The following is a 71697-nucleotide window of genomic DNA, read 5'->3' as shown; positions in this document are numbered from 1 at the left end:
GCAATCTAGCCCAGTCCTTTTAAGTTAGCTAATGCTAAAATGTTTATACATAAACATAGCTAAAATCTGATTCTATCTTTACCACATCTCACTTTCCTTGGTATATGCTCCGTACATTTTCCGTCAGCATTTTGAGCAGGTGAATGCTAAAAGCAGCAATGGGCAAAGGAAGCTTCATGAACCATTTGCTGTATTTTCTGACCCCCACTAGATGGCGCTCTCTGTTCAGAAAAGGGCTCAAAGCATGCCCCAAAGCAAACCAAGAGCGCCATCTAGTGGGATTAAAAAATACAACAAATGGTTCATGAAGCTTTACCAACAATCTTGGTCTGGATTTCTACTTTCGGAACCTGAACTTTCCACCTCTGTTGGTGTGTCCATCCATAAGATTTTCTTGAGAAATATATAGAAGTTTTATCATCAACTTCACCTGCTCAGTTTCTAAAAGTATCCTTGCCATTGTCAGCACTGCGATCAGCCGCCAGTGACACTGTCCTGTATCGCTGCCCGTTATAGGTGGCAAGTTTCATCTACCACCTCTGCTAAGACCTGTCTACCAGGGGTGGGCCAGACAGAAGCTCAAGACTCCAGGCAACATACATAATTTAATGCACACAAATCCCCTTGCCCCAGTTAGGCACAGTACCATGAGGGGGGTGTTGTGATACAGCAATATGTTCAGCCTGATTTTCTTTTTCTGGGTTCTGAATGGAACAGAGACTATTCTTGCACCCGCTACTTTCCATTGGGTGAGATCTTGATGTGCTGTCCAAGAAAATACAAATTCTGCAGCCTCCATACAGTAGGCATGTCTCTCTTCGTGACCTGAACATAACACTGCCTCTCCTGTCGCTAGCTTCTGCAGTATCCATCTAGTCTGGCATAAACATGTTCCTCTGTAGGCTACATTATCTACTGCAAACATTGTCCTGATTTATAAGAATCTTAAGATTACTTCAATAGATTTATTTGGCTTCAGCAATGAGACTTAAAGGATTTTCACTACCGTGAGATACTTTTCGTACTCAGGGCTGTCGTCGTGGATTAAATCAAATCAAATCTAAATTTGTATCAAATCCACAACAGTACAGCAAACAGAGATACATGCAGCCAATGAAATGAGTTTCCCTGAGAACTTGCTATACTATTAGTAAGATGTAAAAAAGCTTTTTTTTTTTTTTGAAAAAAAGAGTATTTGTGCAAATTGTCCATACAAATAGCCTGATCAAATTTCGAGGAGCATCACTGCCTGAGGGTTGAAGCTGTTTCGGACCCTGCGTGTCGTGCTGAGTTTGTGGCTGGGATGGCCAGAATCTATAAATATGGACCTCAGGCATGGTGTAGATGTCCTGAACGTCATGCAGATTGCAACCTGTGAAACCCTGTGCTGTCTTCACCACTCTCAGTAAAGGATTGCAGTCGTGGGCCATGCAGCTCCCAAACTGTGAGGTATTGCAGGCACTTAGGATACCCTCTGTGGTGTGCTGGCAGACATTCTTTAGGACGGAGGGATGAAGGGCCGCCGAAATTCTTTAGTCTGCGAAGGAAGAAAACGGCGCAGCCGTTATCTTTTTTAGTTACTGCGGAGGTGTGTATCGACCAGGGCAGGCCTACGGGGATGCTGACCACCAGAAACCTGCAGCAGCTGTCTCTCTCCACTGCAGCACTGTTGATGTAGAGGAGTGTGTGCATGCTGATCCGATTTGAGCTGAAATCCACAATCATCTCTTTAGTCTTAGTGGTGCTTAGAGAGAGGTCGCTCTCCTGGCAACGTGATGTCAGGGAGTCAGCCTCATCCCTGTTGGCAGCCTCATCACAATCGGTCCTGTCCCATCACCATGACTGTTGTTAATCAGCAAACTTAATGATGATATATGAGTTATGTTTGCCGACACATTCAAATACAGGATTAGAGGAGCGGTCTCAGACCTAGTGATGGCCAAATGAAGCCTCATGAACCATTTGCTGTATATTTTCACCCCACTAGATGGTGCTCTTGGTTTGCACTGGGGTATGCTTTAAACCCCAGACAGCACCATCTAGTGGGGTCAGAAAATACAGCAAATGGTTCATGAAGCTTCGTTTGCCTATCACTTCTCAGAACAAATCCCTAATGGGCTCCATATGTGACCCATCACCACGAAATGAGTCTTATGGGTGAAGTTCTACCAGTGCGACTTAAGACTCATTTCGTGGCGACGGGTCACATATTTACTTAGGTGGTCCTGAGATGAGGTGTCAACCTCATAATCAGCCCCTCAGATGGAGGATTAGGTGCTATAGCAGTATAATTGTCCAGCATATCGAGACACAAAAGGTACTCCGCCTAACCAACATAACTGTGCATGCGAGTAGCTGAGTGGTGAAGAAACTGAGTAAAAATCTTACTCCAACCGTCAAGAGGCATGAGCCCTCTAGCCAATTCCCAAGGGCTCCTTGGCGTCATACAGGAAATGTCACGTCATGACATCATAACCGGCAGCTGTGGTATCCCGCCTTCAGTGGTGGTACCATCAATGGGTGAAGCGCTTTAAGGTAGACAAGTCAAGGGAGAAAAATAATCATCAACCACATTTCTCACTAGAGCAGGAATTGTGGTGGACAGACAATAAGGAAGATGAACCAAGTCTATCTAGTATTTTTTAATGAAAGAAAATGAAAAAACTGAGAGGACAAAAAAGTTCAATGCAGTGGAAGAATGGAAATGTTATTGTGTGTTTTATGACAGCGAGTTGTTTTATGACAGGTATGAGAGTATGCCCAATCTGACCAGTAATCCATTTTTCCATGACAAACTGGCTCAGTGGGTAAGCACTGTTTGGCGCGTTAATCCTGGTCCTGCTCTGTGAGTGTAGTGTTTGCATAATGTGTTCTTGTCATACAGTCTAAATACATACGGCTAGGTGAACTGGCATTCCAAAATACATCCTTAGGGTGTTTATGTTTGTCTTTATGTTTGTGTCCTGCAATGATCTGGCCTCCGACTGTAAATTTCATGTATGAGATTAGCTATTGCCTCTAAATAGCTGAGTAACTGCACACATGGGGGAAACTGTCAGTGCTACAATAAGATACAGTTCATGCTATTATGCTCTGGTTCGTTAAGCAGTCCACTCTGCAGGGAATGAAATGGAACGATGCGGTACACCTGTCTCTGTGTTTTTAAGAAGAGCACGTTATTGACAGATTGTGCACTTGGTCACACATTATGCAAGACTTATCAAAAACATTATGATGTCACGCATTTTGAGTTGGCATCCTGCTCAGAGTAATCCTTTTGCCCTATACTTCCTGGCCAGTGGGTGATGTTTGCCACCTCTGAAACCACGCATTTGCATGAGGCCCCTGAGGTTTTGGGGCCCCCTGTCAGCCACAAACAGTCACTACACTAAATAATAAATAGACACATTCCTTATTTATGGGATGCTGAAGTCAGCTGCAATCTTTGACTTTACTAGCTAGTTATTTATTCAGTTTCTGAAACCACTGGAGGTGACTTTGAGTGACTTGAACAACAAACCCATTCTTGTGCCATGGACCCCCCCCCCCCCTCCCCACCAAAGCCTAGATCACTGATGGACATATTTAGATCACAAAAAACTCTGCTTTCTGTTACAGATTGATTACCAATAAACACTACAACCCCACTCTGGGCTCTGTGGCCCTTGGTCATTCCGGGAACCAATCAAACGTGTCCATAGAAAATATCCAGTGGAGTGCCGCATACAAAGAATACAGCCTTGAAGAGGTACCGTGCCGGGCAGCCTGAGAAGGTTCCCCATGGCAACTGCAACCAGCTAAGGAAGGAAGAGGTGAACGCATGAGAACGACCAGATCATAATTTCTCTGTTTTATGTACAGTTGACTGATTTAAAGCAGCTAATTTAGCAAACACATTTCTTTAATAGACATTTTTATCGCGATAGATGGGAGGCTCCCAACTTTATACCTTTTCCAGAAGACATTTACTGAACATTTCACCGAGCAAAGTGCTCACTGACAGTTATAGCACCCGAGCTCCCTTCAGGGACTTGAACTCACAGCACTTTAGGTACAACTGCATTTGCAGGCACCTTAACTCGCAAGACTGTTGGCCCTTTTACCTCCTTTATTCCAGGGTTTCCCAACCCAGTCCTCAGGGACCCACAGACAGTCCACGTTTTTGATCGGTCCCGGCCCCCCGCCAGACAGTCCACTTTCTTCCTTCCTCCCAGCTCCCAGTAAAACGTGGAACATCTCCGGGTCTCCCAGGACCAGACTGGGAAACACTGATTTATTCCATCCACGTCTGTCAGGATTCATTCCTCTCAGCCCCACCTTGCACCCCTCTCTTCATCACCTCTTCTTTCATCATGCCTTCCCCCCCCATCCACCCCCTGCCCCATTCCCCGGCCTTTGTTCTCCTGCTCAGACCGCAGCCCATTAAGAGAGAGCCTCTGGAGGCTATAATCAATGGGAACCCAGTTGTTTGCTGGACGCAGAGAAGCGGGAGTCACGACAAAGCTGTCTGCCAGATAAAGACACAGACTGCCTGTTCACACAGACTGCCTGTTCACACAGACTGCCGGCCACCACAAGCAGGACCGCACACCTGCTTATGTTTGTACGTTGCTGTCCTCAAATCATACAAACGATCTTTGTCAGACATGCATTGAGATCACCTACAAATGACTACATGTCAATATATGGCATCAATATAAAATTTGTAAATAAAATATGCAGCACAAATGTTAAACTGTATAAACATAGCCATTGTCCTAAATAAACTGTAACCCTTATTGTCCTAGTGTATCTGCAGTCATTAATATAATAACTGTGTGTATGTTAATAATGCTGACATATTTCATTATATATTATGCATTCTAATAATCAGTAACCCGCTCTTAGAATTCCTGGATATTTCTCAATTTTGAGAAATGTGTCAACACAAAGCGTACAGTCAACAGCAGACGTTAAGCTTTGCCTTCATGAAGTATCATTTAGAAAATAATGCATGTTCAACAGTATCATTAAATCTACCCACATAAGAAAGACTTATTTACCAAGAGACGTCTTTCTGTGTGATGATGATTCCTGACAGTGAGAACAGGCGCTGAGAATGAAGGCTGCTCGTCTCGGGTGTAACTGAAGGGCCATTCGAAAAAGACGACAGCTTTATGGCTTCAGAAATGTATCTCTCATGTGGCTGTTTACTGAAAAAACGTAGCAAACACACAGGACATAGATCAGCCAGTAAAGACAGATATTATCCTGGTCTCGATTTATTCTAGACTGCTGTATATCAACAGCAGATACTACAAAACAGTCATTTATACTTCTGGCAGCACAGAGAAATCATATTAATATTTCTAGATCTATTTTTCCCCTCAATTCAATGTCATTTTAACATGAGCAAGCAACTGGGCTGCTTGGGTATCTATTCCCTACAACTTTTTAAATATCCAATGTGCTGCCTATTAATCAATTAATCACAACTTTCCGTAACACTTTACTTTAGGCCAATTTTTTTGTAATTTAACACATTAATAATGCATTATAATGCATTCCTAAAGCATTATAAACATGACTATGAATGTTTATAAAAAAGCATAACACATTATAGCCATGTTTATTATGCATTATGACTGCCTTATGAAACTCTCATCTATAATGCTTCCTTAATGCAGTACAAAGCATCCTTAATGCTTATACTGACCATTGTAATGCATTATGAAGGAATATATAGTGCAGTATAGATGAGAGCTTGAAAAAGCATTCATAATGGGTAATATACATGATTATTATGTATTATATGCCTTTTGATAAATATTTATAGCCGTGTTTATAATGCTTTATGAATGCATTATAATGCATTATGAATGTGTTTATAAATAACTAAAAACATGGCCTTAAGTAAAGTGCTACCCAACTTTCTTTTGGATGGACAAATATCTCCTATTTTTTATGTGATTTAATTTCTAGATGGAAACTGGTCTAATCAAAAACATAATAAGATAATAATAAAAACGAAAACAGCTGATCAATATGGATTCCTGCAAAATCCATTAATCCATCTTTATTTTGTCAAGCTAACCTCTAACTGTTCTTTGTCCTGAAGACTTAGGAAAGTAATAAATAAGCAACTTTTTAATTTTTGCAAAATATATCAAATTTTATATGTTCTTATTTAAGGAATAGGGGGATTAACAGAAGAACACAAAGCTTACACTGCATTGAACTTTACCTTTGTGATGTATGTGGAAACTTTATAAGTTTGTATTAACAGAACTTCAGAATATGAAGTCAGTAAAAAATAAAGCCTCTGAAGGTTAGGAAACCTGAAGTAGCTGAGCTTTGAAGCCAGGCGCTGAAACTCACGTCCGCTAGCCGACTGCACGGCTCACGGTGGCAAATCCGCAACAGACTTCCTGCTTAAAATACTAATTCTCGGGATTAAAAATGAAAAGAACAATCCACCTCCATCATCCTGTTGTCCTTGCAGTCTTGACACTTATCGGAGCCGATGCTGGGTTGTCTCACAGCTCAGACTCATAGCTCAGTGTTGTTTCCAGTCAAGCGATTGTGAGCTCGAAAAATCGCAGAAATTACCACTAGGCCCGAGAGACTCTGAGCTCCCTGTTTTGAAACGGCACGCACTACTGGCTTGTCTCATTCCAGGGCTATATTTTACACTTATACAGCCCCTATGCTCTCTCTTTCCCACTCAAGGATATAGCAAACTATCATTCTAGCTATATTTATGGCTATTTAAGGCGAATATTCTTTTATACTGCTTCAAAGCTTCTCCTGAAAAGTTAGAACAGCCCTCTGGAATCACTTAACTGTGCCAACCTATCTCCCCTCCATTGACTCTCAAAAACAGAGGCAACATTCGTATTGGGTCAACAATACAAAGGCCAACATTGCTATTTGAGCAGAATTATTTGCCACAAGCCAACTCGTAATGATAAAGATCAAAAGAACAAAAAACAGTTCAGTGTCCAAGTCTCAGTTCAGACTAACTCGCTAATTGGCCGAGCCTGGAAGTGTTTGAGAATGACACGGTGACATCTCAATGGGAGCTTAGGGTTCCAGTCTTGAGAAACCACCTCTCTTCTGATTGGTGGCAATATTAGCCCTACAGGAGGTTGCCAGAAGGCATCGTTCATCTATTCCACCTAAATCCTTAATCCCTTAAAAGGCTCCATTATTATGTTCAGCTAATCTAGCAGGCAGTGTCTTCGCGCCCAACAGAGACCTAAATGATAACACCCCAGTTAGAGGGGGCTTCACATGCACGGTCACATTCACCAAGTTAATAATTTAGCATGCTTTATTGCCACCCATCCATGTGTTTTGCAGAAGTGCTGACCCAGCTATAAATGCAATGATCTGGGGCCTAACTCTGTAAGTAGGGCAGCAGTCACTCTGGTGAGGACGCCCACACATTATACAGGCATGCATTTGCACACAATCTCACACATTCAATCACTAAGAGCAATTTACAGTCACCTATTCCCAGTCCTTGGACTGGGGGATAAAATACGAGCCCCCAGAGGACACAGCACAGGCACAGCTCAGGCCGATGCTCACCCCATTATCCTAGATATATGAAGTCTCAGTGCTAGAATGTTAGCCAAAGTGATGCCCCTTGATGTTACTGGCATCACCGAGATCTCAGAATGCATAATATTATATTGCTTTTGCTACATCTTAAATAATAAGTGACTAGTCCTGCAGCATTTTTGCCACCAGACAGTATCTGCATTGGTTTATGTTTGTGAACTATCAATAGCACATCCTCGGCTTTCCAGAACCACAGAAATATTCTGCACAGGATAGAGCCTTCGCTCATGGGGGTTTTACTTACACAAAAATGATAACCAATATAACCAATCAGATTGTAGAGGAGGTGGGTCCAAGCACCTAGAGGAAGTAGGACCAAGATATCTGATTTAAAGGTCCTGCCTCCTTTAGTTGCTTGGCCCCACCCCCTCTACAATCTGATTGGTTATCTCTCTGAACCAATCATTTTTCCTTCTGTCCTCAGAACATTTTTGTGTAACTGAAACAAGCGGGGAGCACAAGTACAGTAGACAGTAAAAGTAAAACTGGTGCGTGAATGCAATCTTATTGAAGTCCTTACAGCTCCCCCTATGTGTGTAGTGAATCAGCTTTTCAGAACTAATCGTTCAGCTCTCATATGAAATTTACAACATAAAATTAACTGAGAGACAGCAGGTTCCAGCACAGCCAGCAGGCTGATGTAAACACAGGTATGCGTGCTGGAAGCGTGTCGGTCTGGAGGCTCGGATCCTGTGTGGTTTTCCTCCTCTGGTCCAAGGTAACCTGTCAGCCTTACAATACATTCCCTCTGTTTCTGTGACAAATATTACCAGCTCAGCCACAAACTGCAGTGTTTGATTTGCTACCTGGGTCACTGTGAATCTGATACATAGAGCGGCAATGAATTCAGGATATGCACTAGTCTGCATAAAAACACACATCTAAATTTTATAGATTGAACATTTTTGGCACACTTTGTTGGTAGAAATAACTCAGCAGCACACTGTAACTTCCATCCATCCATTTTCCAAACCGTTTATCCTACTGGGTCGCGGGGGTCCGGAGCCTATCCCGTAATCAATGGGCACGAGGCAGGGAACAACCCAGGATGGGGGGCCAGCCCATCGCAGGGCACACACACACCATTCACTCTCACATGCACTCCTATGGGCAATTTAGCAACTCCAATTAGCCTCAGCATGTTTTTGGACTGCGGGGGGAAACCGGAGTACCCGGAGGAAACCCCACGATGACATGGGGAGAACATGCAAACTCCACACACATGTGACCCAGGCGGAGACTCGAACCTGGGTCCCAGAGGTATGAGGCAACAGTGCTAACCACTGCATCACCATGCTGCCCCCACACTCTAACTTAATGTATTAATTAACCAGTAACTAAGTGTTGATTACATACTGATCCTATGCTTGTTCATCATTAATCATAATGGTTTGTGTATCTCACGCAGTGACTATATTTGTTCATGATTTGTACTTGAGTGGTAACTGAGTTATCTGTGCCCCTGCAAGTGTTACCCATTATTTTTTTAATACTAGACCCATAATGAGTTTTTTTTCTCTTCTGTTCCCCACACTGACCTTTTAAATGTCAACGTGCAACATTATTCAGTAACGCTTTGCATTAACTGCAGCTTGATAATGTATTCATTATGCATTCATAGAACATTCATAAATAGTATTTAAGTATTCCTTAGCATTCTAACATACCTAATACAACAGCTCTAATATAGATTAATAATAAACATTATACAATTATAATGCTTGTTATTATCGTATAATGTTTGTTATCGGTGTATATTTATAGCCTTTAAGGTATGTTAGAATGCTGAAGAATACTTCAATACTGCTTATGAATGTTCTATGAATGCATTATGAAGACCGTGTGAAGGTGCACTTCATGTATATACATTTATGAAGTTGTCTGTGTATTGATTACAAATTGAGGAGGCCAAGAACGCAAGGATCATGAACAAATTGGCCATCAAAACAGGATAATGCAGTGAATAAAAAAAACATTTGGACTTTTAACTGAAATACAGCAGATAAATGTAATTACCAAGTGACTAATTTTATCTGTCTAGGAAAAGGATATTAAAGCTGAGTTGATTTTACATAACATTGCTCTGTGTAACACTGTGTAAAGTACTATGATTACTATGACTATTGTGTCTGCAATGGCCACAACCCCGTCTTGCAAATGGTAAAATCTTTAGTCCTACAAGCATTTCTTCTCATCTGCTTATTTTCTCCATTGGTGTTGACGGAAGGGGCTAATGAGGGCAAAGAGCAGGAGAGATCATGCCCAAATAAGCCCCACGAAGAAGCACCTTCTTCCGAGCTTTTCGTATCGGTGAGTCCAAAGAGTTCACCTGTCATCTGTAAATGCGCCAAAGAAACGGCAATGACAACAGACTCTCAAAGCGATGGCAATATATTATTTATTAGCTCAAAAAAAAGACATTCGCTTTAATCCAGCCGCTGACATTTAATGCCAAGACAAGAAAACAATGCCAAACTAAACAAAAAAAAGTGCCACAATGTGTGAACAAATCCAGTTAAAGCAGAAAATGGATTTAAGCCATAAGGGACTCATTTAACTGCATATCTGAACTCATTTAAATAGGAATGGAGGGTCTCGCTGATTAGCACTTTTAGTAAAACGATCCCTGACACACCATTGTCAAATGGTCAAAACAGATCCACTTTGCTTCTCTGCACATGAGACAGGTCACCTCCCGAAGAAGGCCATGACTGAGTCATAATTATGCGACCTTTGACTTACTTCTGGTTATTTAGCTGACATGTTAAAATGGCAGGTTGAGTAACTCCCATAAGGGCCCTGCAGCAGAATTCTGGAATCCTTCCGGGGACTGGCAGCCTTCCGCACGGCAGTTTGAGGCACGGTATGGAATACCGCACTCAGCATGCAGTCCCAGCAGAATGTGCAGGCCACAGGGCTCATCAGCCAATGCATTATACGGGTTGGATTTATTTACTTGCCCTATAAGTCTACAGTTGAAAAGACATAACATTGATTGCCCCTTCATAATGCACTCGTAGAACATTCAGTGCACCTTTACAATGCATTCACAGAACATTCAGTGCACCTTCATAATGCAGTCGTAGAACATTCAGTGCACTTTCATAATGCATTCATAGAGCATTCAGTGCACCTTCATAATGCATTCATAGAACATTCAGTGCACCTTCACAATGCATTCACAGAACATTCAGTGCACCTTCATAATGCATTCATAGAACATCCAGTGCACCTTCATAATGCATTCATAGAGCATCCAGTGCACCTTCACAATGCATTCAGTGACCCTTCATACTGCAGCGTGTGCCTCTGTGCCTGTGATCGGAAGGTTGCCAGTTTGAGTCTGGCCTTGGCAAAATAGTCATGTCTGTGGGCCCTTGAGCAAGACACTTAACCCCCAGCTCCATGGATGCCACTACAGGTGCCTGCCCTTTGCCGGCAAGCTTGTTCTCATATCCATGTGTGTCATAGAGCACAAGATGGGATAGGCAAAAACGGAATTTCCCCAAAGGGATGAATATCATCTTGTCATTCATAGGTAGCAGTGAAGTATACCTTAATAAATTATATGATTATAATTTTTGTTAATATCATATAATGTTTGTTACTGATGTACATTAGTGGCCAAAATTTTGGAAACACTACCTGTTTTTAGAGATTGTGTAAGTGTATTCATCTGTTGCTCCACTTACTTATTAAATCTTCCAGTGTATGATATTTGTAACATTCTTTCTTTGTTTCTAAAAACTACTGCCAATATTTGTGTAGTAAGTGTAATGCCAAAAAAGGTGTTTCCACAATTTTGGCCACTAGTTCATGGGCATATTTAGATGTTAAGTTATACTTACAATGGCATGGTGGTGCAGTGGTTAGCACTGTTGCCTCACACCTCTGGGACCCGGGTTCGAGTCTCCGTCTGGGTCACATGTGTGTGGAGTTTGCATGTTCTCCCCATGTCGTCGTGGGGTTTCCTCCGGGTACTCCGGTTTCCCCCCACAGTCCAAAAACATGCTGAGGCTAATTGGCCTTGCTAAATTGTCCGTAGGTGTGCATGTGTGAGTAAATGGTGTGTGAGTGTGCCCTGCGATGGACTGGCCCCCCATCCTGGGTTGTTCCCTGCCTTGTGCCCATTGCTTCCGGGATAGGCTCCAGACCCCCCGCGACCCAGTAGGATAAGCGGTTTGGAAAATGGATGGATGGATGGTATACTTACATGCTGCTTATGAATGTTCTATGAATGCATTATGAATGCACACTGACTGTTCTACAAATGCATTATAAAGGCATCATAAAGGTGCAATTAATGTAAACTGTTACCCTCTAGCCTTGGAAGGCCTTCACAATCAGCACTGCATATATGGCTCTTGATGGGATACCTTTGCATCGCTGTCCCTCTCACTTGACCAGACAAACTGGACTCGTTCCGGGACACTGGGATTCGAGAAAGATCTAGGAAGCCAAAGTGGAATGAACTGGGAATGTCCCTCGTGCTGAAGTAGTAGCTTGCACCGCTAATGGAGTGGTTATGGTTTCTAGCACGACAGCGCGATGGAACAGATGCCGAAGAGCAACACAGGTGGCTTTGTGTCTGTCCTGTTTGGGTTAGTTGAATTCATCCCATGCATAATGGGTCTATGACCATTCTTCATGCACCTTTTAAACCTCTAGGAGGGGCGAAAAAGCCAAAGAGATGTTTAATACCCAGTAGGAAGACAGATGAAGACGTGTGTCGTCCATGTTTCAATCGTGAACATACACATTGATAAAACCCTATATACCCCTCTACTTGCTAGCACCAGGGTGACGTCTTGACCTTTGACCCCAAACCTACAGTCGCACTCAGCTGAGGGATGTGACTAATCTGTTTTGAATATTGATTTATGCTTCACAAAAAAAAAAAAATGAAAGGCACGATGCCTGACAGATACCGACACGTGTCTCCCATTTCTAACAGCGAGGAAGTGGCAGTGTCAGGCAGGATTTTAGTCTAAATGAACAGTTTGCGTCCCTTGCTAGCTTTGACAGCATGAATGTCTAATACTCATTCAAAGCAGTCCTTCAGTAGTATCTATACAGGGATGCCAGGCACAAAAAGTATAACATTTGATAAGTTTAGACTTACAAATATTAGTCTAAATATGTAAGCATCACTGTCAGACTCTTAAGTTCCCACTAAAGCAATAATACACCCTTTAAGCAGTTCAGAAATCAAAAGTGAGGAGAAAAGTGAGGCATTAAAATCTTCTTCGACTAAGATTCTCATAGGCTGTCAATGCAAAGCAAAGCACTCAGAAGGAGGTCATTCCTTGCAAATACTCAATATTCATAATATTACCTCGTAGTTTCCATCATTAAAATTGGTTACAGACCCTCACTTAGGTGAAGAACTATGTTACGAGCTCTCTGTGATCTTTGGTTTAAATTAATAAAAGAAGAACGGGGAGCAGTAATATCTGTATGCTAATTTCATTCATTGTTTTGCGACGCGTTCCAAGACTTATCACTGTAAGAAACAACATTTAAATGAGTTGTGTGTGTGTTTTACATCATCAGCTGAAACAGAATCACTGAGTAACTATATATAAACTGATGTATTATAGGAAAAATGTCTTTAGGCATGTTTGACTAGTTATGACCTGCATTACAGGGTCTGTGACGACTGATGCGAGGCACGTAAAGCAGAATGGTGCCTCTCCAGCTTTCCTCAGTATGCAAATGCATGTAAATTAAAGCTCTATTGGATAGTAGTATGTGACTCAGTGGGTTAGGACTCCATGCAGGCGATCGGAAGGTCGTCGGTTCGAATTCTGCGACCATGGGGCCCATGATCAAGGCCCTTAACCCCTGGCTAATCCAAGGCAGCTGTTTCAATGGCTGAATTTGTGCTCTAATCCAAGGCTTCACCTGTATGTGTGTGTATGTTTCAAAGGACGACAAGTAATGCATTCTAATGAGCCTGCACTGGTGCTATTTACACCTATAATTTACAGATGGGGGGGGGGGTGGCATAGTGGTGCAGGAGTTACCAGGATCCAAGTCTTCGGCTCCATGGGTGTGGAGTTCTCCCCGTGTTGCTTTGGGGGTCTCTCCGGGGACTCTGGTTTCCCTCTGCAGTCCAAATTGCCCATAGATGTGCATATGAGGGTGACCGGTGTGTGAGGATGCCCTGTACTGGCACTGTCCCTCAGTGGAACACTGAGTTAGGGTTACACTGGTAAGACCAAACACACTATAAGACATAATATACTTAAATGAATACAATGAGGCAATATTTAGTAGATTAAAAAAATCCATAAGAGACCACACCATGAAGCATGAAATACGTAGAGTTAAAACACGACCATAAGAGCAGACAAAGATACGAAAGCCCACAAAAAGAAGACACCGGTACAAATGCTCTTTGACTTAAGATGGGGTTACTGTATGTTCTGATGAACACATTGTAAGTTGAAAATATCGTAAGTAGAATATGAATATAATATGATTTAAAAAAAAACATAGATAAATAGAATATTTTGCAATGGAATTACTTAATAACTTAGTAACTACTCAAGCACAAATCATGAACAAATATTACTGCAAAGGACACAATGTTCAGTTTAAAAACCCAGTAACCTTGCAGCTCCTTGAGATTCATTTGTGACGAGCAAACATGAGTTCAGTTTGTTACTTCTAGTGTTATTCATTATTTGTTCCTTCAGTTCTTCTCAAAGGCTTATAGAATTAACAGACAGAGTAACTAACGAAGTATCCATTTTAAATAAACGGTCCGTTATGATTCATTCATGATGAACAAACATTAGATCTATATGTAAGTACATTCATTAATAGAACCAATAGATAAGTAGTGGTAAGTTCCGGTAAATTGGTTCATGATTACTTAAGAGTGATGTTATTTGTGCCCACTCAAGTAAAGTGTAACAAAGAAAATGAATATTGTACAACTTTAATTGGCTAAACAGGAAAAAAACACTGTGTGAAATGACTATGCTTGAGATTATTACAAAAGCAGAAAGTGCCGCTGTGTGAATGCATAGGAACTGGGGGGGCTGGGGTTTAAACCAAAATATTTAATTTGACTTTATCCATCCCCCTAAATAAATAGACCAGGTCATTTAAATTATTAAGTTGTCCCTCCGAATCCATTATATGATATCTTCACCTGGCATCAGTATGGCTAGCCAGGAAACGGATCAAAATTCAATGTTTGATAACTGCTGAATCACTATTGCACCATCATAAAGTCCAAATATCATAAATCAAACCATTATAAAGCAACGAGCATCTGCACTCAAGTATGGGCTGGAATTTAAGGGCTGTGGATATGGGGACAAAGGCAGTGAAAATAGCAACACCCTACAAATACAGCTCCCTCCACCATTATTGGCACCCCCTTGTAAAAATTTGTAAAAAAGGTTAGAAGAAATCTGCCTTTCAGTGAAGTAGCTTCATCTCACACCGGAAAAAAAATAGAAAAATCCAACCTTTCTTTGAAATAAATTTATTCAAAGAAAAATAAATTCTTCATCAAGAAATAATTATTTGTAACAAAAATTCATGTGCCACAATTATTGGCACCCCTGGGAATTACAGTGAGCACAATGTAACTGAAGCATGTTTCCCCTGTAAATTGTACATCTTTCAGTTGATTAGAGTGAAAAGGAACCTTCAAGCTGTCATCCATGACTTCCTGATTAACTGGGGTACAAACATGAGGTGACATAGATCCCAAATTCCCTTAGTCATCCATCAACATGGCAAAAATAAGAAAACATACGAACCAAATGTGGGAGAAGGTTGTTGACCTTCATAAGTCAGGGACTGGGTATGAAAAATAGCTACTCGCCTGAAAATGCCCATTTCCACTGTTAGGGAAATAAAAACGTGGACAACAACTGGAACTATTACAAACCTGCCTGGACAGGGACCCAAGTTTATTTTTCCTCCACATACAGTAAGGAAGATTGTAAGAGAGGCAAAAAAATCCCCAAGGATCACTGGTGGTGAATTACAAGACAAAGTAAAATCTTGGGGTTACCACAACTCCGAAAAAAACCATCAGACACCACATTCATTCTAACGTATTATTTGGATGGTATCACAGACAAAAAAGCTTTTATGTCAGTTAACCACAGACGTAAACACCTGGAGTTTGTGTAATACTATTACAACTTTAACTGGAACCAAAATTCAATGGTCTGATGAAACAAAAATGGAGCTTTTTGGTAATAAACATTCAAGGTGAGTTTGGTGTAAAAAGAAGGATGGCTGTAGTAAGAAGAACCTCATCCCTACTAAAATATGGTGGAGGTTCTGCGATGTTGGGAGGCTGTTTTTCCAACAAAAACCCTGGAAACCTTGTTATGGTACATGGCATTATGGGCTCCATAAAATGCCAGGATATTTGAAATCATAACTTTGCTGCCTGCGCCAGGAAACTAACACTGCCGTCACTGGATCTTCCAGCAGGACAATTATCCGAAGAACATCCATCCATCCATCCATCCATCCATTTTCCAAACCGCTTATCCTACTGCATCAGGGGTCCGGAGCCTATCCTGGAAATAATGGGCACGAGGCAGGGAACAACCCAGGATGGGGGGCCAGCCCATCGCAGGGCACACTCACACACCATTCACTCACACACGCACTCCTACGGGCAATTTAGCAACTCCAATCAGCCTCAGCATGTTTTTGGACTGTGGGGGGAAACCGGAGTACCCGGAGGAAACCCCACGACGACATGGGGAGAACATGCAAACTCCACACACATGTGACCCAGGCGGAGACTTGAACTTGGTTAGGTGATCACAGAATCAAGCTTCTGCCATGGCCATCTCAGTCCCCTGACATGAACCCCACTGAAAACCTGTGGGCGGAGCTAAAGAGAAGAGCACACAAGAGAGAGCCTAGGACCCTGGATAATCTGGAGAGATTCTGTAAAGAGGAATGGTCTCAGATGCCCTGCTTGGTATTCACCAACCTTATTAAATGTTATAGGAGAGGACTCAGTGCTCTAATACTGGCAAATGGATGTTGTATAGAGTATTAATTGCGCAATAATTGTGGCACGTGTTTTTATTGAAAATAATTATTACTTGACAAAGGATTCGTTTTTCTTTGAATAAATTTATTTCAAAGAAAGGTGGGATTTTTCTCATTTTTTTCAATGTCAGATGAAGCTACTTCACTGAAAGGTAGATTTTTTTTTAACCCTTTTTTACAAATCTTTACAAGGGGTGCCAGTAATTGTGGAGAGTGCTGTATGGTTAAGATGATTGGAGAAAGAGATCATCCAGAAAAAGATCATTCAGAAAGCTCCTGGGGCAGGACCCAGCATGTGAGAAGATCAGAGCAGCGCTTTTCAGAAGAGATGAAGGATAAATGGGTATAGAAAATGGATGGATGGATGGATGGATGGATGGATGGATGGATGGATGGATGGATGGATGGATGGATGGATGGATGATTTAAACATTTAACGAGACAAGCCTGATCATTAAAACCACAAGTCAGGGATCCTCACCTATCAACATCATTGACAGTCAAGAGGACGTTTAGTGCAGTGCCTCTCAATCTAGGAATTATGTGCTATTCGGTGTTGACCTGTTGTTATGATCAATTGCTTGAATCCAGTGCTCCACCAAGGGCAGGAGATTGCACTGGGAGAACAAACATCACAGATTCCTGGAGGACTGGATCAGTGCCGGGGCTGGACCCTGTCGTCTCCCTCTAGAGGAACTTTCCTCAGCTGATTGTCTTTTGTCAATACTCAGCTGTGCAAATGGAAAACACCACGAGCCGGAAGATGTGACCCTGTGAGACTGCCCAAGGTAAAAGGATCCTGCTGAATACATATATGCAAATGAAGCCACTACCTGTCCCACACAAGCGCAGGCCCACAGACTCTGCTGTAGAGAGCAGCAGAGTTCATACCCGTCACTCTCTGGGCATGAGCCGCGTGCTGGCGAGGTCAGTTTAAGTGGCTTGTGAAAAGCTTCAGTAATATTTCTGGGCCTAAACGTTAATTCTCACTGAGGTTGAAACAGGAAAAAAACCAAAGCACCCACATTCTTGCACAGAGGAACAAACAAACAAACCCATCGCTTCTGTCCTTTCTGTGAACCTTGCAGTAGTCAGCTGGAGTTTCAGAACAAACGTCCTCTTCAGATTGCTGGCGCTGTCCCTTGTGGCTCCGTCCGCGGTGAAGAATCAGCCTTAAAATGCAGCTGCAGACCAATGCTATTATAGTTATGATTTTTTAATTTAATTTAATTGGGTTTCCTCCAGGTACTCCGGTTTCCCCCCACAGTCCAAAAACACGTTGAGGATGAATTGGACTTGCTAAACTGCCCGTAGGTGTGCCCTGGGATGGGTTGATGCCCCGTCCTGGGTTGTTCCCTGCCTTGCGCCTATAATTTCTGGGATAGACTCCAAAATCCTGCAAAGGACAAGTGGTTACAGAAGATGGATGGCTAATTGATAAAAAAATTTTTACATTACAGTGATCCCCTACAGAGATCGTGTCAATCCTCCGGTGCCACGCCCCCCCTCATTTTACCTCGTGTGGACTCCCCGTGTCTATCAGCTGTCTTGAGTTGTCTTCGTTAGTTCTGTGTATTTAAGTCCACGTCAGACAGTATGTTTCCCCAGTCTGGTCACTGTAGTGTAATACGTTGCTTATGGTTCTTGCCCCTGTGTGTCTCTCCGTTCGCCAATTAAATCCCTTTTTCTGTCCCTTACCTGCTTCCCCGGTCCGTGCACTTCAGTTCATGACAGAGAGAGAGAGAGAGAGAGATGTGTATATATACACATTACATATTATTATTATTGTTATGTTACTCATATCCTTAGCCCGACATCCCCATATCATATGTGTTGTTTTAATAAGTTTACATGTGTTTAAATCTTGTGGGAGGGATATTTTAAGGCTTAAACTATAAAGAAATGTTTATTTACCGCTGATGGGTCTGGAACGCATCTTCCGCGATGGGGGGGGATCACTGTATATTCCATTTTCATTTGAAATCCAGCTTAGTTATACTTTAGTTATAGTTTTCAGAGCAGTATTATTAGTTTTTATTTTGTTTTTATACATTTTGGTTTCAGTTTAAGTTTTAGTAACTTTATAGCACAGAAGCTGTAGTAGTACTCCTACTTAATGTATTAATTAACCAGAGTTACATACTGATTCCATTTTCGTTCATCATTAATAAATCCTAATGATTCATGTATTTCATGCAGTTGCTATATTTGTTCATGATTTGTACTTGAGTAGTAACTCAGTTATTAAGTTACTTCTGCCCCCACAAGTAAAGTGTTACTGTTTTTATTTTAAAGATATATTTTTATTTAGTTTGTATATATTTTCTTCCAGTTCACATCTTAGTAATTTTATTTCTAGGGATACACTGATAGTTGTAAAGCTGTTTTATGTGTCTGATCTTTAGAGAATCATATACTGTATGGACAAAAGTATTGGGACACACCTCTTAATCATTGAATTCAGGAGTTTCATTCAGACCCATTGTCACAGGTGTATAAAACCTAGCCATGCAGTCAGGTTTACAAATATTTGTGTAAGATTGGGCCGTTTTCAAAAGCTTCAAGCATGGTGCTGTCATAGGATGCCACCTTTTAATAAGTCAGTTTATGAAATTTCTTCCCTGCAAGATTTTCCATGGTCAGCTGTCAGTGGTATTATTGCAAAGTGGAAGCGTTTAGGAACAAAGAAACTCAGCCAAGAAGTGACAGACCACGTTAAGTAACAGAATGCTTAGTGCGTAAATGTCGCCAACGCTCGGTTGACTCAGTATCTGCAGAGTTCCAAAATTCCTCTGGCATTAACTCCAGCACAAAACCGGGAGCTTCATGGAATGGGCTTCCATGGCTGAGCAGCTGCATGCAAGCCTCACATCACCAAATGCAACACCAAGCGTCAGATGGACTCTGGAGCAGCGGAAACATGCTCTGTGGAGTGGCGAATTATGCTTCTCTGTCTGGCAGTCTGATGGACGAGTCTGGGTTTGGCGGATGCCAGTAGAATGTTATTTGCCTCACTGCAATGCACCAACTGAAAAGTTTGGTGGAGGAGTGATAATGTTATGGGATGGTTTTTCAAGGGTTGGACTAGGCCCCAGTGAAGGGAACTCTTACTGTTTCAGCATACCAAGACATTTTGGACAATTCTATGCTTCCAACTTTATGGGAACAGATTGGGGAAGGACCTTTTCCAGCACGACTGCCCCACAAAGCACAAAGCATAAGGAGATGGTTTGGGGAGTTTGGTGTGGAAGAACTTGACTGGCCTGCACAGAACCCATGATCTCAACCCAATCAAACACCTTTGGGATGAACTAGAATGGAGATTGTGATCTTGTGGACGAACGGGCAAAATTCCCACAGACACACTCCATAATCTTGTGGAAAGCCTTCCCAGAAGAGTGGCGGCTGTTATAGCTGCAAAGGGGGGACCAACTGCGTATTGATGCTTATGGATTAAGAATGTGACGTCATAAAAGTGCCTGTAGGTATAATGGCCAGGTGTCCCAATACTTTTGTATGTGCACTTTGCATTCATAGTATACATGAATGCAAAGTGCACATTATGTACTAATGTTATTAAAATGGACAAAATGTGTTCCAGGTAATATTAATGGTAATTAAAGATAAACAAATGATTGCTTTAGCTACAGAGTATTAAAAAAAATCAGTAATAAAAAATTTTTGACGTTTGTATTTATTTTATTTCAGTTCGTTTCAAAATAAATATTTACAGTTTTCGTTTAGTTGTAGTTTTTTTTTTCATTTAATGTCCATGTTTTATCTTGTTTATGATAATGTTTTCTTACGGTTTTAGTTTTTATTAAGGATAATAACCCTGCTTCAGGCCCCGAGGACCATTCTACAGTCCGACCATGTAACACTCACAGATTTATTCCACACTGATATGCTATGTAGCAGTAGCCATGATTGCATCAGGGCCGACATGCAGAATGATGCAGCCATGAACAAGAACAACAACAACAAACCATTTATTTCAGCGCGGAAGATGTGACTGACCTTTGACCTTCGTCCCAGTATGGGGTGCCAGCCGTCGTATTTAAATGCGCTGGGAATATTGCTGCCATTTACAGGTTTCCAGTTCGGCTCACAGAAAACACATCAGGGGAAGTTACCACAGGCACATGTTCTGTTGCCAACAGGAAATTAAGCTACAAAAAAAAAAATAACAGTGTGGAGAAGTTAAACGAACCAGTTTAAACCAGTAAATAGACTTAGTGCCTTTGATTACCTCCACCCTGTTTATTACCTGAGATAAAGAGGCTGAGCTCAAGGTCCGGCTCAGACCGGAATCAGCCGTTTGATTTGTGTGGCAACTTCAGACTGACACACTTATCTCCACGAGGGAGGGGAAAATAAGAGCAGATGTTTCTCAAACATAATCTACTCGACGCTTCCACGGGGAATATTGTTTTTTTTTTTTTTTTTCTTTTACAAAATAGAAATAACTCGTCCTGGAAATCACGTCAGTGTGAAGTCAATAAAGAATAAAAGGAAGCGAACCGGCCACAAAGGTGAGCGGGAGATGAGAAATAAATGGTTGCCCGCAATCAAAAAGAAGCTCATTTTCTTTGACGCGGCCATGCCGGTCTGGCATGGAAGGCCTGGATGATAAACATACGAGATGACAAAAGAGACGGCTTCTCTTTGGAAACGTATGCTGGTTCACTGCAAAGAAATGAAAGAATCGCAGTGGAAGAGAGCTTCTCTAAAATGTAATACTTGCACCATGCATGCAAACCCCCGCTCCTCCTTTTCTCACTTACAGACAGACTAAATGAGTCAGACATTCCAGTGTGTATCGTGTCTCTCTTATACACTCACCTGATATTCATGGGCTTCTAGGAGATCTATGGCCTGCTGGTGACCCGTAGCCTATTTCCCTGATCACCGTCTCTTCCGTGCATCCAGATGCTCCGGCTTTGCTGGTCGACCAGCGTGCTACTTACATGTCAGCTACTTCACTGCACTCCAGGACCTAAGCAAACAGGTAAATGTTTTTCAAAAGCACCCAAAAAGCAAAACCCATCACCCTTAACAGCCGCCCCGGGAAAAAAAATATTAGCAATTTTACGACCTTCGTCGGCAGAGCAAAAACCCAGAATTAAAGCATCTTGTTCGTGGGGGAAGGGGCCGTACGCCTCCACCCAGCCTCGTCCCACCCTACCCACAGTCGGGCATATTCAGGCACGGCACAAAGGGGAGCAAAATCTCATTGTTTGGGAGCACAAATCTAGGGGAAAATGACAAGCCCCGTGCATGTCGCAGACATGGCCGTGTGGGAGGTGGGCGCGTGTGTGGAAGGGCTTATCCGTGCTGGACGAGACCTGGCCTGGATTTCCCGGTACTATAGTGAGTCTGTCCATCCAGGTACTCACTAAGCCTTTGGCGGTTTCTAAATATAACCCTGCCTGGTCAGTTTGAGAACATAGAGAACCAGAGGGGGAAAAAAATACCTGCAACAGGAGACAGAATGCAGAATGATTTTTTTCAAAGCGGTGAACATGGACGGACATAAGAGGACACGTGGTTGGGGGTGGGGGGGGGGGGGGGGTAATAATTACACAGGTATTTGCAGTTAGTCTGTTTCCAAAACAGCACTAAAATTTAAAGGCGTTTTTCATTTCGGCTTAGGGTGTGAATTTCCGCTGGCTTTAAACAACACGCCGTCTCTCTCGCTGTGTCATTAACATTCACCCATAAAAAGCTTCCCCCTTAGTCCATGATGCAGCTGGTGATGCACTTTATGCTGCATCTGTGTGAAAGAGGATGTGTGATGTTGTGCAGAGTAATGTACCTGGAGCACTGGCCATTTTACCGGGGGAGCCACTGCTGTTTGGACAAATTACGTTAAACACAATTGAATTACATTGTAAACGTATTTGACTTGTGATGGTCATATCAATGTTTAATAATAATTTATTGTAAATGCATTTACTATTTTGTAACAATTTATTTATCTGGTTGGGCTCTCTCACCTTTCTCCCCCCCCTGGGAGAAAAGCCTAGAGTTGCCTATGGATTGGAGGATATTAAATGAAAATTGAAGATGACTTATTGACCATGTGCAACAAGTGAATTGGAATGTTTGTCCAGACAGGAGAACAATTAACAGTACACAAATGACAAAGACAATAAATATGCCACAGATCTGTCATAACAAGCAACACTTAGACATTACAATTCACGTATAGTGATGAGACAAGTAATATTACAGTAGTCCAGATTTAGCTATTGCTGATGTGGATGGCTTGAAGGAGGAAACGTCCCGAACCTGGGAGTCAGCAGATGCTGTGAAGGTATACTCCCGTAGTCAAGGAAACTTCCTATGCCTGTGTGAATCTGACTGGTATGCAAGAAAAAGCACATCTAAAAGTGAACTTTATACTCACGTGTGACAAAGCATGTCTAGCATGTATATTTTATATATTTAGACAGAAACATACATATACACCCACACACAAATGCAAATATGAGTAAAGACAGCTATCAGCTTGGCAGGGCTGCATCAGAGGAGCACACACCACATGTCGGTAAGGCACTGGAGACAGTGTGGGAGGCAGAACCAGCGATACTGGGCTGAAGCGCTGAACAATGGAAGTGTGTAAGCCGATTGGGTCTCATCTTGTGGCTTACGGGGACAATCCAGGCCACAGTGTGTGGGCAAAACACAGGCGGTCATATGGCAGTTAACTATTTAAATGTAAGCCAATATTAGCCTTCGAAAACAAAGCATAAAAAAATGGCACACTCGGCACACATAACCGCAAACATTCTCGTAGCAATACTGCAAAAAGCTGACTCAGCCGACTGACTGCATGGTGTGAGGAACTGTGGCTAAATGTTCTCTTTTTATTAAGGCCTGCTATTTATAGCACAATAATTAGTGCATACAAACTGGTGGTAAGTGACCTTCTAACTTCTTGTACACACGCTGCTCACAGAATGTCTTACGGCTCTTGCATAATTCTGTAAAAATGTTGCAAACTTATTGGTTTCATAAGGAAGGTCCATTGACAAAGAATGTGTAACATGTCTGCACATATCTGCACATATCTGCACATATCTTGAAGACATTTTATTAAGCGTCGTCTTTTAACTAAATCATTCAGTTCTGTTCTTGCCACGTTGCTATTAATTGCAATTATAGTCACTGACTCCCAAAAAGTTAAAAACACAAATGTTTGGTGTTTTACGTTATTGAAAAGGTGCTACTAATGAAACAGCAGCCAGTGCTTATCAGTGAATCAATGGACGTTCTGACTCAGATCAGCTCTTTAGCAAAGAAATGAAAATCTTCATGATTTTTGGTATGTGACCAATAAATCTGCAGTGTTTTTACTGAAGTAAGCAAGTCTCCCAAGCCTTTCTGTGAGCGCTGTATGTATATGTCCCAGATATTTGTCATTTTATTCATTTGATATGCTGTGCTTTTTATCCATCCATCCATCCATGCATCTAGGTAAAACCCCTCTAGGTTTTAAGAATAACTGTATACAGTGAATAACTATAATTTAGTGATCAGTGTTGACACAGCGCAGTGCAGAAAAGGAAATGAGTCCTGTGCATTTAACCCACCTGTGACATCGTGACATAGCAGGGGGCAGCTAATTCAGCGCCGGGGAGCAGAACCGTGCTGGTCAGGGATTCGAACCAGCAATCTTTCAGTTAATCTTCCCTAACCATTAGCGTACCACTGCCCACAAAAAGCCTGAAACACCACTGGGATTCAAATCCAGGATCTCCTGTTTGCCAGACAGGCACGTCAACCAACTAAGCCAAAGAGCCTCTATTGGCTGCTACAGACGATGACGACGATGATGACGACGATGACGACGACGATGATGACGACGACGATGATGACGATGATGACGACGATGATGACGACGACGATGGTGATGATGATGACTATGATGACTACGATGATGACGATGATGATGATGATGACGACGATGATGACGATGATTATTATTATTATTATTATTATTGGAGTACTAATTGAGATCCCCTATCATTTATGACAGACTTTGCATTTGATGGGGTATATATTTAAGTAAGTGCAACAAATGCAAGCACACACACACACAGATATATATATAGTAATGAATGGAGGGGAATGGCACATTCACTAGCCGCTTGTGGAAGAAAGCATGGAGGCAGCCAGATTCATCATAAGGCCGAAGCATGATGTGAAACAGAGGAGGAAGACGAGGGAAGGGAGACGAAGTCGATCAGGGATAAGAAAAAGCTCATAAAGTGGTCAGCACTGCAGACAAAAGTGATAGAAAGAGCAGATAGAAGGGGACATTCTAGAGGGAGCAAGTTATAGGTGTGCATGTGGGGGGGGGCACTGACACACATTTCTATGCAGGTTAATGATTAAAATCTGAGCACGTACACAGTGATATACACACTGCAATTATCATGCATCGCTGTATAGCGTGAATTCCCACAGAACATTTTACAATGTCAGAAAAAAGTACCAATTTGTACCTCTAAGAGTAAAATGACTTGTCACTCAGGCTGTACCTACAAGGGTCTGTTGATTGTACCCTTAGCTGTACATTTTAAGGTACAGAAATGGACCAGGGAGTGCCCTTTCTTCTGACGGTGTACCGGCATCCAAATGCCCAGGTTAACACCAAAAAAAATACTCATTTTAAAGTCAACTTCTTAAACTAGAGGGGGGAAAATTTTAAAATTGCTTTCATTTCCTTGAATTTAAATAATCCCACAGGACTTAGGAATCAGGACAATAATGCACATTCCCAGCAAAGCAACGTGGTAGAAGCCCTCCGAGAAGCAGCTGGTCCTTGTAAATAAAATTATCACCAGCTCCCAGGGGTCCGGCTGGTGTTCCGCCGCCATTGCTGTGTCTGGCAGCGATCCGCAGGCCACAACACTGGCCTCTTCTCTCCTATATAGGACCCTGACACTTCTGTATTGCATCAGGAGATGACGGTTTCTCCTTCGACAGCAAACACACCAAATGAAACTGCACACCAGCTCAGATTTCATCACTGTGGCCAAATCAGGGGCATATTGAAGTCGTCCCGATGGTTCTGCTTTCCACAACATCCTAACAAGCAACCCCACTGACACCCAAACGCGCACACATGCACGCACACACAAACCGGCAGAAACGGGGGGAAAAAAACATGTTGGCTAAATTCCGCAGACAAGCTTGTCGTTCCGCCTTTGGCAGATCAGCCTTTGGCGGGGTCAATGGAGGAAACAAAATGTGAGCAAACAATGTTTCTTCCTGATATTTTTATGCTTAGATCACAGAAATCAGCCAGCAATATGCTTTAGGAGAACGATGAACAACTTCATGCGCATCATAAGCTTGAAAAAGCCACAGATAATATGTAACACCGAAGACACATTAGAACCGGAAGGATTAATATGAGGCACTACAGTAATCATCGACAGCATAATAAAACAAACACATGTGTAAGACGATTACGCAGAAATAGATCTGTGGCATACAGTACCAGTACTCTTCAATAACATGTTTAACAACAAATGCTCTCCGCTTCTAACAATTCACTACAAAGATCCCACCTAAAAACGTTAAACCATTTATTTAAACATGTATGAAGGCAATGGCAGACACTGAGAAAGTGTACACCAAACACAGTGAACTGGATATCACTGCCACACATAATTATCTATCTCCTCTATCAATTCGCTAACCTTCTCATGATATCATCTAACATTCTCTGAATGATCCCCAGGCAACCGGAGCATTTGTGGTTTGTCAGATGACAAAGGGAACCCATAGTTGAAGCCAGTGTATTAATTATTTATTTCCATCTCTGTTGTTTTACTGTTCTGCTTTTAGTCATTTTATGCCTTTAATTGAGCTCAGGTAAAGACAGGACTTCTGATGTAGCAAACGATAATGTTTGTGAGTGCCTCTGTCTTGTGTTGTGCTGCCTAATCCTGTTGGATGTTATATGTTTCCAAACCCGGTCCTCAGGGACCCCCGGACAGTCCACGTTTTTGCTTTCTCCCAGCTGCAAAAATGTGGACTGTCTGGCAGGGAGCTCGGAGGGAGCAAAAACGTGGACTGTCTGAGGGTCCCCGATGATCGGATTGGGAAATACTGGATCAGAAGATGGATGGCAATGATGTTAGTTAAAGGGCAAAGAAAGGCCTCATTAGTGAGCGATCTACAGCAGCTTTTCCCAACCCGGTCCTCAGGGACTGCAGCGGTCCATGTTTTTGCTACCGGGATCAGGTTGCGAAACACTGCCCTAAGCCTTCCCTTGTGCCCCACATTTGTCCAGGACACCCCCCTCCAACCTGTTCTTCTTTCTCCTTGCATTCTCCCTTCCTGCGTACATTTCCTCTCATTTCTCCCTCTACTTCACACATCCCTTTATTCTGGGTTTTATAGGAAAAACTCTATGTGTACAGTACCAGTCAAAAGTTTGTACACACCTACCCATACAAAGGATTATTTGTAGTTCTCATTTCAGACTAAAACTATAAGATAACACATATGGCTTATGCACTGACCAAAAAGGTATTTCACAAAAAAAATAAAAAATTCTTTGGGGGACACAGAAGGTTGCTGGTTCAAATCCCGTGGTTAGCAGAGTGATGCCACCATTGGACCCTTGAGCAGGGCCCTTATCCCCAGTTACTCCCAGGACTGGCTGACCCTACTGTCCCCTCTAACCAGTTTCATGAGGTGGCCTCCTGAGATAGTTTTCTAGCTGTGCTGAAGGAGGTCCCACATATGCTGAGCTCTCATTGGCCGCTTTTCCTTCACTCTCCTGTTTAGGTCAGATGACCAGGTCATGTAATGCGACACTATGACTCTCCATTATGGGCAACTTGGCGTGTCCAGACTTTTGACTGGTACTGTATAAGTGAACATATTAGCAGTGGGACAAAAAAAACAGACGCAACAAATACCTTGTTAGACAGACATGAACTTATATGCTACAGTGAAAGTGTTCTGTGGATATCAAAGTCTACATGCTGTGTGTTTCTCACAAGGCTGCACTGAGGACCCAACACTTCTAGGGAAGACATGGGCTCCCGTGGGTCTGTTTGTTACTCCACAGCATAAAAAATGCATGATACACTATACTTTCAAGGACAATGTGAGGGAGAGAACACGTTTTAAGTAAGCAGTACTTCTGAGCTACACAGACAGAGGAATGCAGTCATTATGAGAAGAGGAGACCCATTTAAAAGGAGAAGAATCCAGTTTTGTTAAAACCCAATAGCAAAACAAAGGTGTGTGTTAATGGAACTGGAACCAGGACCAGCAGCAATCAATCTCCATAAATACCTTAATTACCAGGGGTGTAATGACCCCATGCAGGACATACTATTTAAGTAAAATAGCTCTCCTGGCACTCACTTACGCTTGTAAACCGCTTGTCTAAGACATTGTTTACTGTTCTTGAGGGTGACGTGCACGCTGTATCATTTTTAATGTCTGCACGCCTCTGGTTAAATAAATAACTTCACTGTAAATGTTTTAGAATTTACGCCCGGACAGCCTTACAAATGAGATATGAGCCTGCGTGCGAGGGACCCCTGTGTACATGCTGATATCAACACAAGGCCTTTCGCAGCTTAATGAGACAAAGCACCATCAACACTGTCAGGCAGCTTAAACGGAAACAAGAAGAAAAACGACAACAAACAGAAGAGGCAGATGGCGTTAGCGCTGAGCCGTCTACAGCACGACGGACAACAGGATCAGCGCCGGCAGAACAGGTGTGAGCACTTACCAGAATCAGCAATAAAAAACTAAATAAATTCAGTAGTCGAGAAAGACAATAGAAAAAATATGTATCTGTGGGAACAAAAAAAAACAAGTTAGGTCATGTTATGTGAGTCCAACAGGAGCTCGCAACCCTGTACTGCAAAAAAAAGATAAACGACTGGATTCAGTTCCTTCAAAGTCCTGCAACTGCAGCCCAGGAAATGTTTCGGTCAATATTTCAAGCGAGGCTTTATGTTCAATGGCGCACTTCATCTTTTTAAAGATATTAGGAGCAAAAAAAACAACCTCGACAGTTTGGAACGGCATTCGCTCACAGATTCTGGGATGCTTCGATCGCAACAGAAAAATGGAAAGTCTGCGGTGTACATTCTTAAAAAAAAAAGATTTTACAAACATGTAAGGCATTTACTTTTCTTTATTTAGCAGATAATGCATCGCGAGCATAAACCTGTCAAAGGGCCAACTAGGTGCAAAAGAGTTACAATTTAAACAGGAATAGCAGTAAATAAACAAAATGTGACTTGCTGACTGAAATAAATCAGGCTGTAGTATTAATCACAAGCGTATAACTGACTCATATTACCATTCGAGCATCTCTGTGTGTGAGAACCTGTCTAGCAAATATGTAATAATACTGATAAATTATACATTATAACAGTGATGCTTGAAAATCAGTGGCCATGCTGGATAAAGTTTAATCAAAGGTAAGGAAGTCTGGGCGACCAAAATAACACGAATGGTGACTTCTGTGACCGCGAGGCGAGTGTGCGATGAAGCAACTGCTTGAAAGCACAATAGCACATAGTGAAATCACATCCAGAGCAGAGGGGAATCGCGTGAACTCCAGATGAATAAGTAATCAGCTTTTGAACACATCAGGACGCGCTCACAGGAAGACATTTGCACTAACGCCACGCGATAGCAGCCAAAGAAAGATGAGAGGAATTGAATTAACACAGTGAAAAGTCTATTTTCAGCGTTGGCACAGAATGATCTACACATACATGACATGTATGAGAAGTGTTAACAGCCTAATCCAAAATACCATCTTTCAGTTTCATATGTTCCAGATCATACACATTACTTGTTAAGTTTCTATTTATCACGTGCAAAAGAAATGAATAATTAAACAACAAAGAAGAAGACAAAGCTAAATTACCTTTGATCACAGCAGCAAAGGTAAGTGGATGTGTTTTTTACGGGGGTTAGCTGGATGCTTTTTTGGCCAAAAGTTAATTTAACACCTTAAAAGGCGTCAATGCAGGAAGCCTCTCAGAAGAACACAGTTGGGGTATCGGAGCAATGTGACTGATATTTCTCAGGCATTTCTCACCATAATTTTTTTTCTTAGCTGCTTAACAGACCAACAGATCCAAACTGGCTTGCATAGTCTACAGTTTTTACACCTTACCTGAATGTTTACTAACACAATTTACTATGTTAGTGTGCTCAGGAACAAAACAGCTCCTAAGATGGACTGCCAATGTTTTGGTCACACGTTCATTACCTCAACAACTATGTTATTCAGAGCAGAAACCAAGCCATGTAAACAAGAGAGCCCCAAAAGGAAATGCATTAATGTCCCAAATGTATCACGTTCTAATGCTTCATGTTTCAGCAAAATACATCTTTAAAACTTTATTTAAGACTGTTAGTGACATTTAAAGAGAAATTTACTGATGGACGCTTAAATATAGTGAGTGTTGGACAGTATCCGTGATTCTCAGATGTGAATGTATAGGTTTAGTAATTCAGGTGTGTTTCATCCAGGCTGACAGGTATTGACAAGTATTGCTGACAAGTATTGCTGACAAGTATTGCGACGTTGCGACAAGTTCCCAGAATTCAGAGGCGAAGAATCATTGAAACCTGGCTAATTTAGTTTTAGAACAGGCCAGAAACATCACAGGTTAGAAATTTATTTCAATGTTTGCTTTGCTTTGTTGGAAGGTAATACCTTAAAATGAGGGTCCTTCCTGTTATTAACTGCAATTTCGATGGCTGACAGACTTCTGTCTTAGAGCCAATTGCCAAATAGGTTTTAGATTGTTTTTATCATAAACATTAATGTTCTGTTTTAAGAGCAGTGTCGTAAAATGAGTAAAAGAGGAGTCTGTTGGTAGACATTACATCATAGCTGCTTTATTACAGTCATACAACACAGATATAGGCAATTTATCGTTATTTGAGACTTTTGTTTGCAATAATGAAAAAGGCTGTACCAAATAGTTTTAGTTGTACATTTATATAGAAGGGAACCTTCTGGGACCTGGGTTCGAATCTCCGCCTGGGTCACATGTATGTGGAGTTTGCATGTTCTCCCCATGTTGTCGTGGGGTTTCCTCCAGGTACTCCGGTTTCCCCCCACAGTCCAAAAACATGCTGAGGCTAATTGGACTTGCTAAATTGCCCATAGGAATGCATGTGAGACTGCATGGTGTGTGAGTGTGCCCTGCGATTGGCTGGCCCCCCATCCTGGGTTGTTCCCAGCCTAGTGCCCATTGCTTCCGGGATAGGCTCCGGACCCCCCGCGACCCAGTAGGATAAGCGGTTTGGAAAATGGACGGATGGATGATATCACACATGTGACTTTGACTTAAAACTGAACGTTTAGTCCATTTCATAAACAATACCGAGGTATATATAGGTTATCACTATTCTGCCTAAAAGCATCAGGATTTGGTTTTTGGTCCATATCGCCCAGCCCTATCACAAGCACGTGGCAGTCCTTATGTGGACTAAAAGGCGTTTTCACACCTGTAGTTCCGTTTCTCTGGTCCAAATGAGTTGATGAGTTTGTAAACTTGTAGCGTTTCCCCCTTGGTTTAGTCCTGGGTTCTGGGCTACAGTACGTGTAGTTGAACGTCTCTCACTTTTATGTATTTTTGCCTAATTTTTTTTTTACAGTAAGTTTCACACGGCACTTTGAAAACTTTGCATTCTGAAAACTTCAGAGTTTTCATGTGTTGTTCTTAGGAGCTGACAGATGTAGTCATCTGCCCAGATTTCAAGAAGGCAACGTACCTGTTTTGCTACAACAAGAGCTTGGTTCATTTCTCCTTCACCACCTAACTGCTGCTACCGGCTTGCATGCTCTGTCCCAGAATGCAAAGTGCACCTGGCTGTGGGGGCTGTTTAGCTCAAACTCACGGAGTACACCTGGAAGTTGGGTTGGATCTCATTCACACCAGAAACGAACCGCTCCAGAGTTCATTTGGGACCGGACCGAGACCACCTCCTCACAAGGGTCTCAGTACGGTTCTTTTGGACCACACCCAAGTCTGATTACTGTGTTCACACCTGCCAAACAGAATCACACCGAGGGGGAAATATCCGAGTCCATTTTAACCAGATTAAAAAGTGCTGGTGTGAAAACCCTAAAATGCCTGATTCAGCAACGATGAGACCTAATGAATGAAAATCTCATCTAATTCTGAGAACATGAACAAAAAAGCTGTTTGCATACGAGTCCATGTACACCTGTGTTCCATGCAACACTGCAAAAACGCCTCCAGCACTCAGTATCACACAACAACAATCTTCCTTTTCCACTTACTGTATAGCTACATGGGATGGCAGAGGTGAAAAGTTCAGGTCCAGAAAGTACAAATCCAGACCAAGATTTTGTTTCAACCAACCAACTGAGTTCTCTGTGACTGTGACTCTTTATACTCAACTGGTTGGTTGAAACAAAATCTTGGTCAGGATTTTTACTTGCTGAACCTGAACCTGCCATCTCTGTTGGATCCTAAGGGGATCCATTACCAGCAATGACTGAGCAAAAAAAAAAAAAAGAGCTCAGAAACACCCCCCCTCCCCAGTGGAGCAGGTACACAACATACTAGTTGATAGTCTGATAACAGACTTTGGGCAGCCATGGAAATCAGTAAACATTCAGGCACATGGGGCTGGGGGGTGCAATGAAGGAATGCAGGGGCTCATCGGGGGGCGACAATCCCAAGAGAATCTTTTCTCATCAAGATCCCCAGGAGGACTTGTGGCTGAAGGAGGATCCTGTGCTTGCTAAGAGACTCTGGATGGCTTTTGCTGGGGATATTTCACTTATTGTTACACAAACGAGAACAGCATTAGCCACATAAAGGCACTTAGGAACCCTTAGGAGCTGCTCAGACTGAAAACTTCCACACAACAACACTGAGGCAAAAAAAAACACTTAATTTGTTTTATTCTTTTCTGTTTCACATCTAGATTTTTACCCCAAGGGGACAGAGCAATGTCACACTGCTGGAGGTTAAGTAAGTAAGTTATTTCAGTGAAAGCTTGTCTTTTTTAAGGTCTTGGCTCTCGTCGCTGACAGTACTGGTTGTTAACAGCATCATCTTGACCAGGAGGGTAAGCAGATCAATAGAGAAGTGAGGGGTCTACGCTTGTTATGTCTCTTATAGCTAGGAGAGAGACAACAACAAGAATAAAGTCCAAGTGCATTTTGTCTTTTTGTCTTTATTCTTCTCTGGCCTGTTCAGGGAAATGCAGCTCTCTGCATACAGCGTGTCAATACAAATGAAGCCACCATAGTACATGATGACCCTGCAACAATAGCAGCGTAACCATGGTAATCAGCAGATTTTCTAGGACTATATATACACCCATCAAATTCTTTGTGGTCGATCAGTGATGCACTTCTACCTCTCATCCTTTGCATGACTAACTGCAGACACAAATAGCCTTCACAGGGGTTTTCAGCTACAGACGGTCGTTGTTAAGAATGTAAACATTGTAAGCACTTGGAACATCCCAGAATTTTTAAAATGAAGTGCCGAGAATCTTAGAAAGGCTTTTGTTGAATTCTTGACATCACTAAAGTAAAAAACATACGGCTCAGAGGCGTATCTGACCATCCGTGCTCATCTTGCATACAATTTTGAATTTAAAAAAGTCGAAGTGATGGCAGGAAAATAGATAAGGCTTCCCGTCCCAAGGCTCAGCGTCCTACAAACATGGGGAGTACGTGTTTATCGTATCTCTACAAGTTGTGTCTTCTAAGGGCCCAGCCTGACATGAGGCTTTTGATCAAAGTCCAATCTCATCCTAAACAACCTCAACCCCAACTAACACCCACCAGAGAATGTCATCTCCAATCAAGCAAAGTAAAACAATTTGTCTTTCAATTAAAACAGGCAGAGTCACAAAGGGGCCTGACTGCATTCCTGGCTAATGTGAAGCGATATACATATTTTTATCCCTTTGAAAAATTTAGGAATCTTCAATCAAAAATGCCCCAATCTGAAGTTATATCTTCAACTTGCTAGTAACAAGTACAATGGTTCGAGCACTGTAACCTACCCTTCGTCAAAGCAGCAGTGAACAAGCAATAATATTGATTATACAAGTAGGTGTCACCTTGCTTTGGCGTTTCTGCCTGTTGCACCTCTTCCAGCGCCCATAGGTCAGTTGCAAGGTCATCAGCCGGGTGCCACCAATCAGCAACGTTTCACCCCTTTAACCCCAGAACATCTCCTGGCTTATAATGCATTCATAAAGCATTATAAACAGGTCTATAAATATTGATAAAAAGGCATAAGACATTATAGCATGTGTATTATGCATTATGAATGCTTTATGAAGCTCTCATCTATAACGCACTATAAATACCTTCATAATGCAGTACAAAGCATCCTTAATGCTTATACCATTATAATGCATTAAGAAGGAATCTATAGTGAGAGTTTCACTGAAGCTTGTGAAGTATTATAATCAACGGTATAATGCCTTATGGCTGTCAATAGAAGATGCTGTAATGCTGTGAAGTGTTACCAAACCTTTAGTAGAGGAGTGGGGAGTAAAGCAATGATCAAAGAAACAGAAAACGGGTCATGAGAAAATAGTGGCGATGAAAGCAAGTTGCCTGCGTGACTTGGGGAAGAGAAGACGCAAATCATCAGGATGGTGCCCAGCGGTGATTTTCCGTGACAGCGGTGTATTTACCTGCAAAGCATGGCGATGCTCCACAGGGCACCATTCCCCTCTGACACGTCATTCACTCCACTAACGCTCACAGCTGAGATGCCGGAGCTGACAGCAGCCCGACACCATGGCGGCAGCGTCAAAACAGCAGCATCTTTAATGCTCTTTCGGGAATTATCGCGACGAGACTCACATGCTGGGCTTCGGCCAGGCCTAGACGGGCATGGAAACGGAGAGGGCAGGCGGTTCCTACTGAAGGACAACGGTGCAGAAAGGGGGGAATCGGACGCCGTGTGTCTAGGGATGGCGGGTGAAATGCAAGTGGTGGTGGATTAAGGTCTAATGGTGAAAGTCTTTTTGTCGATGGCGGATGGGGAAAAAAAATGGTTTTAAAAATAAATAATAAAAAAACGAGCAAGTCAGCAGCCCGCGCCTTTAGTCATTAGCTTGTTCCACCGGCGAATGGCTCTACCATGCGCCCAGACGATGCTGAGCGAAGTGCTTTGGCCTTGTCATTTTATACAAACTGAATTTAGCTCAAAGTCGGGGCACGCACCCAAAAAGCCTGGTGGAAATACGAAAATATACAGGAACAGCATTATATCGGCCTACTGAGAAAAAAAAACGATCCTATCTAACCTTCCCCATCAGTATTAGAGCCTGAGACAGACTTTAAGCTGTTTGCTTCTATTCCCCTGGTCATCTCATTTTCATCCTTGTCAATCTCTCTTTGTTTAGGCAGCATGCGATGCAACATGCAAACTCACACAGCAAATCGTGCCGAGAGGGAAAACAAATCTACTTCAAAGTATATTTGAGTGACATCAGGAAAGAGTTGAACCTCCATTAGTCTATCGCTAATTTTCTTAACTGACCATGGGTTTGCATTTCCCCCTTCTGCATCTCACGGCCTGAATTTAAACAGCCTTGACAGAGAGCCTTACTACCGTACTTCATATGGGTCGTGCAGCACGTCCACTTCAATTTGTCATTATGCACCAGGCTCATTCATGGCTTTTCATATAGTTAAAACAAATAAATAGGAGGATATTTATCTTGCACATTCATTTCTTTCACAACTTTCACTGACAAACAAGAAATTCAAGCCAGCTGGAAAGGTTCAATCTTCACTACATCCACAACAACACCCCCCCCCCCCCCCCCCCCCCCAAAAAAAAAAAAACAGCAATATTTGCTCTAGTCTTCTTGGAAATTAAACAAGTAACTGTGGACCTGGACTATAATTAAAATACAATATGGGTAAACACTCACAAGCACACATACACAAGACCGTATTGACTAACAGATATTTTTATTGTGATACTAACATATTGTTTTGGCTGGACTCAATTACTGAGAGCAAAAGGCTGGGAATATAATTACTAGGCAAGATAAGGCCGGGATTGCCAAGCCACCGAGTGGAAAATATAAACAATTTGGGAAGCTGCTGGACTCACTAAACAGGAAATGAGGCCCCCACTGTCCAACAGCAAGCCTGACTGGAGGGATATTTGTGGGGGGCGACGGGTAGAGCGACCGGCTTCAAAGTCTTTCACCTTCACTTCGGTGGAAACTAAATTTCAACTGTGGTGATTTTTTTTTTCCCAAACTCATCTTAGGAGGAACTGTTTACTCTGTCAGGTGGCGCCATTCCAAAAAAACCCAGACATACCATGGCAACAGCAGTAACTCCGCAGAGATAAGAATTTTGACTGTTTATATCCAACATTATATTAGCAGTATACAAAAATACAGAGACAAGAGGTCTGACTAGCTGGGGATGAAGCTAGTGATGCGACAATGAATTAAAACACAAACTTAACGTCATAAGGATTTAACTTAAATTTCCCTCAGATTCAAATGCTGAAATTCTTCCCTTGACTCTAGAGTGCCATAAATACTCACTATGCATGCATACAAATTTTAATCAAATTTCCACATCCCAGTAGCACATCCGACCGTAAATCCATAGCTCAAGAAATATGTCCACCACCCACAATTTAAACAGCTGAAACATCAGCATTCAGAAGACAGATGTAGGTCGCCCCCTGCTGGAAGTGAAAAGAATTCATTATTTAGAATTCGAAGAAAGATTAGCTTTTTCAGGGTGCGACTGTGGCTCAGTGGGTAGCGTTGGTCACGCCTGGCCTCCCTGACCAGGATAAGCAGCTGGAGATTTAATGTAAATCGTTTTTATAACAGGGAGGATCCTGGAAAAAAAATCATAGCGGTAACATATAATGGTCAGTCTAAGAAGAGGCGGCCATTTCAGGTCCAGAAAGCATGAAATCCAGACCAAGGTTTTGCTTCAACCAACCAGTTGAGCATAAAGAGTCACAGTCACAGAGTATCCAGCTGCTTGGTTGAAACAAAATCTTGGTCTGGATTTGTACTTCCTGAACTTAACAGGCACCGAACAGCTTTGAAGAGGGCATTCCCCTGTCCCTGCAGCAGTGTGGAGAGCAGAAGAACGTGTATTTGCTTCCTTTAATGTTTATTTTAGAATGAAGTTTTACCAAGCAGACTTGGACACATAGCAACAAAGCCAAAATAACTAGTTCATATCAATACAGCGGTCTGGCCTTGACTGATTTTTCATTGTTAGTTTTCATGTGTAAGTCTGTGGTCCGGTCTGCCATATTTACAAAACATTAAGTGCCCATAGGAGCCCTTTAGCCGCCAAAAAATTCTCTTTCTTCCAAAACAGCTCCAGCATATTAATTGTGCTGAATTTAGCCAGACTCACTGCATTTCTTTGTTGAGGAATCTTGTCCTGCCTTTTTATTTTCTTTTGTAGCCACTCAATGGCAGCTGCACGCATGTTCAGTCTGACACGCATGTTCAGTCTGACACGCATGGGGAGACACCTGCATGTGCGCCTGTTTGGCTCTCTGCTGCTGTAGTCTCACGCTCCCAGATATGCTGTCTTATGTTTCCATCTAATCTGCCCGTAGCCTTAAGCACACACACCGATATTGCCTGCCACTCAGACTGCCGTCTTTTCTCTTTCATCTTCCTTATCTTCTCCCTGGTGGGCGGCAGCTTTTCAGCTGACGAAGCTTCTCCCCGTAGCCGCAGCAGGGACCCTGTGCTGGTGGCAGTGGGTACGGCGGCCCTGGTCCTGCGGTGGTGCCCCTGACGAATCTCAGAGGCTGGGATGCGTGGTGGGGTCTGTCACCTTAGCTCCGCCTACCTCATTGAACATTTTTGTATTGCCCAGCACACCCAATAGGGGGCGCCTGTTGGCTCAGGGTGTGCGGTTGTGCCAGTTGGCATGGGGTAGCCTTGACCCCAGTGATGGTGGTATAGCTGATGGTGCCTTGCTGGATCGTTTTTGGTTCCTGCTGACTGCAGTGTCCCTGGGCTAACTGGCCAGTCAGCACCACCCACTGAACCTTGTGTTGATCTCGCATCTATGTGCTGCTTGTGCTACTTGTGGCACTGGTAGTCATGGCCTGTGGCCTGTGTGGGGAGCAGTCGCAGTGGAGATGAAGCGTCGCAGGTCTGCTCGCCCCCTGCCTCGCCTCCGCCCTGCTCTGGGCCGATTGGCTCACCTTTTATCTCTACGGCAATGTGGCTCTCGGCCTCTCCTCCAACTGGGACAGCCGGGCGTAGGTGGTGCTGGTGGTGCAGGTCTGGCTGCTACTGCTTCTCCACGCCGCCCCTGAGGCCTACGCCGGCTTGCATCTGGCCCTGCAGCCCTCAGGCCTCGTCACCCGGCAGACCCCGACCAGCTTTGAAGAGGGCATTCCCCGGTCCCACCAGCAGTGTGGAGAGATCCAGGACAGCAATTCGGTTACAGGACTTTCTGTTTATGGCTTTGACCTACTCTGGGTGTGTTTGAGTGAGAGGAGACCGCTCGCTGTTCCCGACTGCTCTCATATGCAGCTCCTTCCAGAAATCTGCTCAAAGGCAATGCAGGAACCAGGCCCAACGTTTCCTTCAAGCCCACAAAGATCATGATCCTCATTCAGCACCTCACACACACACACACATACAGAGGCAACCCAAATACTCGAACTGAAAATACAGGTTTGGTCTATGGCTCTGTTACTCAGATGTCACCTGACCTGAACCTAAATACCGTGGCTGTAGGTCACGTCAGAACTGGGTAGCACCCCCATCCCCAGTCCAAATTACATCATGCTGCTACACAAGTGTTCCCTTAGAAATCTCAATCAAAAACTGTCACCACTGAACTGCTCCAGGATGTTTACATGATCACTAAATACCTGCAGGAGCCCCCCGCCCACCCCGCACTCCCCATCTACAAAGGCAGGCAGCTTTGGTGAACGTTGGGGAGGGAGGGGGAGGAGATCTGTTGTCTGTCTCTAGGATTTTGAGTATCAGCTGAAGGACTTTTGTGTCAGTCATTTTCCGCACTTGTTGTTATTGTCGTTTTCTGAGATCGTGGTACCAACAGGAACTCCTGCACTTTGCCGCACAAAGACATGCAGAAGCTGGGAAGGGCATCCCTGTGCCTCGGGTCATGGATAGACTGATTTAATTAGCTAAAGGGTTATTGTTTTCGTCATACCATACATGAATAGTCCAGCCAGCTCCAGCTGCCATGAAGGCCACCTCTGGTGCACCTATCTCCCGATCTCTACTGGGATCCGCTGGAAAATGCCATGGAGTAGATCTGAAGTGGAACCCAATGGGCATCACTATGGGTCCAACCCCAGTAACCCCAGTAACCATTGCTCCAACCCAGCGTTGTCAGTAGACCTCCCATTTTCCCCTATTTGTGTCTGGAGAGGTTGCCAGGGACATGGGTGCCATCTATGCCCCCCACCCTGACTCATTGCTGGCAAGCATCTGAGCACCCAAAGGCCCTCCTCGGATTCCCCATGGGCCTCGTGGTACTCGTTCCAGGCATCCCTGTCCCGTCCTTGCCAGCACCCATCGTGCTGCCACTCAGTCCAGTTCATCGTCCCTCCATCAATCCCATGGTAACCCACTCATTCCAGCCTTCTGTGTCTTGCCCCCAGTCTTCCAGACCCCAAGGTGTTCCATCTTGCTCATTGCCTCCTAGGTCCCACCCCCCTCAACTTGCTCCCTTTCCTCCTGGCCTTGTCCCCTTTGTTACTCATCCATTTGCCTTCCAAAATTAGCCCCCTGATTTTAAGCCAAAGTACCCTGTGGTGTTCTCCAGTCTTTTTTCCCTGTCCCAGCTCCTCGTGTTCCACCTGTCAGTCCCAGTTCCCCTTTGGTATACCATCCTGGTTCAGTCTAACCTGTTCCCCGGTTTTTGCTAGTATCTAGTTGTTGTTCTGTCTGACTCTGTGCCACTTATTCCTGTCATGGTCCTGGCAGGTACCTTGCGCCCCCAGAATTTGCACATAGAAAAAGAGGTCCTGTCAGGATCCATCCCTGTCGTATCTGTTTCCCTGTTTGGCCAGCAAGTGTTGCTGTGTGTTAAGGATGAATTATTTCTTCATGATCTCAGTAAGAAGGGAGCTACAGGTCCAGGACCTACAGGAATACCTGAAATGGTCCCTGAACAAGTATTTTCACTAGTGCAGGATTCGTTTATTTTTTGTCAATGACTAATGGGAATTGTCAGGTATTCAATCAAATATATAATTATAACATCAAGTGAAAAGGATTAAAACAACATTTAAGGGATTAGTTACACTTTTTGCTTAACACCATAAGGAGGGGTTGTTAGGACAATACCAATGACCCCCTGAGTGACCTTAAAAATTTAGAGTATGATTTGAGGTGGGGGCCTTTTCGGCATACTCTGTTTGTTTGTAGTGTGCACTTTTAATGAATTAATTGCACTGTTTACCTGTTTGTGGTATATTTATATTTCCTCTCATTTAGCACTGTTTGTGTGAATTTCACATAGCTTGCTGCTGTTGAAAGTTGTTTTTTTATGATTCGCGCGAGTATTTCAAAGGTCCTGACGTCATCGCCGACGTATTTACGCCACTCCGTACGTATCCAAAACCAGAGGCGCAGCGCACCTCAAAGAAACTGTAAAGAACCTGGGCACCATTTCGGCTTTAATGTATACGATTCTATGAACGTATGAGCCGAAATGGCCGACACATCGCTACAGTTTCCGGACCTACACGGACCGTGACACACTGCATCGGTTTCGTTCCTAACTCATTAACGGTGTATCTACGTTTTGGATTGCTAGTGCTCGTGAAATGGACCTGCCGTGTTTTGAGTGGCAAAAGCACGTCGAAAAGAAATGGGATGGGTTGTCTACTGCGGAAAAGACGTCCTTTTCCTCTCTGTTAGACGTGGATGATATTTTGTCTTTTGCTCGGTCACAGACTGAGTGAGTACACAAACTTATCTTTGTGTTTTGTTGCTGTTCCATTTGATGCTTAGTAATGGCCTGTAGCTTCGTGTAACTCAGACTTAATTTATGCAAATTATTTGGGGGGTCGAGCACCAAATTAATTCTAGTGTAGCTGCCTGCAGAATAACGTGAGAATAATCTCATGTTAGCAGTCGGTAAATACGAATTGCACAAAGCATCCGCTTCATGGATATGGGAACGTTTTTAGGCAAAATCTTAAATGTAGAATGTACAGTAACAGAAGCAGCTAATCGACTTTGCTTAGCTGTCAAAATGGGTGTAGTGGAAACGGGACCCTGCCTAGCGTTCTTTAACTTTTACTTAAATTAAATAGTGGTAATTAGAAATTTTACTTCCGTAATATTTATTATTAGTCTTGACAAGGCTCAGTCCAAATATAACCCATAGTTTTTTAAGCAATCAACAAGTCAAAACAGTAGTGAAGCACACCCTGTTAACATGAACTCCTCCTTCAATGAACGTTATTAGTTTATCTCCATATTTGTCTCACTTGTCCACAGTAGCCGTGATGTGACCGTCCTAACGGATATCTCTAAGAAGTACCAAATGCGGAAGGACTCCGAAAGTGCCCCTGGCCTCAGGGAGAAGGGCAATGAATATTTCAGAGCTCGGGACTACACCACGGCCACCATGTTCTACTCCCAGGTGCTCATCTCACACTCTCTCATTTGCAAACCCACATGTAACAACACGTTCACTACAGAACCGCTTAACTCCTCTGACATCTATGTCCGCAACAGCACAGACCCATAGTACAGCAGCAGTCAACTGGAATCCAAGTTTATTTATCTAATGCTCAATGGTACATCAGCCAGCAGTAGATATAACTGGTGAAATGATTTCCCATTCAGCCATTTGAACCATTAGTCTTTTAATCTAAATTCCAGTTAACACGGCTCTGAGATTTACTGTGAAATGCCGTGGGGAGAAACAAGGTTGTTGGGTCCTTGGAGTGGCCATTGTATTTGACATTATAAAACTAAAGGTCACTCATCACTAGCCCTCTTGTGCTTGCGAGGACTGGCTTATTATTGCCCAGCTGCCTGTAACCGGGGACTGGGGCTAGTCCAAGCAGGGGCAGTGTGTTTCATTTAAGCTGTGTCAGGCGGGGTAAGTGTTTTCTAAAACCCTGAATTTACGGTATCACCAATTAACAAGTGGCAACCTCAGCATATAATACTAAAACATTCAACCATAACACAGCTCTCTCTGTTGCAGTATTTGCATACTAAACATCCATATTCATATTTAAAGTGTAGCCGTTGGGGTCATTTGCATAGCGCCCATCCATATTCATATTAAAAACACAGCTAACAAGATCATTTGCATATACCATGTTTCCCCATTCATATTTAAAGCCTGAACAGCAGTAGCATTGTCACTTCTTCGCCTCTAGGTGGTGTTGATTCAAACGCAGCCCCTGATGCATTGCAAGTAGGGTTGCAGAGGGGCAGAAAAATTCCCGAAACTTTCCATCAACTTTCCATTCTGTGGGATATTAAGCTTGGGAATTTTGGAAATATTCCAAATGGGAAAGTTTCCAGAATTTTGCAACCCTAATTGCAAGTGAGTGGTCCAGAATCGCTACGTCACCCCCCCCCTCCCCAGGTCTTGCACCCCATGCGCGCCACTAATGAAACTCAAATTTGCTAAGATTCTAGATTTTCAAGATTAGCTGTGAAATGAAAAGCTGGCTCGCTCCTGCAACTGTGCATAAAGAGAGCATAGGTATATTAAATGAATTCTGTATTATAGGAGTTTGGGGATAGTAAGGTAAAAAACACAGTATTAGTAGAACATAAATAAAGGGCTATGTATTAGGTTGGCAACCCTGCACAGGACAAATGGGTATAGAAAATGCAAGGATGGCTAAAAGGTTATGTATAACAATACTATACAAAACATCCATCCATTTTCCAAACCGCTTATCCTACTGGGTCTCGGGGGGTCTGGAGCCTATCCCAGAAGCAATGGGCATGAGGCAGGGAACAACCCAGGATGGGGGGCCAGCCTATCGCAGGGCACACTCACACACGTATTCCTACGGGCAATTAGCAAGTCCAGTTAGCCTCAGCAGTTTTTGGACTGTGGGGGGAAACCGGAGTACCCGGAGGAAACCCCACGGCGACATGGGGAGAACATGCAAATTCCGTACACATGTGACCCAGACGGAGACTCGAGCCCGGGTCCCAGAGGTGTGAGGCAGCAGTGCTAACCACTGCCCCACCATGCCGCCCCCTACACTAACCAATGTGCAAAATAACATTATATGCAGCAAACATGGTAGGCAGTGTGGAAATGATGCAGTGAGAAAGTAAATAATTTATTATCAGGCTGTTGTAAATAAAGTCACTGATCATATCCATGTTGAGAAGCCTCATAACAGCTCCTCTGGAGACTCTCTCATTTGGCCACCAGACTGCGGAGGCGTCTGACCAATTTCAGCAGGCTGAACAGGTGGCTGCTGGGATGCGCAGAGTGATTATGGGAAGCAAACACACAGATGGGTTGCTGAGCTAGAGGACTGGGCTAACCTGATGGTGGGGAGCCTGATCCACGGAGAGCCGCCGTTGTTTGTGGGTTTTTAGGATGACCTCTCAGTCAGCCAATAATAGTGGGTCACCAGGACTAGGAGTGGAGAACCGCAGCTTCATAATTGGTTGACTGAGAGCTCATGCCAAAAACCCCCACCCATACCGGGTCTGCATGGATCAGGTTACCCTCCTCTGACCTAAAGAGTGCATCAAGTCTCCATTCACTGGACAAGTGCAAAGATTGTAGGTTCAAATCCCCGGTACCTGAGAACTAAACCTGTCACTTTCCAGTGTGGCTTCCGTCAGCTGCCTCTCCACCTAAAAATGTGAGATACTATGTCTCCCTCTGAATACTTACGTCTTATAAGGAAACAGAAAAAATAGTTTTGAGGTGCCCCCACCCATCCCTCACCCTCGCTCTGTCTCTCCAGGGTGTTTGCTGTGCCCCTCCTGGCTCCGAAGAACTCGCGCTGTGCTACGCCAACCGCTCGGCCGCCCTGCTCCACCTGCATCTCCACCAGGTGCTCCGCTCCGGCTTCAACATTACAGCTTATGTCATATGCCAAGTGTCACATGACTAGCCTAGCCTGGCAGTGCCAGTCAACTCATTGGCTCACATAAGCGTCCGCTTAGGGTTCCATCTTCTGAGGCGGCGTCGACCTAACTGCCAGTGCCACCCAGCTCCACATGGGCTGGAATCGCCGCTGATCACTCTTGAAACAAAACCTACACAGTCTGTTAAAGACATCAGAATGTTGATAACTAGAAATAGTTTGCTGTCCACATTTCTTTTGCTCAGATAATGTTTGCCTATCTTGACGGTTCACATTCATAAGCATAAGTGACCTCTATCTAACTCTGATGGGAATGCATCTCTCCTCCGAAATGGTTCACACGTGCACATTGATACATTTTTGCACAAGTCACGGACAACAAAGAAACGTTCAGAGCATGTGTATAGGCAAAAAAAAAGAAAATAAAAGATGAATTCTGATCTGACCATTCACATTCCTGTCACGTAGCCACAAATCGGATATGTATCTGATCTGGGGCCATATATGAAATTGAGTTAAATCTGGTTTAAAAAGAACAGATTTCTGTGTCTGCACGGACCTGAAAAAAAATCAGATCTGACTCACATTCGGACAAAAAAAATCAGATTTGAGTCACTTCAGCTTGGTAATGTGAATGTAGCCTTTCTCCCTTATATCCAGGCTCGTAGCCACATAGTAAAATTATGGATTTGAACCCTCCCTTGAAAATTATTTCCAACTACAGGCCTGCTTCCTTCTTAAATTTCTGTGACTGTCTGTGTCAGATTAGGGGCCTGTTGAGGGATTGCAGAGGTCTGTTTTCATTCTTGAATGTCCTTCGTGGTAGGAGTGCCTTCGGGATATCGGGAGGGCTTTGGAGCACGGCTACCCCACCCACCTGAAGCAGAAACTTCTGGACAGGAGACAGCAGTGCCTGAAACACCAGAGGGACGACGGCAGCACTAAAGAGGGGGGATCTGGGATAGCGTCAGAGTGCGACGGGTCAGGATCGCTCCCCCACGTATCCCCTGCAGTGCACCTTCGCTTCAGCCCTGAAAAAGGGCGACACCTGGTGGCCAGGGAAGATGTGGCAGCCGGAGAGATTTTGCTGGAGGAAAGGGCATTTGCCTGTGTCCTGATCCCAGGAACAGGCATGAGATCTGGGGCCCAAAACAGTGCAGTGGAGGAGGAGAACCCGGACGCATTTGGCACGGAACACCTTCTCTGCCACCATTGCTTGTCGAGAACCAACAACCCAGTGCCTTGCCCAGGCTGTAGCTACACCCGCTATTGTGGAGAGGGGTGCCAGCAGGTAGCATGGCAGAGGCACCACTGTTGGGAGTGTCCTTTTGAGGGGGAGCTGCGCTCCCTGGGGGTGCTGGCCCACCTGGCGCTGAGGGTGGTGTTCAGGACAGGATTGAAGGAAGTCCAGAAGGTGAGGGAAATGGCAAGATGGACTTCAGCGCCACCCGGTGGTCAGGAGACGTCACCGCGCACCTGCCAGGACCCCCCAGAGCTCCAGTTGGATGGCTCATACATGTGCGTCTACTGCCTGCTGCCCCATGTGTCCGGGCACCCGTCCAGCCTGCGCTTTCTGTGTGCCGTCACCGTGGCAACTCTCTGCCAGAGTCTCAAGGAAGCCGGCGTCCTTCAGAACTTCCTGGGTGATGAATGTGACAAACAATGGGGTGGGGTCTGGTGTCCGGAACTGGGTATGCTGGGAGCTGCAGTCCTAAGGCACATGTTCCAGCTGAGATGTAACAGCCAGGCGGTGACTGTGCTGAGAGACTGTGGTAAGACCAAGATGATGATTGGAGGCGGACTGGGTGGCAGGGTTATGTTGCGTATATACGATCGGGTATAGCAGTCAGTATAGAACTTTTCTACTGTCCAGATGGCTTGACTTGTAGCTGGATTTTAGTAAACAGCAGGAGACACGTGAAGTGAATTTTTATCTCCTTTGACTCCCACAGGTGTGGGCTGCTCCTCCGTATCCCCTGTGCAGGAGGTGAGAGTCGCTACAGCCATTTTCCCCACCCTCAGTATGCTGAACCATTCCTGCCGTCCCAACATTGGCACCGTGTTCCGGACAGTGGGGGTCCCTGTGTCCCCCAGGGGACAGCCGGGTGCGGTCTGCGGGGGTGTCATGGTCACAGCTCGCGCCTCTCGGGATGTCATTTCGGGTCAGGAGCTCCTGCACTGTTACGGTGAGTTGCGCTCCTCTTTCCCACGTCTCCCACTCTCTCGCAGTGGACACAGTGCCTGAGTCTGCTCCTCAACTCTTCAAGGCCCCCATTACAGCCGAATGCCGACCTCGGAGCGGCAGCTCCTCCTGCTGGAGCAGTACTTCTTTCGCTGCTGGTGCGACGCCTGTCGTGAGCACCAGAGGGCGGCGGCAGCCTCGGGTCTGCGATGTCCCCGTTGTGGATGCCCCCTGCTGGTGAGTTGTGTGATTTCAGGTAGCAAGGCCATCTCTAAACATGCAGCAGATTGAGTGGCCTGTCTCTCGCTAATGCCACTGCACTCTTAATTGCTGTTTGTAGTGTGCCAAGCTGGGCTACCTCTGCCCACGCTCAGGTTGCGATTTCCAGCTGGCCCATGGGGAGCTGAGTCGCCGGCTTCAGGGGCTTGAAGAGCTGCTGGACCAGGCGACGCGCCTCATCGAGACGGACCGGCCAGGTGATGGGCGTGGTTATTGGGCGTAATGTTCGCCAGTGATGTCTTTTCAGTAATAGCTGTACACTGGCCCCAAACGGTTATTAAAGGAGTGTTAAACGCACCACCTCCACCTTCGTAGACCAGGCAGCACAGGAGCTCCAGGTGGCGATCAGAGATGCCAGCCGCTTCTTGGAGGAAACCCACCCACTGCAGGGCCAGCTGGCGGACGTGGCAGCGCGGGCGCAGGCCGCCATGGGTAGGGCGTTCGAAGCCGCTCAGTACCAGCAGTGTTCAATCCGAGGATGGTCTATAGTTGGTCACAGTGTCATCGCACAAATGGTCTGTGTCCCTTTCCCAGGTTTCAGAAATGTATCAATGGTTCTTTATACCCAGTATTATGTCAGAATTTTAACTTTTAAACTAAATGTATTATTGCACATCTGATCCAGAATAACCAGAGTGAAGATGGATGGATGGATGGATGGATGGATGGATGGAAGGAATGGAATGTATCTCATGTCTTGGCCCTTTCAGGCAACTGGAGGCAGGCTGCCACCCAGCTAAGCCGCAGCATACCTGCCATCCAAGTCCAGTATGGAGATGACAGTGCAGAACTGGGGCGTCAGCTCTTCAAACTGGTCCAGCTGCACTTCAACGGGTAAGAGGAACTGGTCCGAGCAGCACTGCCGGCGTTGTACACAGTGATGACAGTCATAGATTTTAGTCCCATCTCTGTCTCTCTGCGACCCCTTCCCTCATTCAGGCAGCAGCCCCCTGAAGCTACCTCTCTCATCCCCAAAGCCCGCCACATCCTCTCCCTGCACTGTGACCCTTTGTGTGAGGAGCTACAGGAGCTCAGGGCCATAGAGGACTGCCTGCAGGGGGCGCAGTGACATATACACATGCAACCGCCTCATTCCTCCTTCCTTTAAAAGCGTCATCATGCTCATGGCAGCAGCAGTTTTGGGAATAAACTTTACCCAGGGGACTATGGGATTAAATCCGATAAGGGAATCTGGGAGCGACAGCCAAAGGATGCTTCATGAACCAATAGCTGTTTTTTTTTACACCACTAGATGGTGCTCTCTGTTCAAAAATTCTTGTTCCAGTTCATGCTCCAAAGCAAGCCAAGAGCACCATCTAGTGGGGTCAAAAAATACAGAATGTGGTTCATGAAGCTTCATTTGGCTGTCGCTAGTGTCAGGGTCATGCACCAAGGTTTCAGGAAAGATCCAATAGACTAGAGTTTATGTGGTTTTTGCTGCAAGTCATTATATCTGGAAAATAAAAGGACATAAAGATCTATGTATTGTTGGCAGCCACAGTTTCATACTTCCGAAGCTTATATGCCTTTAGTACCTGCTGGGTGAGCATATGCTGTCTGCTCGCGCAGCGGTGCGCTAAGCAGATGATGAAATGAGGACAAAGCAGGAAGCCTGTGTGCTTCCAAAGAGGGGTGCCACGTCCATGTGGGACAGAGCCGAGACGATCAGGCACCGGGGATGGAAAGAGGATGGAAGTGAGTCAGCATTACCAACCAGCTCTGCCACTCTGTATTATGGGATGGTTATGGGACGGTTTCCCATAACGCATAATTTCCAGAAAATGGTGAAACAGCTGTCTGGAAATGTACACACATGTGGCAATGTTTCTGTGTGTATGTTTCTAGGCTGTAGTAACAGTGACCGTAGATACCCAATACACACCCACCCATAAACAGATCCATCTGGACAGGCTGACATCTGAGCTGCACAATCCATCAGGCTCGCAGCAGATTCACATACAGCCACTCAATTGCCAGCTCACACCCCGAGTGTCCATGAACCCATAGCCTGGTCAAAACCGAATTTAAATCCTATACGCATCATCAACTGCACCATGTACAACCCTGCTACAAATTGCCTGAAGAGCCGATAGCACAGAATGGGAGGTGATCTGTTATCCATTCAAGTACTTTTTGCTTCAGTAACTCATGACAAAAGTCACCTCTGCTTGCCATTGGTTACTTTATTGGTTCCAAATAGTGATTGACAGTTTGTGTTAATCCCACCCATTGCAGGCATCTCCAAAGACTAGTAGCTGTGTGAGAGGGGAGAGCGTTTCATATACAAACCAATGATTAAATATACAAAGCAGGGGGTTTCTTTCCGGAGTTCCATGTTTGTCTCAAAATCAATATAAAATAAACAAAAACCATATTTTTTTTTTATTTCTGTTACTTTTTTTTACATCTCTGTAGCGACATCCTTTCCACATTGGCATGTGTCCTGTTTTCTGAACATCTGGCTTTTGCAAATGTGTCAGTGATTCTACAGTTCCAGATGGACAAGTTTTCACAAACAAATATGTTCCCTAGGCAAAATTCATGCACATACATACTGTTCTCGGGTGTATTGCACAAGTGGCATGGTTGAGAAGACCAGACGAGACAATATGGCCATTATCTACAGCTATTTTTTTCCAAAAAAATGTTTCTGGGGTCAATATGACACATACACATTATAAGCATAAGAAAGATTATGAAATAAATGTAGGGCTTGGCATGGTGTCGCTGGGAATGACATTGCAGCCGACTACAGGTTTTGCATCACATCTGCATGTCTGCGTGTGGCTTATGTCACTTTCTGTCATATGCTCGGAGCTGAGTGTTACCAGGTGCCAAAGTACATGTGTCTGTTGGGTCAAATCTCCTGTGTGTGTGTGTACATATGCACTAAGAGAGGAGCAGCCTTCCTCCTCAGAGGTTGCGCGGGTTCAGTACTTTCCCAATGAGCAGCAACGCCCCCGATTTCTCATCGCGCACCAGGAAGATGAACGGACGGTCCACACGGAAGGATATAGCCAGTGCCTGGTTGCTGGTGCTGGGCTGGAAGTTTGGGTACTGGCTGCCCTCCGGGGCTGTCTCCATCGCCACCTTGTGGCGAACCGTGCTGACCTTGATTGCTTGGGTGCTGATCTTCTGCAGGTCGGTCTGAGCTAGCCAATCAGACGGGCCTGGGGGAGAGGCAAATTCGAATTAATTCGGCACTGGCACCAGTACTAATTATGAACCAAAGCTTCTGAACAGGCTCATAGATGGGTAGTAAAATTACTGATTTGACCCCTCCACAGTTGCCAAAATCTACCAAGGGGGACCTATCAGTAGGTTGCTGGCAGAGTTGGGTAATTCAGGTTCAGAGAGTAAAAGCCCAGGCCAGGATTTTGTTTCAACCAACCAGTTCAGTACTCTGTGACTCTATGCTCAACTGGTTGGTTGAAACAAAATCTTGGTCTGGACTTTTACTCTCGGGACCTGCATTACCCAACTCTGGTTGCCGGACACCCCATGAAATTTATTTCTGGCTACATTTATAAGGGGAATTATTGAAGGTAATTCCTGTACATTTAGCTTTAGAAGTGCTCCTCGACTTACGATGGGGACACGTTCTAAAGAACTCATCGTAAGTGGAATATGATATCATATACTAAATAAATAACCACTGTCACTGAATAAACAAATAACTACCATAACTAAATAACAGTAATTGGCAAATACATAAATGAGTACAAGTTTATCCAATCATTAAAAAGTACTGCTTGGCTAAAAACAGAAATAAATACCCCACAATACCATGTTAAACACTGTATGAGTTGTTTATGCTCGTGATTCATGGAGACTGGAAGTGTGCCTATGTAGAGCCTGGCGGACAGCGGAGGGTGAACCCCAAATATTAAATGTGACTTCATTCATCCACTGAAAAAAAATGGACCTTTGCATGTAAGTTATACCCCCACTCTCAATATCAAACTTCCTCCTAAGCAGTTGGACTCTACCTTCGCCCCAGCATCAGCAGAAAGTATGGAACGGTATATAGCTAGCCTGGGAACACATCAAAATTCAGAGTCTGACAACAACTGAATGTGCATCACTATCACACTATCGTAAAGTCAAAATATCTTAAACCACTGTAAAGTGAGGAGCATCTGTATATAAATTGAGAAAATTTCGCTAGTCGCTAATGATCTTTATTTGCATAAGTAGGAAAAGGCCACAGAAGGTTATGTAGTTTGCAGCGATGATACTCACCCATGTTGGAGAGCGAGGTCAGCAGATCAGTGGAGTAGCTGAGCTTCAGCACGGGGAGCGTGACTTCAACCCGGACAGGGTGCAGTGTCATGGCCAGGTCCTGCACGAACTCGGCCGTCAGGGCCTCCTCGATCAGCGAGGTGTTGGTGGTAACCTCGTCCGGCAGAAAGAAGATCATGCTGACCTCACCGTCCATCGGCACCTGGGCGATCTGGAAAGGAGGGGGGTAGCTGTATTTAAAGGGCTTTCTGTCGAAATGGGAAGGGGGAATACGACGGATCACCAGCTCCTGTGAAAACACCACAAAAACGCACAGTGGGAACTTCTAAAACCTTTCTGTCAATAAATGGAGAACTGTTACATCCCTGAAGGCATTGCCGCAACATAACAGCTCGTCTTCTGACTTCAGTGCTCCGAAAACAAACAGGGACATCTAACAGACCCTTAAAGAGAGCATTGGTGCAGTACTGACTCTTCCCAGAGACTGACAGTATCTGGATTATTCTAGTAATAATCAATAGAAAGCATCAGAATGAAAATACGCCATAACTGAGAGGCTGGATGCAATCCTGAAGCGCAAAAAAAGACGGCACATGGCCTAAGGGAGAACGAGGCCATGGAGGATACACACCGTACAGCCCAGGTCTGAGTCAACACCCATTTTAATGGGGTATCTGTCCTCCTTCATCATGGCCACTTTGACGGGTGATGCTCCCTCCACATTGAAGTCCTCCAATTTCCCACTCTGGGTAAACCGGGTGACCCACCGTCCTGTCAATAGAACAGTACATGCAGGTCATCTGCTGTCACTGTACTAACCTTTGACATACATCATAAGTAACTGGCATTAATAATGTGCATCACTAACGGCAGGTATACTATGCAGTAAATGTTGTACTTTGAGCTGTCCACCAGGGGCAGCAGAGAGCAGCAAAAGATCCGGCTAACTGGATGTGTAAAACTGCAAGACAGTCAGATAAAAGTGTCAGAGAAGCTATAAAAACACAAGGGTGTGTGCTCCAGATGACCTTTGAAGTAGCCAGCACTCAGCGATACCAGTCCAGGACCACGGGGAAACGGTGAGGTTAGGAAGCGGTCCATTTTGCTTCCCGTCTGCTGCTTGACCCAGTCATTGATTTCCTTCACGTCCCGAACGGAGCCGAACAGCACTTTGGGTCGCACGCCATACTGCTTCTCCACTGCGTTCAGGTAGTCTAGTCTCACTCGCAGCCCTGGTCACAGTGGGAGTCATAAAGGTAGGCAAAGAAAGATATATTCACACATTATGATCTGAAAATATGCCTTTTCCCCCATCAGTTCATCATGGATTGAATTCTGCTGTTACTCCAGGCAGTGGCTTATCAAAGATATAACTATGGCACTGAAGACTGATGCAGTTACAAAACTGTAGCTGCATGTGGCAGTATAGAGCATCATGATGATGACTCATAGTAACATTGTTTTTATAGAGTGCTACACTCCATGGGGCACATGAAACTTTAACTCTGCTACTGGTTTCTTTAAGCTGGACAACCAATGTAAGAACCATTATTTATGATCTTACTGCAGAGATACTTTCAAAAGCAAGTTTGACTGGGACATTCCCACTGATTATTACAGCTCCCAGCATCACATTCCAAGTTCCCCAAAGTGCTATGCCCAGTGCTTCCTAGAATAGATTACAGTCTCACCGTAATCCTGTACTGGATAAATTAAAGAAAATTAATATATAGATGGATTACAGTTCAGTACTTGATCCGGTCTAATATAGGACACCCATGGGGGCGAAAAGAATCCGGAACAGAATGGCAATGCATCATTTCTCATGGTGCCCAGGCAACCAAGTCTTGTGCTGTGGTTTAAGTGAAGGACTAACTTAGTCCTTAGCAGTGGTTTATGAGTGGGACTAACTTAGACTACCTTTCTGTATAGATGAATACAGAGTAAAGCATGTAGCATCCAGTCCCGTTAGTTTCATTCCAGCTAACAAGGAAGATTCCTAGAACTTTAGCCAACATTACATGACAGTCTACTCAATGCTGGCAGAGAACGTTCTTACTATAACGTTAATCGAATGATATTTCCAAGCTGTACATTTTAACAAATGTTCTGCCCATTTCAGCACCATAAAATTATTATCTGACCAGCCTTTTAACACAATTAATGTTGAAAAATATTGTTTTATGGTAAAATATTATTTTATAAAAGTGCAATATGTATATACTACAGACACACCATCCAGTCTTGAACCCATGACGTTTGAGATGTGAAAATGAGAGTGTTACTTGTTGCCGCACTCTGCCCTTTGGTTTGTTTCTATAGTATTAGTCTGAGTTGTAATAGAATAATGTTTTAGGAACACCAGGGAAATTGGCCAATTTGAATGTTATCATACTGTTATCATAACATTAAATAAACAGAATAGTTTAGGTCCAAAAAGTAAAAATCCAGACCAAGATTTTGTTTCAACCAACCAGTTGTGTACTCTGTGACTGTTATGTTTTATACTCAACTGGTTGGTTGAGACGAAATCCAGATCCGGATTTTTACTTTTTGGACTGGAGCAATCCACTTCTGAATGAACGTTTCCATAATGGGAAATCGTTAGCGGGGATCGTCTTGCCAGCGGCAGGCGAGATGCTGCCCACGGCTCACACTCACTGCGCTCTATGAAAACGCGGGCAGCGGAGCTGAAGCCCTTGTCGGGGGTGCGCAGGGAGACCAGCAGGTCGCGCAGTGTGTTGTGGAGCTGGGGGTCCCACAGGTTGTGGTAGCGCAGCACCCGGTACAGCTGCCTCTCCGACTCAGAGGACGCCCCTGCAAGGGGGGAGAGGCTGTCATTAGCGGAATGGGAGAACAATTTGTGACCTTCATGATACATCCACAGACAGGGCCATAGCAGGTGATAAAATCAGATTCATAACATTGTGCAACCATGACTTAAAAGCTGAAGTAAGTGAAACGAGGGGGCTTGTGTTCCAGTGCCTCTGTGGCTGTGAGTGGAGGGTCACCGGTTCAAACCTCAGCAGGACAGCCACACCTCTGCTGAGTCCTTGACCAAGGCCCCCAACCCCCAGATAAATAGCAGAACCTGTGCTTAACCATCAAGTGTGTGTCTGTGTGTGTCTCTTAAGAAGAGCAAGCATTCCAATGTACTTATGCAAAAGTCCCCATCCCCCGACAGAGCCGTGACTTAAAAGGCATTATCTGCCAGGCGAGGGGTCCCGGCTCACCCATGGAGAGCTGTGTGAGGGCTGCAGAGACGCTGATGGGCGACAGCAGCACGCTGGCCTTGGGGTCGCTCCCGGCCATCTGGCGGAACAAGTTGTAGCCGAAGTCGGATGTGGCGGCGGCCATCTTGGAGGTGGGCGTGGTGAACAGCTCCACGGGGATCTCGTCCTCCGCCTCTTCCTCCTCTGCGGCCGGCTTTGAGATCCAGAGAAGACCAGAAAAAGAAGAGAGAGAAATTAAATCGCACACTCGTGTGCTAAGCATAGTCACAAACTACTGCCCTTACAATATGGACATAAGAGGAGTGAAATGTGCATGGTGATTGACAACACCATCTTTGGCATTTCAAATATCAGAGAGAGAGAGGTAGGTGGAGATATGGGTGTGAGAGTGTGGCGCCACCTGCTGGGCAAGGGAGGAGGAGAAGAGCGCAGTGACACACAAGAGGAAGGCCGTTCTCTGCATCATGGCTCCACCAGTGGGTAAGACAGGCCTGTGGAAAGGAGAGGGGGACAGCAGCCTTAGGTATGCATGCACCATAATTAATCATCCCTGTCTTGAAAAATAGGGGACAATACTTCTTTGTTTTATTACTTTTGTACATCTGTGGTTAGAAACCACATAGTGGTCTCTGAAAAAACCACTACATGAAATACCCCAGGCTCATTTTCAACTTCGGCTTCAAATAGCTGCAAGAAGGATTTACCGAAACCCAGGAGAGTGTAATATTACTGCCATTGCCATAGTCTGTTTGCCAGATCCTCCAGTAAACAGGTCTAATGGAGACACTGCTTCCACAGCACCGTTGGCCAAACAGTGAGCTGTGGAGGCTTGGCCCCTCCCACAGCAGCTTCTATATCCCAACTCAGTGCCCCTTGCAGACTGCACACATAAACCCATGCATTTTCTGTACCCACTTATCCTGCTTGGGGTTGTGTATGGGGGGGGGTCCAGAGACCAGAGACTATCCCAGACATTCTGGGAGCAAAGCAGGACACAACCCTGGATGGGGAACCAACCCATCACAGGGCACACACACATACACCATTGACATCTACAGGCAATTTGTTATCTCCGATTCAGGGCAGCGTGTTTTTAGACTCTGTGGAGGGGGGGGGACCATAGAACCCTGAGGAAACCCCACAACAACACAGGGAGAACATGCAGACCCTACACACATGGAGCCGTGGCAGAGACTCGAACCCTGGTCCCAGAGGTGTGAGGCATCAGTGCTAAACACTGTGCTACCAACCCATGCATGTAAATTTTGTGTGTTTCTCATGCGTTTCTGCAGATTCCAAGCCTTGGACATCAAACACAGCCGTAATGGTTTCGATGCTACGGTTAATCGTGTCCTTTCCGGTGTCTGATTCCCGCTTCTCTTGCTGCGTCCGCCTCTGTGTGTCTGAAGCACATCCCTATATCAGGCACGACCACAGCTGCGTTCTTAGTCCACTTTCTAGGTGATCACACCGCCGCAAGCAGAGCCGACGGCTGACAGGTCATCGCCGCGGTTTCATGAGGGACACCTAACAGATTTGGGGGCACTGACCCATCTGAACGCACCCAGCCCAAAGAATCTCTGAGGATTCACAGGCCGACTGACATGAGCAGTAATGGATTCTAGGTGTCAGTGAACAACATCTTGCCAAAAGCTAGCCCACACACATCCTCCCACCCCCCTATCCATGCCCTCTCTTCTCGCCCATCCCCTCCAGCTTGTAAAAAGCAGCAGGATTCTCGGAGAAGGGGTGTTTGGAAAATGGACGTATGTATCCTCCCCAGATGTGGCTCTTTGCCCCTCCCTTCAAAACATCTGGATGTCATCTAGCTCCTACTGGGTTTTCCTGTTAAGGGAAGAGGTCTGCCCAGACCCTCCCCCCCAAGACTGACGGCTCAAATTCACACACAGCGGCCTGACACCAGTCCAGTGAAAGCAGTTGTGGTCATTTTTTAACTGTCAGCACAACATGGAAGATTTACTGCTCTGCCACGTGAGCACTAATTACAGGTCATATAATTCCTGAACTTTTCAACTTTTTACCCCTTTAAGATAATTGCACTTTGATTGATTGGGCTCCTCCGAGGGGCTCCAGGATTAATAATGTGTTTCTTGCGTTACTGGTTTGTTTAGACTGGCCCACTAAGGAAATGGTATGGAAATAATTACTGAGTCTAAAAATGAAAAGCATGCAAAGCAAAGCTCGTGCTTTCCCATTGAAAGTGAACCGTCTCCGCCAAGATTTGCCCACATTTCCGAGCACCTTAAAACCAAAACGCATGGATATCAGACATAATATGCATAAGATGCTTTTCATCCGTCCAATTGTATCAGAACATTTACCTAGACAGGAAGTTTTTTAAAAAGTGTGTTTTAAATACTTATGAGAACTCGTTTGTTTTAAATGTGCAATTTTACGGTCCAGTAAATCTTCCTTTTAAATGGTGATCGGCATATGAACACAAAAAAATAAACAGATAAGAAACGAACCAACCAAATGCATTGTGGGAGTTTCTAGGTATCCTTCGCAAAATTGATAATGACTTTAAAAGAGTTTAGTACCGGTGCATTTTCAGAGGACATTCAATGTATTGTAAGGACTAACCTGCAAGCGGGGATTGTCGGGTGCGTTTCTGCTCGCTCTCGACTAGCTGCCTCCGCGTAACTGTTGATAATAGATGGGCGCATTGCTTTATTCCCTGGTCCCACACTATACGCCGCCCTGGGCTGGGCCGTGACGTCAGCTGGTGCTATCTGTTGCGTGGAGGATGGGGCTTTGGCACGCTGGGGCACGAATTTAGCACGGATTCTACAGTTTTGTGCAATTTTAAAATTTCTATACCACTTAAAGTGAAGAAGCGTCTCTATATGTCATAATCGGAGATCAGCAATGCATATAACCAAAATATATGAGCAAATTTGCAGCTGGTAAGAAAATGCCTTTTCCCCAAAATCGTATTCCTCGGGTTGAACAAACTGGTTTTGTAATCACCACTTTCTTTACCACTTTCGGTGGTAAAGTTACCAAATTAGAGTCACAAAACGTAAATAACAATAAACATTACCAATGAAAGGATATCGTAATAAGTGTGTCGTCTCGAAAATAGTTATTTGGTCTAACCGTTAGTTATCCTCAATTATGCCGAGACGTAAATGCGTTGTCATTTGTTCGTTGTTCTTAGAATAAATGTAGAGTCTGGTTTCTGGGCGTTGGGGTAGAAGGTTCACATTAAACTTACGAACGCCCACGGCGATCCAAGTCACTGTTGTGTTGTTATAAACTTGGGGCTCTTAAACCTTTTTTCGGCAGTCTGGTAAAGTCAAATAGAGCCTTTCTCGTAATACTCACAGAGGCTCGTTGCCTACATTCATAATTGAAGGACATGCAAAATTTCATTTAGAGGTTAATAAAAAGAAAGACATAAGTTTTCTCATACAAGTTCACGGATCACCTGAAATTGTAGAGCCCAAAGTAAAAAACATATAGCGGAAATTGGGGGGGCAGCGAATAGCCCTGGACCTGCCCCCCTGCTGATATCGGCTTTTTTAAGTTACAAAATACATAGAACAAATGTCCACTCTAAACCATTTATATAACAATCTGTAATAAGATAACCTGTAATAATATATCGGTCTTACATTTGGCCGATCGAGATTCCCCCTCTCCCCCCTATCAGCGAATATTACCGACGTCACTCCCGTTGGCACCCCGGTCGGTAAGTTTTACCGCTGGTACCCCACGCTTTGATTAGCATATTATTGATGTTCCATCGTTTTTAAATCCCTCGTTAGACACATTAGCCTACCCCCCATCCCCAGAGAATTTAGTCCGCCCCTGGTATAAACTTCTCAGAGCTATATCGCCATCGACTTATGATTCAAATAAAACGCACCAAAGTTGAGGACAAATTACTAATCCTAGCAATCAGCCCATGTAACTATTAAACACATTAGACGGTCTATCCACCGTAACGATGAGTTTTAAACATCAAATGATATACCTGCAGACCAAAAAACAAACTGAATCAGCACTTGCCGTTATCATTCTAAATTTGTTCCTATACTCAACGTCAAACAATTGCACAGAGCTTCCATTTTTGTTATTCACTTTAAAGAGTAACCCAGGGCAAGGTCTGTTTTCCAGCAGCTGAGTCATATCGGTGCGTTCAGTGGTCAGTTTGTATGATGATAACCTTCCACTGGCCCAGGCCCTACAAGAAGTCCCGTCCGCTAAAAATAGATTTTAGATTCGGAAGTGGAAGGGCAGGCCATTTTCTGTGGTGCAGTGTTTTGCTGGTCATCAAAAATGTGTTGGCCAGTTATTTTGATTCACGATGTTTGTCTACGAGCCGTAGATTTGGAAGGGGATGAGTCATGGTTACGTTCTTACTTTCTTTTAATCAATAATATAACAAATGTGCTTTAACAAGCCACAGTTTTGAAATTCCAGAGAAAATGAACATTATGTGTGTTATCATCAACAAAATAAACAAAAAGCTACAAACATTTCCGGACAAAAAAAATTCAAACAAACAACCAGTCATTTAACACGTACAAGTATGTCTATACCAGTGGTGTAATGTTTTTGTGTTGTGTGAGTGTGTGTTTTCATGGGATTCGCCGAAGCACTCTAAAAATCAAATACTAAGTGAAGCTATCCTCAAAGTGAAACTTATTTTTTACAAGAGACATTAAAAATTCTACAGCTATTCCCAACACAGCAGTGTTACACTGACGTCAGTGTAACTGCACTAATTCAATTCAAATGCATTTCCTCGAAATTTCAGTACAGTAAGGAAATTAAACAGTAGACTGGTTAATATAAATTAAATGTAATTAAGTAGCATGGGGCTGATTTTCTAAAAGGGTAAGGAGGGACCCCTACAATCCATATTTCACTCAGACTGGATTTTGACGTTAGAAAACCATCACTGGTGTATTTGTGTCTGTCTTGTGCTCCCCCTGATGGCTAAAGGAGGGTAGCACATCGTCAGGTTAATTGCGTGCTCTCTCTCTCTCTCCCTCCCTCCACCTTCTCGGCAGTCAGTTTTCTTTGGGCGGGCTGAACTGCATGCCATCAAATTCATTGTCGTGAGGAAAGGTGACGTTTTCAGGCCGGTCGCCCTGCATGGTGATAGCGTCGGCTCCAGGGTTGGGGTTGGTCACCACGCCCAGGAAGAGGGGTGTGCGTGTGGCGTCGTCCATGAGGGCGAAGAAGAACGGCTGGTTGACGGCGAAGGTGGGGTTGGAGCGGGAGACTATGACGGCGGTGGCGGCAGCCGCCTCGGCCCCTTCCTCGTGGAGCTCTATGCTGGACTTGTGTTGCACACTAGACACCTGCAGGAAGCCATCGGCGATGCCTGACAGGTCCGGCGCCACAAAGAGCTGCCCCATACCTGGGGCATACAGGAGTCAGCATGGCATAGAGTGCGGCAAGGAGACGAACGCAACAGCAGTGGAAAATCTGCACACACCTGCTTTAAATGCATTTGTCTGTACTTTAGCCACCTTATTCAGTTTACAGTAAAGGGTTTGAGAGAATGAGATAATATATATCAAATATTTCAATGATCAAGAGAAGTGTTCAACATCTCGAAGTTTTCTTCGATATTAGACTCCTCAAATCAGCCTCCTTTTGCTTTGATGCCAGCATTGCCGACTCTTGGCGTTCTTTGAACTGGCTACCAGATGTAGCCACCTGGATTGCTTCTCTAACAGCACTGAAGGAGTTTCCACAAGTTCTGGAAACAAGTTGGCTACCTAACTCTTACTCTTTGATCCAACTCATCCCAGACCGGCTCTGTAAGTTTTAGGTTGGGGGGGGGGGATTGTGGGGGCCAGGTCATCTGCTACAGCACTCCATGTCTTTCTTTGTTTACACAATAATGCAGCACTCGAGATGCCTTTTGGAGGGTTGAAAATCAAAGGATGTTCAGTAGGTGCGTCCAGACTTTTGAATGGTGCTATATGCTAAATTGCACCAGTCAGTATGGCACATAACCAAGGCTCAAATCACAGAACCCTGCTACACATCGATAAATAATTAAATTACTTCATATAAAAAGTAAGAAAGCCCAAGAGGAGAATGAAAAGTTCTTTACACCAACCCTGGATAGCAAGAGGCCATGATGACACTGGCAGGCAAAGTGCACATTCTCGCTTATGCAGGCCTCACTTGGCCAGACTCACACAAAGCACAATTCATTGATACCCAGAAGAACCTGCAACCATCTGGCCCCCAAGTTCAGGTGGTGACCTTACCCATGCTGGTGAGCGCCTCCTGGAGGTCCTGGGTGTCCTCCAGCCTGAATTTGGGCAGTTTTACACGCATACTTGTCTCGCGGGGCAGGCGGTCGTAGAGGTCAGCAGGGTCGAGGCGGGCCGCCATGGCTGAAACATTGAGCTCCTCCGACATGGGCATGACCACCAATAAACTCATCTCTTCTTTGAAGGGAAAGCGAGCCACCTGGAAGGAGGAGGGGTTACTGATTCAGCGAAACGACTGGCCCTTTTGTAAGTCACATGGTAAAAACCAGGAGGACACGCCCACCTGAGCACCAAGCTCTTTGTCCATCAACACGCTCAGCGGGTACTTAGGGCCCAGCATCATGTCGACATGCACCATGTTCTTGCTGTCGATGTAGAAGAGGTCGCGGGAGGTTAATTGGGGATCGAAGCGTGCCTGCCATTCTCCTGTGGGAATCCTGTGCGTTAATCTGGGAAGATCTCAAGACTCAACAGCGTCAACTAAGGAAGTTGTTAAAAGCCATAAATTGTGGCATTCAGATAAAATGAAGTGAAGAGTTTCGAAGCAGACATGTAGGGAAATCCCTCAGGCAACACAGGAAGGGATGAGCAGGCGGGATAGAGGGAACTCACCCTTGAAATGCACGGCGTTGACCAGCATCAGGACAACATTGACCGGCAGGCTGGACAGGAAGCGAGTGACGCGGCCCTGGGTGGCATTCTCCACCCACTGGTTCACCTCCTCCAGACCCACCAGTGGCGCAGGTTCAGATGAGTAAATGCGCAGGGACTCGTCCACAAAGTCCTGCTTAAGCTCAAACCCTGAGGCCAGCACAGATCGGGTCAGTAAACTCAGCTCTGGGCCACCTTGCTCTCCCAGTAGAATATCTCTCTGCCATCCAGGAGGTGCACTTACATCATCAGGTTAATTAAGTACATCAATTAATGTGAATTAGCATGCAAATATTTACAGAAAATACTTTCACAATGAAAACCCTGACCCAATCAACATGTTATTAATGATTATGGAAAATGTAAACTGGGTCCCTTCTTGTTAAATTAATTAGATTAAGTTTTTAAAATGAATCTCATTGAACAGTGAGCCTCCCGGACTGGGAATTCTTTTTTTGTTAGCCATTTTCATCCTCTCTACCACTATTTCCACGGAAACCATATGGTGCCCTCCATCACTTTGACACTCCTGGGAGTTGTACTTACACAAAAAGTTCTGAGGGCAGAAAAAAATTATTGGTTCAGGGAGATAGCAAATCAGATTGTAGAGCAGGTGGGTCCAACCAATCAGATGTTAACTCTCTGAACCAATCATTTTTCCTTCTGCCCTCAGAACATTTTTGTAAAAGTAAAACTCCCACAAGCCAATCTGACTCCCTTTTGTGCCTCTGCTGCTCACCTGGCTTCAGGTACATGCGCGACGCCACTTGCAGGGCGTGGCCACTCAGGTGCTGGACGAGTTCCCGTAAAGCCCAGTGATAGCAGGGGAGATCCTGGGCATGCAGTGAGGCCAGCAACAGTGCCTCTGTCTCGTTCCTCGCCCCTGGAGAGTACGGAAGACCCCATCAGACAAAGTCAACGTCGCTCCTTTCGCTGTGTCATTCACCCTGGGACCACCAAGGTTTCTGACTACATACCAAAGTCTCTAGGATTTGAACATACAACCTTTTCAGTCAAACTTCAATTGCCTTAGCCACTGCAGCACCTTCTGGCCACATACACATACAGCATCCTAGGGCCAGCGTTCCAACTACTTAACGATGGATGTTTTCATTACTGTTTTTCTGTGCTGACATAACAGATGCGGTGCTGAAGCAGGACTGTCAGACTGGATTCCTAGAGAACTGCATGTCTGACGGGTTAGGATCCACAATGTTCTACTGGCCCAGTCAGAAAGGAATCACAGATGTTGTTTACCGGCAAGGATCTTCCTAAGGGAACAGCGCTGGAGCAGGAGGGATACAACTGCAAAAGCTAATATATAACGTATAGCGATAAAATGAAGTGGCCTAAAAATTACATACGCGATTATCCAACACTCTCCAGTGGTCCTGGAGGAGAGGGACACCACCCACACTCCAGAATGCTCACCCAGGGCCAGCTGGGACAGGGCCAGGGAGATGCTGAGCGGCGACAGGATGACGTTGGGCTGCTCTGCTCCAATCTCCATCTTCTCCAACAGCTGCAGCCCCAGCTTTGTCACCGCGGCCCCCACAGCTCGCTTGGCCCCCTGGCCAAACCGCCGGCTGCCACATTCCACGCCGTGCTCGTCCGTGGGGACAGGCGTGGTGTCAGGGGGGGTGGAGAGGTCTGTTACCCCCCAGACCTGGGCGGGGGTGGCAACAGAAGGGATATACTTTAAATGCTACCGTGCACCTGAGGGAAGGGGGATTTGTCTTCCTTCATCCCCCTCAATAAATACCCATCCATTTTCCAAACCGCTTATCCTACTGGGTCACGGGGGGTCCGGAGCCTATCCTGGAAGCAATTGGCATGAGGCAGGGAACAACCCAGGATGGAGGGCCAGCCCATCGCAGGGCACACTCACACACCATTCACCCACACACAATTTAGCAACTCCAATTAGCCTCAGCATGTTTTTGGACTGTGGGGGGAACCCGGAGTACCCGGAGGAAACCCCACGATGACATGGGGAGAACATGCAAACTCCACACACATGTGACCCAGGTGGAGACTCGAACCCGGGTCCCAGAGGTGTGATGCAACAGTGCTAACCACTGCACCCCCATGCCGCCCCCCCTCAATAAATAGACTTTTGCATTTCAAATATTAAGTTGTATACCAGCTTCTACACTCACTCATTATAAACATGTTTCATTCAAATATAAACCCACCCACCAGAACCAGGCTTTGGACCACTGCTCTGAATCTGGGAGGGGGTGATTCACACACCTGGCTTACATGCACACATGCATTTGGGAAAAGCTTCAGCGCAGAAAGCCTCTCTGCGCATTGGCAGTCAGAGCGTTAACTCCGCCACTGACAGCCTCCCTCTGGACTGTCACCCACCCCCCCAGCAGAAATTCCCCCCACAGCCCACCCCCAAGTCCCCTGTATGCTGTGAAAGAGAATCTATCTGGCCCTGGTGGAAGCGAGACAAAACAAGGCTGAAAAGACGGTGGTCTACAAGGGAAAGAGGGAGGGGCGGCCTCCCCAGGTTTGCCAGAATCGTGCTTACGGTCAGGGCTTGCCTACTGGCACACAGCAGCAGGAGTGCAAAGATGCGGGGGTCCATGTCCTCACAGTCAGCCTGGAATGGGAACAAAGCAGAGGGCTGGCAGATGGGCCTGAGCAACCTGCTCGTACCCAGAGAGGGTCTGCAGCTGAGCTACATTAACCTCTACCGCTATTTACCCTGACCCAGCTCGTTATCGAAAGTCACCATTCACTCAAAAATAATAACGAGCAAATAACGCGCGGCTCAGTTCCTAATAACATGCAGTTTCACTCAATTGTTTTACAAGACGTGGCGACCTGCACACAGGTGCACAGCCATGACCTCATTGTTCCCCTCATTACAAAACACTCCATTACAAAGCGCGGCTTATTTTTTTTCGTTTTGTTTACTACTATTTCTATTTTAGATAAGTTAAAAAATCAGGGAGTGGATCCGAATAACGTCGTTTTAAAGGCATTTCATCATAAATCAACGCGCTTTACTGACAACCTGTTTACCTCTTCAGACAGTCTTTTTTTCAGCGGTATAATTCTATATATCTTACATTAATGGATGATGATTCTGCCGTTGGATATTTACAGGTGTATCCCAAAGGTTATTAAGGCAAACCCGACCCGTTGTAGGAGCCCGGCGCACATACAGTGTCTGCCAACTTTGCTCACGTTTTAATGAAAGACAAACAGCCACAGGATTGAATGTCTTTAGAATATTTTTAATTTGACGTATTTGGTTTTAAAACTTTTTTTTTTAACAAATAAGAAAATTCAAACACATGAAACGTTAGGGATAGATAATAAAATTAGGCTAAAACTAAGGAATATAAGAAAACTGCATTGTATTACTCCGTAACAGCATAATAAAAGGTGCTACGCAGTTTTTTTTTACTATAAGTACGTTGCTGCATCTTGCCGCAATTACACTGCGGAGCGGAGTTTAACCTTGATTCTTCAATAAACTGATAAATTCAGCCAGCACGAGATATTTTCTAAAAGAATACATGGCAAATTGCTTTTACAAAATGGACCTGAAAAGTCCTCAATAATGCAACACAATGATTCACCTCCATTGATATCTTTGTGGAACGCCATTGCGGTCCACGTAGACATTGAGTATCTTTTCACAGGTAAGTTAACTGGTTTTGCTTCTGCATGAAGGTACCCACATTCTTCAGGATGCATGCCGCGCGCACCTGACATCTCATGGATATCGTCCCTAAATTAAATGTGCCATTCTAATAGCACTTGTAGCAAGCAATTATATGGAGCAAAATCTGCAGGTACACTTTAGACCTCGCTGGAATTTCCAGCTGTAATTTGCGCTGGATCGGGTCGGCCAAGAACAACAATTCAAGAGACATACCACAAAGGAAGACAGGGGCGTTGTTTTAACGCAGTTAAGGGCGACCTTACCTTGCCAAAACGCCGTGGGAAGATCCTGACATTCAGCCCTAAAACTGCGCTACAGAAAAGTGCGAGATCGCATTGGGACGGGTTTTCAACAAGTGGTTAATGTGCAATCGCCATTGACCCGCGCCCACTACATGCCAAGAATGTCAATATTGAGAGATGAGATCCAGAGTTCAAAAGTTGGACCAAAACCGAATCGATGCTACCCGAAATGGTCCAATGGAGCGACACCAGAAGATGTAGAAAAACGGAGGCGCGAAAAGACGCAGGTGGCACTGTACCTGTTTCACTCCGCTGTGCGTCGGAACAGTGACTTAACCCCGCCTCACTCGTTCGCTTCTAGACTAGGAGTCATATAGTAAAAACTATATTGTTAAATCCTACACATTGCTAAACAGAGAGAATCGGCTGACTGGTCTGATCAGTTTTTCAGGTGATCGCATTTGTAATTGTAACGCACTGAGTTAGAAGTTATTCGGTAAATCTTGTGGGATTATTATGTCACTTTACAAAAGCACAATGAAGGAAATGTCATTAGCCTTCAATAGCAAATGTAACCCGCCAGTTACTCTCGATCTGGATATTTTATTGACGTAGCTAAAAATACAACGTTTACCGAGCCTATTCGTAAAGTGAAAGACACGAGGTTCTTACTATAGAATACAAAGCAGAAATTCGCGTGCAGTACAGAATCAATTAATATTGCCCTGGATCACTGAATTATTTGGCACTTACGGCCTTTGTAGTGGTGGACCTACACATATAAGTGAATATCAATCCTCCTAAATATTTTCCGAATGATCTATAATGCCAAACTTAAGGCCAGTGTTCTTTATGAGCAATCATTGGGTCAGGACTGTATGTATTTATCTGTGATGGGTGACTGGTTTAGAAAGTCTTCTCAACAGAATCTAAAATGAGGAAGTAACAGGGAAAAGGGATCCAGCAAAACCAGAAGCCTGCAGGCTCGACCGTGTCCGAGTCCAGAAGGAGAAGCCTCTTACTAGAGATCAATAAATTGGGGGGGGGGGGAACATCGCAGAATACTCTAAGTTTGTGACACCACACACGCTGGGCATTGGGTTAGTTGAGGAGGTTGGAGAAGCTTTATTGAGTAAGACTAGTCCATATTTACCTAAACTTGCACCTCAAATACCCAGTCCTTGACCCAGTCAGTTTGGGTTAGATAATGTTTATTCTGCTTTAGCTTTTGTTTGCTGCATCTGAGCAAACCAACAGCTTTCACCCTTCAGTCTTTTCTTATTAAGTTCATGCAAAAACAGTCCAAATAGAACGCGGGAATAAATAGATTCTATTTATTACGAAGCACGAGGATCTGCTGCATTATTACTTGTGTTCCTTTGTAATGCTCTTGAATAGGTGGAGGAGTCAGTACACTCTCTACAACCCTTTACACACTCGCCAAAGTTTTCCCAAGAGCTGGCAACTTACCAGTGTTCGCAGTTAATTTAGTGAAGTTCAGGAGAAACTCCAACAGGTTCTGACTGAACACGCCCAATCGTGGAAAACATTATAAAAGAAATGAGGGCCAACTCAAATGGGCATTTAGCACGAGCGTGAATTTAGAGCTTATTGGCATATGTTGGGTCAGCTGACAAGAGGCAACAGAGCTGGGAAACGAAAAGACAGACCCACCACAACGAGAGAGCGTGATGCTATGTGCTTCCGATGAGAAGTCACTGAGCGATTCCCACATAAACAATCCCGGAGAGAGACCAGCTATTTTACAGCAAACAATTAGCCTTTATTTACATTTTTGTGCCAAAACTTTCATGTGTAACCAAACTATGGTAACGTGTTGTTGTTTGTGCTGAAGTACATTTATAGGAAATGCTTTAAAAATTTTGTGGTGAAAATGCCTCTTTGCCGCCTTTTCCCAGAAATATGTGAAAGCTTGACTGATGGCTTGACGCCAGGAGTATTGTTTGTAAGGGGACAGAATGAGCGTAGCGCTTTTGTGGTCACTCCCTGAAAGTGTCGGCTAGCGGCCAAACCTGTAACCTTCATGTTCAGGAGATCTTCACCAGCTGAGAGCCTTGAGCTATTGTGTCCACAGGCTGGGGACAGAGGGACGATCCACAGTCATGCCCAGTAACAAGGTTAAGTGCCACACTGGGTGCAGTGACATATATTTACTGTAAAGATCTGTGCTGTGTGACTTAACCAGCACAATAATGATGATAATAATGAGTCATCATATGGGCACGGTCCTTGACCAATACTTCTTTTTTTATATACACCATAGTAATATTGCTTATTGTGAGTATTTTCCTCACACCTTTGGGGAGCTGGTTATAATGTGGCATCGTTTTTCTTTGTGTTCAGTATTCATGTTGTTTTCATGTTCCTATGGGTCCACATCCAGAGTCCAAAGAGAGGCTGGTGAAGACACTGCAGTGAGTGCTCAGCGGAGGTCTGACATCCGGTCCGGTGTGTACCTTGTGCTTCCTAGAATAATCTCCAGATCTGATTAGATAACAGACAATGGATCAATCGAAACGCCCCAAGTTCTGTACACGCTGTCCCGGTTTTCCTAGAAAGCTGGCAAGCATTCTCCCAGGGATTCTGAAGACCTACACCGTTTCTACAAATATGAGTTGTCTCTTGCTCTTTGCTGCCCCCTTGAGTAAATTTCAGGTATGGCAGTTTTTCAGCCTTACCGTGATTTTTGATGATCAAAATCATTTCTCATTTCGTTAAAGGTATCTCATAAAATCAAGGTCCTACCAGCTGAGAAGTACAGGGAGCCTATTGAAGGGGAGAATGGGGACACCATGTCAGCAGATGCACTGTAAGCACCTGCAGGTTTATTATTTCCCAGAACAGATTCAAATTTTTGAGTTTTTTGGTCTTGTTACACAGCTTTGGAAATTGCATCTCATATGACTAATATTCCTTTCATGCATGGGGGAGTCTGCTGCGAACTACAGTTAACTCCTCGAGGCAAACTGTACACATTAGATTAAAGCATTAAGCGGATTTTAAGAAAAAGAACAAAAGAATAAACATGAAAAACAATTCATATAAAAAAAATGTGAAAATCATTAATTTCCCATGGCTTACATTTATTTTTATATAATCACTTGTATCTGTTTAAATGAAATTGTTTGAATGAATCCTGTTTGTATAAAAACTAGGTCACTAAATCCTATTTTTCATTTGTGTCATTTTATCACAAAGAAACAAACTATACCCCTTGTGTCTTACAAATGGAAGTAATTCTCCAGTGTATGTTTATATATAAAAGGTAAATGTTTAAATAAATAAAAGGTATATGTGTCCTGGGTCAAGCACGGAGCGGGGAAGCAGCGAATGAACCGGGAAGTTGGGGAATGAGGACTTTAATTAGGAAAATAACAAGGAACATGATACCCTAAAGGACAAACGTCAATGACTTAACTGGGGAAAACATACCTGACGCAGACTTAAATGCACAGGACTAATGACAGCAACAAGAAACAGTTGGTAAACACAGGGATTCCACACGAGGTAGATGAGGGGGCGTGGCACACAGAAGGAGCAGACGAGCGGCTCATGACATATGTTTTATATACACTTAAGGAAAGCTTAGACTCTTATGTCACGAGAAATGGTGGTTGGTTCAGAAACTGAACTGTGGCCAAATATTTCCTTCCTGACTGGTAACTTGCCCCAAATTTCTCCTGTAAAGCTAATTAAAACTGGAACTCAACTGATGAACTGGGTAAAACCAATCAGACACCACAACTGAAACAACTATACCAGTTGGCCAGGGCTGGCATAAATCAGTTGATTTGTGTTCTAGGACAGCGGAACAAGTACAGACCGCCATGGTTGCCGTTTCCAGTTTGGGCCAACAAACTAGTTCCAGTCATCCTTGAAAAACCAGCTGGCACCAGTTCTTCCCTGGACGTTCAGTTAAGCAGCTAAAACAAGTTATACCACATGGTTCTCAGCATGGGGGAAGCAAGACAGGCTCTGTCATGGGGCTGCTGTTTGTACCCAAACACCCACGGTGCCCCTGACAGCTTCTCCAAGGATACCGAGATGTGGCGGATTACACCCCCTTGGCAGAGAGGAAAAAGAGCCCTTGTCTGAAGCAACAAAACAGCCCCCCCCCCTCTCCACATTCCCCCCATCTTTGCTGACCCACTTCCCCCCAGCTTCACGTTTCCCTCCTCCCTTTCATCCCATCCTGTAGTTCAATGCCCCCCCCCCCCCCCCCCCCGCCCAACAATTCCCCAGGGACAGCAGTTTCTCACAATCTCTTTGTAGCATGGGATGTGTAGAATTGGATGTTCTCCTTCAAGGAAGTACATTTGGGTATGGACAGTAGATGTGGGTATCGATGTGTCCCTTACCAACATGGTGGGAGCACTGGATGTGCTTGGTGGTGGTGGGGGGGGTGGGAGTTCAGGGCTGATTAGCCCCCTGCCACCGTTGAAACCAAACCATCGGCCTTTTTCCCTTGGCATGAGTAAGACGGTTAAGAACGCATCCCTGACAAACATGCAGGACAAACCAACAGTGCTCGTCACATCATTGTCAAAATAATTTTTCCACTTAGACTTAGTTCCTACTATATTCTCTTGCTGTTATTTATTTGTATTGATTTTCTAATGTTATGTTCTAAAGGTGTTTGTATCCCTCTGGTTCCAATACAATCCTGCATCTGTTGCTGGTCACTCATTGGAAGCGTAACCTAGCAGCATCTGTAATATAAGGCGGCTCCTTGACAGCTTGTTATCTGTCACATTATATATCCATCCATCCACTCATCCATCCATCCACTCATCCATCCATCCCTCAAGCTGTCTCTAACTGCTTATCATGGCCTGGGTCATGGAGGGGCACCTAGATCCTATCCCAGGCACGTAGGGTACAAGGCTTGGGTGCATCGTGGTTGGAGCGCCGGACAGTCACAGGGCACATTCACACACACACACTTGGGCACACAAACCATTCACTATGGGCAACTGTCGAGATGCCAGTTAGCCTAACTGCACATCTTCGGACTTCAGGAGGAAACTGGAGAATCCAGGGGACGCTCACGTCACACTGGCAGGCAGCACATACACAGCAGGGGAAAATAAATGTAAACAGCAAAAGATTAACCCTTGGGGGTTATATACATTTTACTCGTGGCTTTTCTCTGACGTTTTCCTCACACTCAGGTTACATTTTCCAGTCACTCATGCAGCTGTCAGTTACATTGTCTGTCCTGCTTCAGTTTCCAGTGCTTTAAGTGAACTTTTTGCAGTGTCAGTACTGATTTTGTTATATTGGTGGTACTGAAAATGTTACCAGGTCATTACTGACTCGATTACAGTTCAGTTCTGTCAAATATCATTTGAGAGTTGGCTTGGTTACACTGTTGGTGTTGATTCATGTATCATGTGAGACAATGCAGTTTTAAATGTCATGATTTCTGCAATTTGTGTATATGTTTCCAAACAGTTGGTTTGAGTACATGAAAACGCACATGCATCGTGTGTATAGCTACAGTGGGCAAATGCAATGTTAGACTCTTAGCTTCAGAGTGCTGCAATTGCAAATATGTCCACAAGATGGCATTCTGAGGTTGACAAATACTGTGAATGCAATCAAAGCACAGACATAGGCTTGTTCTGTGAGCCAATTGTCTCATTCACGTTTGACCCTCATGGGGTGACTTTTTTAACTGGGTGTCCAGAGAACCAGTCTGCATTAAGCGCCTTATTCAAGATGCTCTTCCCAGGATATTAATCTGAAACTATCTGGTCACAAGGTCAGTTCTCTGACGGCCACAGAATACTGCCGTCTTTGTTCGGCCTTCCCCACGGCAGCTTCACCTGCAGGTCTTCATCTCCGGGCCGATCCCATTTCAGACTCGATTCCAGTAGCACAACACCGAAAGAGATGAAGTAAAAATCAACAATCACTGGCTGGCTTCCAGTATCCAAACACACAAAAACACACAAGCATTAATGTGTATTATACACTCACAAGGCGCGTGACTGTGCGTAGGTTACATCTACTTTGGGATTCCAGCTTTGCTCGGAGCTTGACTGACATCCGTGAAATGACGGTTGTACCTAACTGGCATGGCTGCAAGGAGCACAGCGAGTCCTTGTATCCCTGTACATCCACTGGCTGCCTGGCCACAGTACACCATTGTCCCTAATGGACTGTTAAGGATCTGACTCTCGGCACACCGGCTGGGCAGGTAGCAGTGGTGGAGGGGATCATGTGGCAGCACAAACACTGGATGAAGGGCCGCGAATCAAGATTCCCCATCTTCCTTTCCTTCACAGAAAAGCCTGTGTTCGTCTCAGGTGGTGGTGACCCACAGCCCCAGGAGACATCCCGCAGGTTTTATCCTGATGAACAGATTCATTTTTCCCTCTCAGTTTTCACCGCCCCCCCCCCCCCCCCCCCCCACCCCAGCTGCGATGATTCCAGTCAGGTAATAGTCCCAGAAGCCTCTGTATGTGAGCGTAGTATGAGCATTTGGATTATTCAGTATATACACAGTGCAACATGCTGCTTTTACAGAAGAATTAACTTGTCTATAGCCACCAATGAAGATAACGAAGACGGGAAGTAATGCATCTGTAATCGCTAACAACGGGTAAGGACATGTATGCCTCAGACAGGCAATCTTCAGTTTCTATATGGGCAGCCGGCAGCAGAGATCTCCCCTCTGCCCCGCCCACACACACGCCCACACACACAGATTCAGCAGCTGAATTAATTAGGCAGACCTGTCCATTAACTGCAGAAGGTCTGCTTCTTCAAGAAGGGGATCATGCTGCTGCACTTGAACACATCAGGTAAACAGACAGGATCAAGTATTCTGGTTACTGTGTGGCCAAGCATTAGCTCCTGGCGTCCAGAACAGTGCCTAGAGCTTACAGAGAAGGAGAACACCCAGTCAGTGGCACTTCTGTTGCTGAAAGCACTTCGTAAATGAGCGAGATCAGAGGCAAAGGCCAGACCTGTGAAAGCCAACAGGAAGACTCCCAGTGTACAAATAACAGTGGTGCACAGAAATGTATCCCTAAATGCACATCCCTTTATGTGACTCTGGAGGCAAGGAGGGGAGCCTGTCTAAGCTTACCCAAGAAAATGCCTGCAGAGTGCATAGT

At 44.5% G+C, this 71697-nt stretch overlaps 3 protein-coding genes and 1 long non-coding RNA gene across 6 annotated transcripts; 2 read left to right on the top strand and 2 right to left on the bottom strand.

Annotated features, from left to right (window-relative positions):
* Positions 1 to 40336: 40336 nt before the first annotated feature.
* smyd4 (SET and MYND domain containing 4) lies at positions 40337 to 47714 on the top strand. 3 transcript variants are annotated; one of them, XM_048983581.1, is made up of 10 exons: positions 40337 to 40639; positions 41188 to 41329; positions 43650 to 43739; positions 44599 to 45544; positions 45725 to 45958; positions 46040 to 46191; positions 46295 to 46430; positions 46549 to 46665; positions 46944 to 47067; positions 47173 to 47714. In XM_048983581.1, exons 1-10 carry the CDS (start codon positions 40506 to 40508, stop codon positions 47300 to 47302), a joined length of 2205 nt encoding a protein of 734 aa, XP_048839538.1. In that variant the 5' UTR covers positions 40337 to 40505; the 3' UTR covers positions 47303 to 47714. The 3 variants fall into 3 exon arrangements, with proteins under 3 accessions (XP_048839538.1, XP_048839539.1, XP_048839536.1); XM_048983582.1 differs by having other exon boundaries at positions 41185 to 41329; positions 47177 to 47714; XM_048983579.1 differs by having other exon boundaries at positions 40340 to 40639; positions 41185 to 41329.
* A 684-nt stretch (positions 47715 to 48398) lies between these two features.
* Positions 48399 to 56453, bottom strand: serpinf1 (serpin peptidase inhibitor, clade F (alpha-2 antiplasmin, pigment epithelium derived factor), member 1). The gene is made up of 8 exons (XM_048983594.1): positions 56313 to 56453; positions 54109 to 54199; positions 53709 to 53901; positions 53137 to 53292; positions 51504 to 51707; positions 51107 to 51246; positions 50476 to 50686; positions 48399 to 49403 (listed from the first exon to the last, which is right to left on the bottom strand). The coding sequence occupies exons 1-8, from the start codon at positions 56393 to 56395 to the stop codon at positions 49147 to 49149; spliced, it is 1335 nt and encodes a 444-aa protein (XP_048839551.1). The 5' UTR covers positions 56396 to 56453; the 3' UTR covers positions 48399 to 49146.
* Positions 56454 to 58085: 1632 nt separating this feature from the next.
* LOC125712956 (alpha-2-antiplasmin-like) lies at positions 58086 to 64751 on the bottom strand. Its single transcript, XM_048983596.1, has 8 exons — positions 64574 to 64751; positions 63165 to 63236; positions 62057 to 62291; positions 61365 to 61508; positions 60587 to 60775; positions 60258 to 60400; positions 59969 to 60173; positions 58086 to 59103 (listed from the first exon to the last, which is right to left on the bottom strand). Exons 2-8 carry the CDS (start codon positions 63219 to 63221, stop codon positions 58751 to 58753), a joined length of 1326 nt encoding a protein of 441 aa, XP_048839553.1. The 5' UTR covers positions 63222 to 63236; positions 64574 to 64751; the 3' UTR covers positions 58086 to 58750.
* A 16-nt stretch (positions 64752 to 64767) lies between these two features.
* Positions 64768 to 68655, top strand: LOC125712964 (uncharacterized). The gene is made up of 4 exons (XR_007383428.1): positions 64768 to 64866; positions 66957 to 67021; positions 67294 to 67382; positions 68376 to 68655. It is a non-coding gene; the product is annotated as an uncharacterized LOC125712964 (long non-coding RNA).
* The last annotated feature ends 3042 nt before the right edge of the window (positions 68656 to 71697 follow it).

This window comes from Brienomyrus brachyistius, chromosome 18, assembly GCF_023856365.1.
Source record: "Brienomyrus brachyistius isolate T26 chromosome 18, BBRACH_0.4, whole genome shotgun sequence".
Taxonomy (NCBI): Eukaryota; Metazoa; Chordata; class Actinopteri; order Osteoglossiformes; family Mormyridae; genus Brienomyrus; species Brienomyrus brachyistius.
This window is presented reverse-complemented; position numbering and strand designations above follow the sequence as displayed.

Bases quoted from the DNA above. Each gene is read 5' to 3' on its own strand.
- LOC125712956 (XM_048983596.1), bottom strand. From the start codon at position 63,221: ATGGACCCCCGCATCTTTGCACTCCTGCTGCTGTGTGCCAGTAGGCAA. The intron at 60,776-61,364 runs GTGAGCAGCAGA...TGCTGGCCTCAG, and splicing joins GCGCATGTACCTGAAGCCAG to GGTTTGAGCTTAAGCAGGAC. The intron at 59,104-59,968 runs GTAAGGTCACCA...TGTATGCCCCAG, and splicing joins GGAGGCGCTCACCAGCATGG to GTATGGGGCAGCTCTTTGTG.
- smyd4 (XM_048983579.1), top strand. From the start codon at position 40,506: ATGGACCTGCCGTGTTTTGAGTGGCAAAAGCACGTCGAAAAGAAATGG. The intron at 46,192-46,294 runs GTGAGTTGTGTG...TGCTGTTTGTAG, and splicing joins GTTGTGGATGCCCCCTGCTG to TGTGCCAAGCTGGGCTACCT. The intron at 46,666-46,943 runs GTAGGGCGTTCG...TGGCCCTTTCAG, and splicing joins GCGGGCGCAGGCCGCCATGG to GCAACTGGAGGCAGGCTGCC.
- serpinf1 (XM_048983594.1), bottom strand. From the start codon at position 56,395: ATGCGCCCATCTATTATCAACAGTTACGCGGAGGCAGCTAGTCGAGAG. The intron at 53,902-54,108 runs GTGGCGCCACAC...TGGATCTCAAAG, and splicing joins CCTCCTCCCTTGCCCAGCAG to CCGGCCGCAGAGGAGGAAGA. The intron at 49,404-50,475 runs GTGAGTATCATC...CCTCTCCCCCAG, and splicing joins GACCTCGCTCTCCAACATGG to GCCCGTCTGATTGGCTAGCT.